At 38.7% G+C, this 72089-nt stretch overlaps 2 protein-coding genes across 3 annotated transcripts; one reads left to right on the top strand and one right to left on the bottom strand.

Annotated features, from left to right (window-relative positions):
• Nucleotides 1-31688: 31688 nt before the first annotated feature.
• LOC104210877 (uncharacterized) lies at nucleotides 31689-46903 on the top strand. Of its 2 annotated transcripts, XM_009759848.2 has the most exons (14): nucleotides 31689-32087; nucleotides 34027-34190; nucleotides 35043-35146; nucleotides 35672-35738; nucleotides 36883-36975; nucleotides 37057-37221; nucleotides 37308-37448; nucleotides 37546-37623; nucleotides 38655-38767; nucleotides 38856-38916; nucleotides 40264-40431; nucleotides 45476-45577; nucleotides 46168-46257; nucleotides 46439-46903. In XM_009759848.2, the coding sequence occupies exons 1-14, from the start codon at nucleotides 31808-31810 to the stop codon at nucleotides 46499-46501; spliced, it is 1689 nt and encodes a 562-aa protein (XP_009758150.1). In that variant the 5' UTR covers nucleotides 31689-31807; the 3' UTR covers nucleotides 46502-46903. The 2 variants fall into 2 exon arrangements, with proteins under 2 accessions (XP_009758150.1, XP_070018488.1); XM_070162387.1 differs by lacking the exon at nucleotides 40264-40431.
• A 10407-nt stretch (nucleotides 46904-57310) lies between these two features.
• LOC138881566 (uncharacterized) lies at nucleotides 57311-60327 on the bottom strand. Its single transcript, XM_070161800.1, has 3 exons — nucleotides 60031-60327; nucleotides 59901-59985; nucleotides 57311-57345 (listed from the first exon to the last, which is right to left on the bottom strand). The coding sequence occupies exons 1-3, from the start codon at nucleotides 60325-60327 to the stop codon at nucleotides 57311-57313; spliced, it is 417 nt and encodes a 138-aa protein (XP_070017901.1).
• Between the last annotated feature and the right edge of the window lie 11762 nt (nucleotides 60328-72089).

The raw sequence follows: 72089 nt of genomic DNA, 5'->3' as shown, positions 1-72089 counted from the left end.
AGCCAAGCGCAGACCCAGAATGCAAGCCTCATATTCGGCCATATTGTTAGTGCAATAGAAGCGCAGTTGGGCCGTAACAGGATAATGCCGTCCTGTTTCAGAGATGAGTACTGCCCCTATTCCCACCCCTTTTGCATTTGCCGCTCCATCAAAGAAAAGCTTCCAACCCGGTTCCTCGGGTAATTCCAACTCATTTGTATGCATCACCTCTTCGTCAGGAAAATACGTTCTTAAAGGCTCGTATTTTTCGTCAACGGGATTCTCTGCCAAATGGTCTGCTAGTGCCTGGGCTTTCATGGCCGTCCTTGTTACGTAGATGATATCAAACTCTGTGAGCAGAATTTGCCACTTTGCCAACCTTCCCGTGGGCATAGGTTTCTGAAAGATATACTTCAATGGGTCCAAGCGGGATATGAGATAAGTAGTATATGAGGACAGGTAGTGCTTCAACTTCTGAGCTACCCAAGTCAGGGCGCAGCATGTTTTCTCGAGTTGAGTGTACTTGACCTCATGCACTGTGAATTTCTTGCTAAGATAGTAGATGGCCTGCTCCTTCCTTCCTGTGTCATCATGTTGCCCCAGTACACAACCAAATGAATTTTCCAAGACTGTCAGGTAAAGGATTAGGGGTTTCCCGGGCTTAGGCGGGACCAACACGGGTGGATTAGACAGATACCCTTTGATTTGGTCGAAAGCCTCTTGACACTCTGTCGTCCAACCTTCTGCAGCATCCTTTCTCAGTAGCCGAAATATGGGCTCACAAGTTGCTGTGAGTTGAGCGATGAACCTGCTGATGTAATTGAGTCTACCCAGCAAACTCATTACCTCTGTTTTGTTCCTTGGCGGTGGCAAATCTCGGATGGATTCAATTTTGGATGGGTCTAACTCAATCCCCCGTCGACTGACGATGAATCCTAGCAACTTTCCTGATGGAACCCCGAATGCGCATTTGGCCGGGTTAAGCTTGATATCATACCTCCGGAGTCTTTGGAAAAATCTCCTTAGGTCTGCCACATGGTCCTCCTGACGCCAAGATTTGATGATCACATCATCGACGTACACCTCTATTTCTTTGTGTATCATGTCATGAAACACAGCAGTCATTGCTCGCATGTACGTTGCCCCAGCGTTCTTTAAACCGAACGGCATTACCCGATAGCAGTAGGTTCCCCATGGCGTAATAAATGCTGTCTTCTCAGCATCCTCCTCATCCATTAGGATCTGATGATAACCCGCATAGCAATCCACAAAGGATCCGATCTCGCGCCCAGCGCAATTATCGATCAGGATATGAATGTTGGGTAACGGGAAATTGTCCTTGGGACTTGCTTTGTTGAGGTTGCGGTAGTCGACGCACACCCTGATTTTTCCATCCTTCTTTGGGACTGGTACCACATTGGCCAACCATTCGGGATACCGAGTGACCCGAATGACCTTCGATTGTAATTGCTTGATCACTTCTTCTTTGATCTTTACACTCATTTCTGTTTTAAATTTCCTTAGTTTTTGCTTGACCGGAGGGTGTGCCGGGTCAGTGGGCAATTTGTGAACCACTAAATTGGTGCTCAATCCAGGCATATCATCATATGACCATGCAAAAACATCTTTGAATTCCCTGAGAGTTTTGATCAATTCTGCTTTGACATTCGGCTCAATGTGGATGCTAATTTTGGTCTCTTGGATGTTATCAGCGTCTCCTAGGTTCACAGCCTCAGTGTCATTTAGGTTAGGCTTGGGTTTCTCTTCAAATTGGCATAGTTCTCGATTTATTTCTTCGAAGGCTTCCCCTTCGTCACCTTCGGGTTCATTATCACAAACGACCTCTTGCATTGTTGAGTCAGATTCAGATTGATTTATTAGACTAGGTCGAAGATCCGCTGTGCATGCCATGTCATTAGGACCAGTAAAAAGAGAACTGTTCAGAAAGAAAAAGAACAAAACAAGAAATTAAAATGGGACAAAAGAAAAGAACTTTATTAAATTCGCAGGATAAAAAGGGTTCACACTTTTACAAAACGAAAGTAAAATTGGGATTACACCCTTGGATAATCCGATCAAACAAACAAACAAACAAAACATTAATCAAAGCCTACTACCAAGACTCCCCTCGGACAGGAAGAGGAGTAACCGTCCAATTGTTGGTCTTGGCCTCAGGCCCCACAAATTGTATCTCTGCCCTGCTGGAACCCTCTCCAGCTTCCACCATACTGACATCCGCAAATAGCCTTTCAAAACTCTGATTGAGGTCTTCATTTATTCCGATCAAAGGTCCTCGAATCTTTGGGATTGCTGACCCCTTGGTACTAGCTTTAACAAAAGACCTCGAGAGGCGTGGTACTGGTTTAGGCAGAAACCAGACTCTCTTCTTCATTTTTCGCGCTTGCTTCCTGTCTGCTGGGGTTGGTTTGAACCCCAACCCGAAAGTTTCCAGATTCTTAGGAAGGGAGACAGGTTGGACTATCCCTTGAAGTTCAACTCCCAGGCCTTTTCCCGGCACAAACCCATTACCCAGCATCTCCGATACCATCATGACTGTCGCGGCAGCTACCCTAGGGTGCGGGATGATTTCTCCTTCAGAGATTTTGTTGGCCGACCCTGTATCGAGAATCTGGTAGACCCAAGGACCCTTGTCATCAGTGGTCTCTATGAAAGGCACAATGGTTCCGCCCATGGTGCATGTTGTATCCTCACCGTGCAACACGACCTCTTGTCTTTCCCACTCGAACTTCACTGCCTGGAATTCCATGGTAAACAGGACCGGGCCAATGGTTAGTTCAAGTACAACATCCCCCACAGTGGCTGTTCCGTTTCCGTCAAACCCTCGGACACAGATGCTATTCTCCCGGATTCTTCCACGGTCAATCTTTAACTGGTCCAGGGTGGATAATGGACAAATATTGGCGCTTGAGCCGTTATCCACTAATACTCGGGTTACCACCGAGTCTTCACATTTGACAGCTAGGTATAGAGCTTTGTTGTGCTCTGTACCTTCCACCGGCAGGTCATCATCTGAGAATGTCACTCTGTTCACCTCGAAAATCTTGCTGGCAATGGTTTCCAGGTGGTTTACAGAAATCTCACTGGGTACATGGGCCTCGTTCAATATTTTTAACAGGGCTCGGCGATGTTCCTCGGAATGGAGGAGTAATGACAATAGTGAGATCTGGGCAGGTGTTTTTCTCAGCTGCTCAACCACAGAATAGTCTTGCACTTTCATCTTCCTCAGGAAGTCTTCGGCCTCTTCTTCTGACACTGGCTTCTTGGTTGCCACTGGGTTGGTTTTCCTTAACTCCATCGGAGCAAAACATCGACCTGATCGAGTCAGCCCTTGCGCTTCACAACTGACTTCTTCCACCTGTTTTCCTTGGTACGTTACCACTGCTTTTTCATATTTCCAGGGGACAGCCCTGCTGTCAAGCATTGGCAGTTGGACCACCGGCTTTATGGTTACCCGTTCTCTACATACCCCTATCAACACGACCGCCGGTGTGGGCAGGATCCCTGGTATTACCAACTTGCTTGGCTCGGGTTTGCTTGCTATGACGGACGGGTTCTTCCCCCATAATACTACCGGCTTGACACCTTCTCCCTGCGACTGTGCATTTGTTCCTCCCCTGGTTAAGACTTCTTTTGGGGCAGCTTGGATCATCATCACTGTTTGTGAGGGTTTTCTTAATTCACCTCCCTCACACACCAACTCAATCATGTGAGCTTCGTGGTGCGCTGGCAGTGGATTTTGGTTGATGTTAGGAGTCTCCGGTGTCTGGACCTCGATCTTATTGGTGTCAATAAGATCCTGTATGGCATGCCTTAACTTCCAACACTTCTCGGTATCGTGCCCGAGCATCCCTGAACAGTATTCACAACTGATTGAACGATCCAAATTCTGAGGCGGGGGATTTGGTTCCCGAGTATGGACGGGACTAACCAAACCCAATTGCCGCAGCTTGTGGAACACAGCGGTGTAGGTTTCTCCCAGTTCGGTGAAGGTTCTTTGCTTCCGCAACCTGTCATTTCTGGCATCTGGATTTCCCCGGAAACCTGCCCCTGAAGGATTTCTATATGCCCTTGGTGGAGGGTAAGTGTTTTGTGGTGGTGCATATATGTTCTGGGGAGCCGGTGCGCGCCATTGTGGGCGAACCGGAGGCTGAGTGTATACCTGGGCTTGGTGTACGGAACAATGTGGTTCTCGAGGTGGATAGAAATTTTGTGGTGGGTTGTATGGATAGTTTGACCTGTGAGGCCTGGGTTGGTTGTAGTGTGGCCTGCCAGCCCTGGACCAACTGCCTGCCTCGATCGTGGCAACCTCTTCTTTCTTTCTTCTTAGCGCACCTCCCGTGCCGCTTTGAATAGCCTGGGTCGTGGCCTTAAGTGCCGAATAGTTTAAGATCTTGTCCGACCTCAAACCTTCTTCTATCATGACCCCTATTTTGACTACCTCGTTGAAAGATTTTCCAACCGTTGTCACCAAGTGACCAAAGTAGGTTGGATCCAATGTCTGCAAAAAGTAGTCTACCATTTCTCCCTCTCTCATGGGAGGATCGACCCTAGCTGCTTGTTCTCTCCAACGGAACCCGAACTCGCGAAAACTTTCCCCGGGTTTCTTCCCAGTCCTCAATAACGTGAGACGGTCAGGGACTATCTCTAGATTGTACTGGAAATGACCTGCAAAAGCCTGTGCCAGATCATCCCACGTGTACCACCTGCTGAAATCCTGCCTGGTATACCATTCCAGCGCAGATCCGCTCAGACTTTGGCCGAAGTAAGCTATCAAAAGCTCATCCTTGCCTCCTGCCCCTCTCATTTTGCTACAGAACCCCCGCAAATGTGCCATGGGATCACCGTGCCCTTCATATAAATCAAACTTGGGCATCTTGAACCCAGCCGGGAGTTGGACATCTGGGAAAGGGCACAGATCTTTGTATGCCACGCTGACTTGATTGCCCAGCCCGTGCAAGTTTCTGAAGGATTGCTCCAGGCTTTTGAACTTTCTTAACACTTCATCCTGTTCTGGGGCCTTAACAGGCTTCTCAACCTCTGCCGGTACTTCCAAATGGGGATTGTAAACCTGTGGTTCCGGTGCGTGGAATGTAGGCTCAGGGGGATAGTACTGTGTATCGTGAGCCTGAAACAATGGCTCACTGGTCGTTCGCTGCAAAGGGGCTGATGCAGGTCCCACAAAAATGGGAATATTGGATGTTGGGAGAGGTTGGTGGGGTGGTGGAGCTTGGGAATCATGAGGGCTTCTCTCTTGATGATAGAGGGGGTTTGGGCGGCTTGTGGAAGGGCCAGAGTGAGGGTACTCCGGTACGTGTCCCAGTGTCTCAGGGCTCTTTTGCGTTTTGGCCAGGGCTAGCTGCATGGCATGCATCTCCAGTCCCATCCTCTCAATTTTTTCCATTGCCTCTTTTAGCAACTGGCTCATCGGCCTTTCTTCCTCATTACTATTCTCAGAAGTGGTCATGCTTGTTGCTACCGGTCCTTTGGATCTGGTTTGGTATGAATGTGTTGCCAGAATTCTTTAACAACTAACTGTCTGGTATCAGACAACAACAAACTTTGTTAGTGTTAGAGCTTAACAGATTTGATCATAACACATAGAGGATGCAATGCACCTAGGCAGTTAACCGTTTCTACATGCTTTGCTTCAAACCACATGCGTCATCCCGGTTTGTTCATTTGTCTTTTTAGAGTATTCTGCGAAACCCCGCGTTTTATTTTATTTATATTTTCTCTTTTTAAAAAAAAGCGGTCGAATCTTATGGGGATTGCCTACGTATCACGTCCCCGCGTGAATCAGACCAGGCGTAGTTCTGCCTTAAAGTAAAGAAACACAAAATTCTTGTGAAATCGTTAAATTCATTCTCAAAATTTTGCTATTACAAATTACTTCAAGCAAGGAATAGCAATAGTACAGGACTCCACAGTTCTTAAGCCGTTTTGACTAAAAGAAAAGAAAACAACATATGGAAAAACAACAAAACCAAATAAACAAAACTCAACCAAAGATTAATTTTCCAACTTAGGGGCCCACGAGGCATCATTCGGCCTTTCCGCGGCCCTTGGTGTGAGGTCTCTCTGCAGACCTTTCAACTCATTCATGATTCGGTGAACGCAACCCATGATGGAAACAATGAGGGTCTTCCGGGGCATTTGCTCGCATGCCAGGCATCTCACGTAGATGTAATGCCCAATCTCGTCGATCCTTCCTCGAATGTTGTCCCTTTCTGCGAACAAATGCCTTATCTGCCGGTTCTTCAATCCCAGTGTTCGCGCGTTGTTGGCAAGCTGATCCTGGAATATCTCCATTTGTCGTTCCATTCTGTTCATTGCATCGTAACATTGCCTTCTGTCGGCTTGGGCATTTCGTGTTTGCTTGAGGATCCTTTCTCGAAGAGAGGCATTCGTTTCCTTTAAGGTCCCGATGCTCAATTCATACTCCCTTATGACTTGTTGCAGGTGCTGCCTCCGAGCCATCGCACCGTTTGCCCACTTGGTTCGCAATTTTGCCGTGCTGGCCCTGGCTTTTTCCAACTCTTTCTGGCATTTCGCAACCTGATCCTTTAACCCTGCTATCAATCTTTTATCTGCCCGGCTTCTCAGCTGGCTATTAGCCTCTTTTTTCATTCTCCGGATCTGAGCTTTGAGGACCTCGCCTTCTCTGATTAACTTGTTCCTTTCTCCCTCGTGGGCAGCAGACTGTAATTGGCACTCAAACCTCATATCCTGAACTTGTTGCTTTAGTTTGCCTGCTTTGACGAGATATTCCTGCTCTTTGGCCAACCAGCCCCACTGCTCTTGTGAAGATTTGACAAATTCTTGCAGGTGAGGTCTTTTGGTCGGTCTTCCAGATGATGTCTCCCCTTTGTACCAGGCCTGATACCCGGGCGAAACTTCCCCTTTTGCCTGATTCATTACACAAGTATTTGCTTCTAAGTATTGACATTGGCTCCAAATTTGACGAACCCTTGCTTCAGGAAACTGGCCGTCGGGACTGATCTCGATTACCTGGATGCTCAGATCCTCGTTTTTCGGCACTATCTGATACCTCCCAAGTTGCCTTAAAACCCGATGTGGTGCGTATGGTTGAATGCTCTTAAGTCCCATTAAGAGGAAATGGGGCCTAGCTGCTGGCATGTATATGACTTCGTCGATTGATAACCATCCTAGCGCCCATTGTATTCGACTGGCGTTGAGGGTATGGAAATATGAGGTCCATGCTGTGACTCCTTCTGGCAGGTAGGTTTCATTAACTCTGGTATAGAACTCCTCTATGCAGGTCTTTCCTGCGGATCCATGGCTCAGAAACGGGGCTCGGTGACATAGGTGTTCGGTCATCCACATTTGCAACAACAAATTGCAACCCTCGAAAAAGCTTCCTCCGGCTTTGCAAGAAGTGAGTGCCCGGAATATATCAGCTACTATCATGGGCGCCAACGTACTATCACTCTGTGTGAGCAACGTACTGACGACCCCTGCTATCTTTATGTCAATATTCCCATCTTTTCTTGGGAATACTAGTAGTCCTAAGAAAGTTATCATGAAAGCAATTCGTCTATGTTCTTCCCACTTCTGGCGATTACCTTTGCTGCACAACTGGTTTTCTGGCTTGTCGAATCCTCCTATGTGACCATATCTTTGATATATGAAACTCATGCTGCAAAAACCTTTTGCCAAGTCAGGGTTATGAATTGTTCTGACTATTTTTAAGGAGTCCAGGAACCGGTGTACTGCCACAGCTCTCGGAGCAATCAGATATTTGTGCCTCAAAGGAGTCTCAGCGCTGCCGATATACCCTGCTATTTCTTCTAAAGTTGGGGTAAGTTCGAAATCTGAGAAGCGGAAGACATTGTGCGCAGGATCCCAGTGGGGGACTAGTGCCCTTATGATATCTCCTCGTGGCCTGATATCCAACAAACTCGTGAGGCCTTTCAGATACTTCTTGATTTCGTCATGCCCCTCTTTGCCCAAATCATTCCACCAGAGCCGCAATTGGAGGGGAATTTTATTCATGATTGAAAATGGTTCATTCGGAATCGTGCTCATTCTGCACATTTATTAATAAGATTTTAACAAACGACACTTATCCTGCTAAAAGCAAAAACATATGCGATTTTTTGAATTTTGAATTTTCATGTATATATATATAAAACTTTCTAAAGAAGTCAATATATATTATTTTTATTGTTTATTTGTTTATTTATTTATTATATTTTTTTTTTTTTTTCGAAAAACTGGGAGCCTGAAAGGACTTTTCTAGACTTATAACAAGATAAATACTTTTACCATAAGTAAAGATATATACATTTGGAAATAAAGCAAAACTTTCGAATTTTTCATATATATATATACATATATTTGTAACAAATGATAAAAGTAAAGACAACACAAGACTTTTTTTTTTTTTTTTTTTTATTATTATAAAAAACAATTTTAAAAATAAGATTTTTTTTTGATTTTTATGATAAGACAACTCTATATTTCTATTGATATAATTTTATTATGAAAGATAGAACAACGACTTTTCAAAATTTTGGCCGAGTTTTGACAGTATTTGTTTTTTTTTTCAAAATCAATTCCCAACCGTTATTTCCCTTTTTTTTTTTTCACAATATTCCAAATATCAAAAACACCGGTCAGCATGCGGGTATGAGACAAATAAATGCACGGAGAACAGTGGGATGCACCAGAATGGTCTTTTCATATCAGGTTGCTAGTCCTAGACGGACCCAACCCCTGTGTTGAGTCCCCTAAGTCATATGCAACGTGATGCAAATAAGCGTTCCTACTAGGGATCCGGCATGAAGTCACGTTATTCTATGTTCAAAACCTGGGTCGGTGTTCTAGACAGTGTACCCGAGCGGACAACTCGAGTTGAGGAAGGAGCTCCTTTCCGGGAACCAAAAGGCCAGCCGGCTTAGAAACTTTCCGAACCTCTTTTATTTGGGGTATGACACTAACAGAATAGGGAGTCTCAACCAGTAAGCACATCCCCGGAGGTAAGAAGAGAAAGGTTTCGGCACAGTTTATATACAGTTCAAATAATATCAAAGCGGTAAAAGCAGCATTTAGCACATTAGGCTCAAAACATGTAATAATCAGATAATAAATAAAGCCAAATAATAACAATTATTTTAAGCTCGAATTCTTAACCCTGAACCAGTGGTTCTGGGTCATATTCCCCAGCAGAGTCGCCAGAGCTGTCACACCTCCTTTTTCCGCACCCGCATGGGCGCAAAGGAGTTTTTTCCAAGTAAAGGACAATCGAAACGGGATTGGTTTAATTATTTCAGAGTCGCCACTTGGGAGATTTAGGGTGTCCCAAGTCACCAATTTTAATCCCGAGTCGAGGAAAAGAATGACTCCATATTACAGTCTGCGTACCAGAAATCCGGATAAGGAATTCTGTTAACCCGGGAGAAGGTGTTAGGCATTCCCGAGTTCCGTGGTTCTAGCACGGTCGCTCAACTGTTATATTCGGCTTGATTATCTGATTTCATACAAGTGTGAACTTATGTGCAAAATTTAACTTTTAACCGCTTTTATCATTTACTGTTTTTATCAAGAATTGCAACGTTGTGAAAATGTATCTCGAACCACGTCACAATCAATGTACCCGTGGTCGTCGACACACTTTGACTCCGTTGAGATTTGGATTTGGGTCACATCAATGTGCACCCGAGTTTAAGGAAATTAAATTATTAAAGGCGCGCCTAAAGCGACTAGCGTATTTATTTTGGGTAGGACCGTGGAATTTTACTAAACGGTCCATCCCGAAGTCTAAACAATTTTTAAAGCAAATATTTACTGAGGGCCCCGCAATTTGTATTTTATTTGGCGAGGCTCATCTCATTCCTTTTTTTTTTTCTTTTTTTTTTGAAATGAATTTGCAACGTCATGGACACGCACCTCGAACCACGTCACAATCAATGTACCCGTGATTAGAGACACATTTCGAATCCGTCGAGATTTGGATTTGGGTCACATAAATGTGCACCCAAGTTTAGGAAGGTAAGGTTTATTAAAGCGTGTCCTAAAGAGACTAACGTGTTGTTATTTTAGGAGGGTTGTGAGATTTGCTAAACAACCCGTCCGGGAAACTAAATGCTTCAATGATTTACATTTAACAAGGGCCCCGCATCTGCGTGTTTTGTTTATTTTCATCGAGGCTCATCTCGTTCTTATTTTAAAAGGACATCCTATAGCAACTACGTTTCTTGTCGTGTTCGTCTCTATCAATTGAAAACGGTAGACAGTCCTAATTAATTACATGATTGCGAGTTTATCTATAACAGAATTCCGAGTGCTTGCGCAAAATCAGAAAACATGGCCATGCACGTGGGCAGCTAATCGGTCATTATGGGCCCAAACCCAGCCAACATAGTATCGGCTGGGCCTGGGCCGCTGCCTTTCTGATGAAAGCCTGCTGGGTTCGTTTGATTCGGGCTCGACCTTCGTGAGGTTGAGAAGTGCAGACTTGCGCTGTTTATTTTAAAGCAATGGTTCGCCAATTATAAGGAGGCAATTTATCAAAAGGAAATGAAGTTAACTAACATGGACGGTTTTATGCATTTAAAGACATGTTAAACGCAATTAGATAAAGCCTAGGTACAACCTATTGCACTGGGAATACTTTTATCTATCAACCCATATATACAAACTAACATTCTATCACCACACATTGATATCTACTAGGCATGCAGGCTAGCTTCAGTATCTAGACAAGAAAGTAAGCTATTATACATTACATGAAGTTTAATATAACAGTCTATGTATGAAATAAACATCTTCAGCTCTTCTCTTTTATATTCATGCTCAACTTTCAAGTTACATTGACACTATTAATCGTGTACCTGGTATAGCAAAGAAAAAGAAGAAGGAGAATGGTCAGCTGAGTAGTATGCAGCAAATACAGCAACAGCAGATAAACACCAACAACACAGCAACAACAACCAGCCACAATGATGGAGCTCACAAGTGGTCGAGCAACAAACAAACAGTCCCAGAGGCAGAATGATGAACCAACAATATTTCCCAGAACAAAGAGGAACAACCAATAGTCGAGTACCAAACCAATGAACCCAGAAAAGAAAGATGAAACAACAGCAAACAGAGTATTCAATGCAGCAACACTACCAATTCAATAACCAGAAACAGCTCAACCAATGCAAACCAAGAACTTGGCCAAGACAGCTTGACCAATATGCACTCTTATACAACTTTCAGGCAGTGTTTGGTTGCAGTGTTTATTGGAAACTAACTTATGTTTTTCAGTTTTCTTTGAACTCACCAGACCTCTCTTTAGACTACAAATTTTCCAGCCCTTTGTTTTTCCCTCTCTGAAAGCTAAAAGTCCAGCCTAAGACCCTTAAACTTCAGCCCCTGTTTTAGTTATCAAATGGCCTATTTATAGGCCAAATGCACCATTACAGCTGAGCTGCCCTGCCTGCCAATTGGCAGAATGCCCATACTCTTTAAGCCCATGCTCAGCATGCTTGGTGTCAGCTCCCTTTATTCCCCACGCCTGGTTTTGTTTAATCCAGAATTATGGGCTCATTTGTTTATTCATTTTGAGCCCCCATACCCTTGTGTCTTGTTCCCCCATTGGTATTAGTTTAATCCTAAGTTAGTACCCTTTTTGTCAGCTCACTTAAACTAATTACTTCTGTTCTTTTTAAACACCCCAGAATACCCCCGTTAACCTTGATTATTACTGCCCCTGCCTATTGCAGCATTAGGGCATTTTTGCACTGATGAAAACTCGAACTCAGGACTGCCTAGACTGAACCCTTTTAGTCATTTTTATAATGCCAACAGACCATTTCAAACATTACTAGGTCATCCAGCCAGTGTCCGAGTTTAATTAGTTATGTGAAACTCCTAGCTCCTTCGATCCATTAGTTATAGAAAACTAATCGACGACATTTATCGAGTCGACTATACTAATTATAGCAGGTAATAATCAGTCGCTCATATAAACAACACGTTCGGGGACCTAAAGGGTATCAGACAACTTTTATTAAATTACTGGGCCTATATGAATTAGTTCCTTTGACGATTAATCTAACTGACGATCATGTTTATCACAGAGTGTATTCAGAACAAACAGAAGACAATCGACCAAATAAAGGGTCTTTAACAGAGATGAAAGAAATCTGGAAGAAGTAACAAAATAACAAACAAACACAAAGAGATATGCTGACAACTTATTTGGAAATAAAACAAAAGAACGGAAAACTTACCAAAATGTTTAAACCAAACAGACCCAAATCAAACTCGACTTCGAACCTTTGAGGCCGAACAAACCTTAATCAGGGTGTTCTCACATGAGAACACCTTGGTTAAGGTCTATTAGACCTCAAACCTATGTCAAAACTGGCCGGGTTCCCCAGGTGCATGTGCTTCAGAAGTCTGGATTTCCAGATCTGGATTTTTGGGAGTTGTGGGTGGATTCGGACCAAACCAAGCTTGGTTTGGTCACGAGGAAGGTCAGGAGAGTGTCTAGCATGAAGATGGGGTGGTTTGGCATAGGTCCAGGTTCGACTCAAATCTTCAAACGAAGATTCGAGACGAACGGAAGTGATTCGAGGCTTGTGGTTAGTGGATTCGTGTTCAGGATGGTCGGGTGCATCGGGGGTGTTATTTTGGTGGTCATCGGAACTGTGGTTGCCAGGCTTATGGTGGGAAACCTAGGCTGCTAGGGTTTGAGAGGAAAGGGAGCCTGGGGAAGATGGTGAATAGTGGCCGAGGGGGGGGTGTGGCTTGGGGCGTGGGGTAAGGGGGTTAGGTTTATATATGTATTGAGGGTTTAGATCCTGGCCATTGGATCAATTGAGATCAAGGGCCAGGATCTAACCATTGAGGAGGGACGACGTCGTTCGGGAGATGATAGTGGGTTATGACCGGGTAGGGGATTGGATCGGGTCATGTTGACGGGTTTAGAGGAAGGCCTGGATCCGTTGGATCAATGGGAATGAACGGCCCAGATTAACTTGCCTGAAACGACGTCGTTTCGACTTAGCAGGGGCTGTATTGGACCGTTTGATTGCCATGAATCAACGGCTCAGATTGAGGCGCTGATACGACGTCGTTTGGGACGTGTCCGGGCAGCCTGTGTTTGGACTGGATCTGTGTCCTGGTCTTGGGCCTATTTTGTTTCATTTCTTGGCCCAAACCGATTTTCCCTACTCTTTTGCTTTTGTTTTCTTTCTTATTATTTTTTCTTTTCTTTTAAACAAAATAAAAATAACAAATAATAAGGTAACGGATTTAAACAACAATGCAACATTTTAACACAATTATCACAAAAATATTTACGTAGGTTAGCTAAAAGCCTAGGGCGAACGGTGCACATATATATTTTTTGAATTTTCTTTTACTGACCGAATTATGGTTTAACCATCCTAATACATATATTTTGTATTTTGTTTGTTAATGATTAAATGCAAAAAAAGAATGGACAGATCCACAAGTGACTAACAACACATGAAAACTCGAACAATTGTACAACGAAGCCATTTGTCACTATTTTTATTTTCTTTTGGAGCGAATGTCCGTAAAGCAAAAATCACGTGCTTACACTCATTTCCCTCCAATTAGAGAAAATGTTTTCCTCGTCAAGAGAAGGGAAAATATTTTTCAAAACCCCTTCTCAACCTTCCCACCTAAGGGTGGCAAGTGGGCCAGTTAGTCGCGGGCCGGCCCAGACCCGCAAGCCCATATAGGTAGTGGGCCTAAAAGGGCCTACCCGTTTAAGCCCGGGACCAGGGGGCTTGAGACTCAGTTGGGCCGGTTCATTGAGAAGCCCGTTAGGCCCGAGACCGTTTGGGCCCGAGACCGGGTCCTAAGTGGGTCGGTTCAACCGGTCCTAAACGGGCTCAACGACTACTTTTTTTTAAAAAAAAAAAAATCCAAAATTTTTTTTGGTCGTTGCAACATTTAAAAAATGGCCATTGGCCTGCAAAAATAGTCGTTTGGGCTTTCTAAAATAGCCATTTAACCCACCCCCAACTTTATTTTAACCCCAGACTTTTTATAATTACACTTTTTCCCTATTTTCAATTATAAATACCCTCCACCCCATTCTTTAATTTTTCTCACAAAATCATCAATCTCTCTCATTTCTCAAACTCAAATTGAAGTATTCAAGTCTTCACTCATCGCTCATTTCTCAAACTCAAATTCTTAATTCAAGTTAAATCATGCCCGGTGATTCTAGATGACGCCCATTTGTTTTGGAACACTTTAATATGGTAGAAGAAAATGAAGAAGCTTACATAATAAAGTGCAAGAACTGTGGTCGAGTCTACACTCATCTTCCAAAATTGAAGGGCACGCGCTATTTAAGGAGGCATATACAGAGTTGTCTTGCGCGTTCTCCAGACATTCGTATTTAAGATTTTAAGTTGATTTGAGACAATTTGTGTTATTTTAAAATTATTAGACGTATTATGCTTAATGTTTTAGTTTGTTAGATTAATTTGAAGTATTATGTTGAAGGCATTGAACTTTAATTTGAAGTATTAAATGTAAACTTTAATTTGTAACTTTAATACGAAGTTCATCTTTATATATATATATATATATATATTTCGCTAGATCTGGATGGCCGTGCGGACTACCGCCCGCCTACCTAGATCCTGGTGTAAAATGGTATCAGAGCCTAGGAATTTTCATGGTAATTGTGTAATAGATATGAAAGATTCAACATAGATATGAAGCTTTTGGAATGGATCTGGGAGAAACAAGTACTAAAAGTACTAGACTTGAAGAGGTAGATATACCTCAAAACCTTGATTTGTTAAATAAATGGACAATTCCTAAAGTTTCTATAAAAACCATTTATGATTATGGTTGGTTTGATAAACTTTCTTCTAAACAATTGATAAAAACAACTGAACAGTCTTTAGCATTAAATTCATCTGAACAGACTATTCGTTTGTTAAACAAGCATGATATAGATTTATATAAACATCATTACCATTATGTGCATATTGGTATGGTTCAAATTGCTTTTAAACCTTTAACCCTTAAAGGGTTACCAGAGACCTTCTTAGCAGCTCTTAGAGATGCTAGAAATCTGAATTTCAGACAGTCTCTAATGGGTTCGATAGAATCTACAGTGGCCTATGGTCCAGTATATTTTAATACTCAACCCAATTTGCAACTATCTCTTTCTGATGTTAATATTCTTGATGCTTTAACTTTAAATGTGAAAACGCATGGTTATAATTATGCGCCTGGTTCTGAACTTATATGTCTGTCCTATAGGATTTATTTCAAATTATTATCTACTTTAAATCCGAAATGTAAGTTATACGATACTTCGGATCAGACCATATTGGTCGAAACCAATTTTGCAAAGTCCAAGGTCACCACTAGGAGACCTATCAGATGGGAGGAAATTAATTTTCCGACTACATGGACTTTAAATTCTGTTATATCCCCAAGTCAGATTACTAACGACTTGTCAAATACTGAATTTTCGCATGTCACTCAAAATCCGGATGGTAGGATTTGTATTCAATTTGATGATAAGTCTACTATTTATAATAGACATTCTTTTTCTAATCACAGACTTCTACCTGCTATGCAACATATTTCCCCTGTTGAACCAGTTTACGGTCCAGCTCGCAATCGTGCGGCTTCTTTACACACTATTGCTAGCGATAAGCCTGATTCCAAAGATAAGAGGGTTGAAAGGGTTAAGATTAACCCTCAAACAAATATTGTTCAAGATAATGACAATATTTCAGATAAGGATATTCCTTCTCTATCTGAGATGGATTTCGACCCCAATAATATTTAATGATTCCACACCAAATTGATTTTAGCCCAGGTTCTCGGGCCCGTATTTATATTCAAAAAGAATTTTTTAGTGAAAAATGGAACCAGTTTAAAACATGGTTTTTTGATACTTATAGTAAAGAGGATTTGAGTAATATATCTCAAGAATTTTATGAAACTTGTGCCTTACATAATCAAATTATGTATTTTGTTCCTTGGTTTATAACAACTTATTTACCTCTTTATATAAAGGTATTAGAAAGATCTTATAAAGACGGGAGTGGTAATATTACTAAAGCAATTTATCCGCCTCAGGCTCCCTTTATTTTACCTAATAATACTGGTATTACTTTCACTGCCTTTCAAAAATTTATTGATGATAATGTGGCAGCTATTAGTATTGCAGAAATTAATAAATTGATTTCTCAAAACAATTATTTGGGTTTATATGTTAAAATTTTAGGAGAACATATTGGTTCTCTTGATAAAAAACTTGATGATTTGACTATTTTAATAAAAAAAATGGGTACTAAGAAAGGACCAACTGATATTGCCTCCACTTCAGGAAGTAAAACAGTTGATCAAAACATTCTTACCCATATTCAAAGACCTCCTGAGATTCAGGATTTTAAATTTAAATCTCTTGATGACTTAGCTCAGCTTTTAGATAAAAAGCTTTCTGGTTTAAATATTAGACCTATTGATTTATCAAAAAATTTTGCTGATAAAATGGAGACCGTTTCTGATTATAAAACTGAGACTTGGTCAGAGTTTAATAAACTCAAAGGGATTGTTAAACAAAATCATAGGTATGCTGATAAACCGAGAATGCAGACCTATTATTATCCTCGTCCTACTCCTCAAGATGTGTTGATTGAGGAACGAGATTGGAATCAGACTAATACGTCTTATAACGGTTCCGAAATTTATGAATGGAATCTTGATGGTCTAACTGATAGACAATTAACCATTCTCGTACACAGAATGCTCATGTATTCGACTATCTGTAAAAGTGTTAAAAATACAGATAGAACTATTTGCAAAATGATTATTGCAGGTTTTACTGGCCAACTTCGTGGCTGGTGGGATAATCATTTATCTGTAGAGGAAAAGGCGTTCGTTATAAATGCTACGGCAACCGACGAAGGTGTTGATAACATAGGTATGGCTCTAGTAGTGGGTAGAGAAGATGCAGTTTATACTCTTATCCTTACAATTTTAGAGCATTTCAACGGTAGATTTACCTCAAACCATCAGACCGTCCGAACTTTACTTAATGGACTTAGATGTAAGACCCTTAGTGAGTTTAGATGGTATAAAGATACTTTTATGAGTAGAGTTATGGAACTACCCGAGAATAGATATGAGCACTGGAAAGCCAAGTTTATAGACGGCCTCCCTTCCTTATTTGCTGAAAGAGTAAGGAATGTGTTAAAGGGTAGTTGCGGAGAGATTCTGTATAATAATTATACCTATGGTAAGCTTATAGGTGTTTGTACAGAAGAAGGTCTTAAATTATGTAATGAGCTAAGACTTTCTAGACAGCTTAAGATAGATAAGCTTAAAGAAAGGTCCCAAGTAGGTGACTTTTGTACCCAGTTTGGTTTACCCGGAACTTCCACTCAAAATAGGAAGAAGAAAACCAAATATCATAGGTACCCTAACCCGGATAGCCCGTATAAGAAAAAGAGGTCTAGATATAGGCCTAAGGAAGAACGTGATACTAGAAAAGCGAACAGGAAATCTACTCGATTTGCGAAGAATAGATCCAAACGTGATCTCGCTGATATTAAGTGTTATAAGTGTGGAAAGTTTGGTCATATTTCTCCAAACTGCAAGCTTCAAAAGCTAAAAACCTTAGAACTCGATGATGAGTTACACGATAAGGTTTATGGCTTGTTATACACTTCGGGATCAGAATCTGACTATTACTCAGAGACTGAATCTGAAGCTGAAGTTGAGTTAATTGATTTTTCTGATAATAATAAAAATGTTGATACTGCTTGCACTGCTTGCAAAGGTGATATTTGTGCTTGTGATAGTGACGAATTTTATAAATTGAAATCACAATTTGATGATCTTAATATAAAAACTATTACATCTGACAATGTAATAGAACTTTTAAAAGAAGTTACTGATGAAAAACTTCGTGAAAAAATTATTACTTTAGCTGCAAGTTCAAGTTCTAGTAGTTCAAAAACTGTTGAAAAATACAAAAACGAATTTGAACACTTTGCACCATATTCTTTATCTGAAATAAATAGAAGACTTCAAAAGTCCAGTACTCCTAGTCGAGATACTTCTTTTGATGATTTAAAAGAAGAAATCGAAAATTTGAAAAGAGATATTAAGTCTCTTAAGCAAAATCAAATGATTTGCGATCACCGGATTACTCAAATTGAGAAAAATAATTCTCTACCTGAATCTTCGACTAAAGGATTTTCTGATTTTTCTAATGATAAAGGAAAAGAAATTTCTGATGAAAAATCTGATTTATTTTTAGGTATGATGCAAATTGTTACTGCACACAAATGGTATATTAAATGTACTATTTTAATTGATAATAATTTTTCTATAACGGATATAGCTATGATTGATAGTGGTGCAGATGTAAGCTGCATTCAGGAAGGATTGATTCCTACTAGATATTTTCAAAAGACTACTCATTTGGTGAAATCCGCTTCTGGTCATGCTTTAGATATAGAGTACAAATTGCCTAATACTCATATTTGCCAGAATAAAGTCTGTATTCCACATTTCTTCTTTTTGGTAAAAAACCAGTTATACCCTCCAATCATACTTGGAACACCTTTTATTAATGCTATTTATCCGTTTAATAATATAGATAAACATGGTTTTTCTGCTACTTATCAAGATAAAAGGATAAGCTATTCCTTTGTTACAGATCCCGTAACTAGAGATATTAATGCCTTGATTAATATGAAACAAAGGCATGTTGATTCACTACAATTAGAAATTCTTAGTATGAATATATTTGATACTATACAATCTGCAAAAGTTCAGCAGAAGATTAAATTAATTGCTGAAAAAATGGCCGTTGATGTTTGCGCCGATCACCCTAGTGCCTTTTGGAACAGGAAAAGGCATATTGTAACTCTTCCATACGAAGAAACCTTCTCTGAGGATGATATTCCTACTAAATCTCGACCTTGCCAGATGAATGCTGAGCTAGTTGAATTCTGCAAAAACGAGATTGATAGTTTGTTACAAAAGGGTTTGATAAAACCCTCAAAATCTCCTTGGTCATGTTCTGCCTTTTATGTTAATAATGCGGCAGAAAAGGAACGAGGTATTCCTCGCTTAGTCATAAATTATAAACCATTAAATAAACATCTGAAATGGATTAGGTATCCTATCCCTAATAAAAGGGACTTGCTATCCAGATTATATGACGCCAATATATTTTCAAAATTTGATTTAAAATCTGGTTATTGGCAAATTCAAATATTTAAAGAGCATACTTATAGGACTGCTTTTAATGTTCCATTTGGGCAATATGAATGGAATGTTATGCCATTTGGTTTGAAAAATGCCCCTTCTGAATTTCAAAAAATTATGAATGATATTTTTAACCCATATTTGGATTTTATCATCGTTTATATTGACGACATATTGGTATTTTCTAAAACTCTGGAGATGCATATTAAGCATCTTGATATTTTCAAGAAAATTGTTATACAAAACGGTTTAGTAATCTCTAAGCCCAAGATGAGTCTATTCCAAACAAGTGTTCGTTTTCTAGGTCATAATATTTGCCAGGGAAAAATTACCCCAATACAAAGATCTATTGATTTTGCCTCAAAATTTCCTGATGTTATCACTGACAGGACTCAATTACAAAGATTTTTGGGAAGTCTAAATTATATTTCCCCTTTTTATAAAAGTTTGTCACGTGATCTAGCCCCTCTATACGATCGGCTAAAGAAAGATCATAAACACCCTTGGACTAACCAACATACTGAGTTAGTCAAAAGTATTAAAGGGCGTGTTAAATCTTTACCATGTTTAACCCTTGCCAATCCTACTTGGCAAAAGATTATCGAGACAGATGCGTCTAATGTTGGATATGGAGGGATTTTGAAACAAGTAAATCCCAATAATAAGAGTGAATACTTAATAAGATTTCACTCTGGTAAATGGACCGAAGCTCAAAAGAAATACGCTACTGTGGCGCATGAAATGTTAACAATTGTTAAGTGTGTATTAAAATTTCAAGACGACTTATACAACCAAAAGTTTTTGATAAAAACTGATGCTCAATCGGTTAAATACATGTTTGACAAAGATTTTAAGCACGATGCTTCAAAATTAATATTTGCTAGATGGCAGGCTCAGCTAGCACCTTTCGATTTTGAAATACAATACAAAAAAGGAATTGATAATTCCCTTCCGGATTTTCTATCCCGGGAATATTTAGAATAGATTATGAATTATTATACCATGTTTTTGGATGATAAGGTACTGATCACTATTCTTAAAGTGATTAAATTAAATAGAGACTTACAAGAAGTTATACTTGATATTATTATGGCTGACATTATTCAAACAAGGGAAGAAGAACACTATAATTTTCAAGAAGTTATTGATATTCTTCAGTTAATTGAAAATGTGTGTCCCTTCGGTCAAGATGATATCAGCACTAGAATTATGCTATCCTTTTTAATTAATAATGATTTGCAATCACTTTTTAATTAATAATGATTTGCAATTTCCGCAGAATGGACCCTTCATGGGTCACCCGGGGCAGAGGTAGGGGAAGATCTTCCCCTAGTAGGACTTATTCTCAGGGATCGTCATACGGATCCTCATCAACCTCTCCAGTAATACAAAGAGGAAAAAAGAGTTTGATAAACTCAAAAGTGCCGCATACAGGAGAATCCTCAGGATATTCTATACATCTGGAAGATATTCCAGAAGACAGTCCGTTATACGGACATCTGCAGGCTTATTTAGCATCCAAAAAGCAAAGTGATACTTTTGCTTCAATTGCTAAAGAGGAAGACAATGACGATATCAAGTCATATGAAAAGTTACCAAAAAGAGAAATGATATTTCTCCTTGAAAACTCTGAGATTCAGAGAAAAGAAGAACCGTGGAAAATATTTCAGAGATATCTGATTAATGGATTATACTATCCGGGTGAATCATATAAAACCCGCACCTATTATGAAACTATCCTGATCAGTACAGGTAGTGCAGAATTCCAGCACTTTTCAGGTTATAACACAAATGAAAATGTTTATAACTTTTCAAAAGTCATTATCAAACAGATTATATCTGTTGAAGAATGGGGTATTTCCACAATGAAAGAAAGGCAGATAAGCCTTAATAAATCACCAATGAATTTCACTTATTGGGATTATATTCAAGCATTTGATAGAGTGCTTTATTATAACAATGAAAGACATAAGCATACTTGGTTTATCAAGGTATGCGCCAAGGTATTTACAGGACCTATCCCTAACTGGTTTTTAAACTGGTGGTCATACCACGGTCCTACTACAAAAATTTTGCCTGAACCATTCCTAAAATTATACAAAGAATGGACAAAAGCCTCTCCGTTCTTAACAGATTTATATCACGCAGATCATATCTGCTATCTAGAAAAAATTGATCAGATTTACTTCTTTATTGAATTTTCTATCCCCTGGATCCATAAATGGACCCCGGAAATGGGTTATACGGAAGAACAAATCCCTTGTTTATATAGGGTATTCTACAACAATTTTTGGGACAAATTGATGAAAACTGATCCCAAAACAAAGACGTTATACGGCCAAGAATTATTAGATTCTATAAAAACACAAATTCATTTATATGTGACAGCCCCTCAAAAAAGGATAGTAGAAGAAAGCACTGTTAAACATATTGCTCGGAGAATATCAATCCAAGATGGAGATAAAATGGATTTGATAAATCAATACTTAGAAGGGTTGAAAAGAAATCTGCTCCAATCACTAGATCAGTGTGAAAAATCAGACACTTCAATGAGAAGTGAGACGAGTGGTGATGACCTCGTAGAAGATACTCAACCTATACAGCCAGAAATGATATTATCTGACAGAGAAATTGACAAGGTGGAAGAATTCCTCCAACAGATGCAAAATATGGACAAAAAGAAGACTTGACAGCTTATCAGCCGCCAGGACCCACTTAAACAGTAGATACACTGTTCATCAACAGTAGAAACACTGTTTATCTACAGTAAAAACACTGTGTAGGGACCCAGATGTGGGACCCATTTTACTATTCAAGATTCTTTTTTTTTGTTATTTAAGAATGCTTCTTCATTTGAAGAAGAAGAAGGCCGGAACCCCCCTCTCTCTCGACTTTCTCTCTCCTCTCTCTCTCTCTCAACCAACCCCCTTTGTAAACACTTAGTTCATAGCTTAGTTTGTAAATCGAGTTCAAGAATTAATAAAAGTTTTGAAGTTCATCTTCAGGGCCTTGCTTCTCGGCCTACAAGGTACATATTTATTCTTCTTTTAAGTATTTTTAGTATCTCTCCCTAGCCGTGACCATGTCCGGCTAAACGGATTCATATCTATGTTGAAGCACTAATTTCTCTTGCATATTAACCATGAAGAATCAAGACTCTTTCAAAATATAAAGAAATTGTAATATAGTTTTTTGATTTGGTTCCAAGATGGTGGTACAGTCGGTTCTGGTACTACTCTTATTGGCTTTGCCTTAGTGGCTACGTCTAGCCAGCTGTGACATTAAAGCCCGCTGAAGTTGTCAAAAGGGCTACCTCTTTCACAGTTAGAACTGCTAGACACATGGGCTCAGTAAGAGTATGTATCAGGCTTAGACAGGCCCCTTGCTTGGGTAAAAGGGTATAGATCCTTCCATACAGTCATTAAACTATAATAGAATTTCCGTATATTTCGAATCCTTATTGGTCGTGCGGACTACCGCCAACCTTTAAAGTGTACTAAAGCAGCTAGATCTGGATGGCCGTGCGGACTACCGCCCGCCTACCTAGATCCTGGTGATAAATACATAAAAGGCAGAACATGACCAAGGAGATTTTGAGGGTTTTATCAAACCCTTTTGTAACAAACTATCAATCTCGTTTTTGCAGAATTCAACTAGCTCAGCATTCATCTGGCAAGGTCGAGATTTAGTAGGAATATCATCCTCAGAGAAGGTTTCTTCGTATGGAAGAGTTACAATATGCCTTTTCCTGTTCCAAAAGGCACTAGGGTGATCGGCGCAAACATCAACGGCCATTTTTTCAGCAATTAATTTAATCTTCTGCTGAACTTTTGCAGATTGTATAGTATCAAATATATTCATACTAAGAATTTCTAATTGTAGTGAATCAACATGCCTTTGTTTCATATTAATCAAGGCATTAATATCTCTAGTTACGGGATCTGTAACAAAGGAATAGCTTATCCTTTTATCTTGATAAGTAGCAGAAAAACCATGTTTATCTATATTATTAAACGGATAAATAGCATTAATAAAAGGTGTTCCAAGTATGATTGGAGGGTATAACTGGTTTTTTACCAAAAAGAAGAAATGTGGAATACAGACTTTATTCTGGCAAATATGAGTATTAGGCAATTTGTACTCTATATCTAAAGCATGACCAGAAGCGGATTTCACCAAATGAGTAGTCTTTTGAAAATATCTAGTAGGAATCAATCCTTCCTGAATGCAGCTTACATCTGCACCACTATCAATCATAGCTATATCCGTTATAGAAAAATTATTATCAATTAAAATAGTACATTTAATATACCATTTGTGTGCAGTAACAATTTGCATCATACCTAAAAATAAATCAGATTTTTCATCAGAAATTTCTTTTCCTTTATCATTAGAAAAATCAGAAAATCCTTTAGTCGAAGATTCAGGTAGAGAATTATTTTTCTCAATTTGAGTAATCCGGTGATCGCAAATCATTTGATTTTGCTTAAGAGACTTAATATCTCTTTTCAAATTTTCGATTTCTTCTTTTAAATCATCAAAAGAAGTATCTCGACTAGGAGTACTGGACTTTTGAAGTCTTCTATTTATTTCAGATAAAGAATATGGTGCAAAGTGTTCAAATTCGTTTTTGTATTTTTCAACAGTTTTTGAACTACTAGAACTTGAACTTGCAGCTAAAGTAATAATTTTTTCACGAAGTTTTTCATCAGTAACTTCTTTTAAAAGTTCTATTACATTGTCAGATGTAATAGTTTTTATATTAAGATCATCAAATTGTGATTTCAATTTATAAAATTCGTCACTATCACAAGCACAAATATCACCTTTGCAAGCAGTGCAAGCAGTATCAACATTTTTATTATTATCAGAAAAATCAATTAACTCAACTTCAGCTTCAGATTCAGTCTCTGAGTAATAGTCAGATTCTGATCCCGAAGTGTATAACAAGCCATAAACCTTATCGTGTAACTCATCATCGAGTTCTAAGGTTTTTAGCTTTTGAAGCTTGCAGTTTGGAGAAATATGACCAAACTTTCCACACTTATAACACTTAATATCAGCGAGATCACGTTTGGATCTATTCTTCGCAAATCGAGTAGATTTCCTGTTCGCTTTTCTAGTATCACGTTCTTCCTTAGGCCTATATCTAGACCTCTTTTTCTTATACGGGCTATCCGGGTTAGGGTACCTATGATATTTGGTTTTCTTCTTCCTATTTTGAGTGGAAGTTCCGGGTAAACCAAACTGGGTACAAAAGTCACCTACTTGGGACCTTTCTTTAAGCTTATCTATCTTAAGCTGTCTAGAAAGTCTTAGCTCATTACATAATTTAAGACCTTCTTCTGTACAAACACCTATAAGCTTACCATAGGTATAATTATTATACAGAATCTCTCCGCAACTACCCTTTAACACATTCCTTACTCTTTCAGCAAATAAGGAAGGGAGGCCGTCTATAAACTTGGCTTTCCAGTGCTCATATCTATTCTCGGGTAGTTCCATAACTCTACTCATAAAAGTATCTTTATACCATCTAAACTCACTAAGGGTCTTACATCTAAGTCCATTAAGTAAAGTTCGGACGGTCTGATGGTTTGAGGTAAATCTACCGTTGAAATGCTCTAAAATTGTAAGGATAAGAGTATAAACTGCATCTTCTCTACCCACTACTAGAGCCATACCTATGTTATCAACACCTTCGTCGGTTGCCGTAGCATTTATAACGAACGCCTTTTCCTCTACAGATAAATGATTATCCCACCAGCCACGAAGTTGGCCAGTAAAACCTGCAATAATCATTTTGCAAATAGTTCTATCTGTATTTTTAACACTTTTACAGATAGTCGAATACATGAGCATTCTGTGTACGAGAATGGTTAATTGTCTATCAGTTAGACCATCAAGATTCCATTCATAAATTTCGGAACCGTTATAAGACGTATTAGTCTGATTCCAATCTCGTTCCTCAATCAACACATCTTGAGGAGTAGGACGAGGATAATAATAGGTCTGCATTCTCGGTTTATCAGCATACCTATGATTTTGTTTAACAATCCCTTTGAGTTTATTAAACTCTGACCAAGTCTCAGTTTTATAATCAGAAACGGTCTCCATTTTATCAGCAAAATTTTTTGATAAATCAATAGGTCTAATATTTAAACCAGAAAGCTTTTTATCTAAAAGCTGAGCTAAGTCATCAAGAGATTTAAATTTAAAATCCTGAATCTCAGGAGGTCTTTGAATATGGGTAAGAATGTTTTGATCAACTGTTTTACTTCCTGAAGTGGAGGCAATATCAGTTGGTCCTTTCTTAGTACCCATTTTTTTTTATTAAAATAGTCAAATCATCAAGTTTTTTATCAAGAGAACCAATATGTTCTCCTAAAATTTTAACATATAAACCCAAATAATTGTTTTGAGAAATCAATTTATTAATTTCTGCAATACTAATAGCTGCCACATTATCATCAATAAATTTTTGAAAGGCAGTGAAAGTAATACCAGTATTATTAGGTAAAATAAAGGGAGCCTGAGGCGGATAAATTGCTTTAGTAATATTACCACTCCCGTCTTTATAAGATCTTTCTAATACCTTTATATAAAGAGGTAAATAAGTTGTTATAAACCAAGGAACAAAATACATAATTTGATTATGTAAGGCACAAGTTTCATAAAATTCTTGAGATATATTACTCAAATCCTCTTTACTATAAGTATCAAAAAACCATGTTTTAAACTGGTTCCATTTTTCACTAAAAAATTCTTTTTGAATATAAATACGGGCCCGAGAACCTGGGCTAAAATCAATTTGGTGTGGAATCATTAAATATTATTGGGGTCGAAATCCATCTCAGATAGAGAAGGAATATCCTTATCTGAAATATTGTCATTATCTTGAACAATATTTGTTTGAGGGTTAATCTTAACCCTTTCAACCCTCTTATCTTTGGAATCAGGCTTATCGCTAGCAATAGTGTGTAAAGAAGCCGCACGATTGCGAGCTGGACCGTAAACTGGTTCAACAGGGGAAATATGTTGCATAGCAGGTAGAAGTCTGTGATTAGAAAAAGAATGTCTATTATAAATAGTAGACTTATCATCAAATTGAATACAAATCCTACCATCCGGATTTTGAGTGACATGCGAAAATTCAGTATTTGACAAGTCGTTAGTAATCTGACTTGGGGATATAACAGAATTTAAAGTCCATGTAGTCGGAAAATTAATTTCCTCCCATCTGATAGGTCTCCTAGTGGTGACCTTGGACTTTGCAAAATTGGTTTCGACCAATATGGTCTGATCCGAAGTATCGTATAACTTACATTTCGGATTTAAAGTAGATAATAATTTGAAATAAATCCTATAGGACAGACATATAAGTTCAGAACCAGGCGCATAATTATAACCATGCGTTTTCACATTTAAAGTTAAAGCATCAAGAATATTAACATCAGAAAGAGATAGTTGCAAATTGGGTTGAGTATTAAAATATACTGGACCATAGGCCACTGTAGATTCTATCGAACCCATTAGAGACTGTCTGAAATTCAGATTTCTAGCATCTCTAAGAGCTGCTAAGAAGGTCTCTGGTAACCCTTTAAGGGTTAAAGGTTTAAAAGCAATTTGAACCATACCAATATGCACATAATGGTAATGATGTTTATATAAATCTATATCATGCTTGTTTAACAAACGAATAGTCTGTTCAGATGAATTTAATGCTAAAGACTGTTCAGTTGTTTTTATCAATTGTTTAGAAGAAAGTTTATCAAACCAACCATAATCATAAATGGTTTTTATAGAAACTTTAGGAATTGTCCATTTATTTAACAAATCAAGGTTTTGAGGTATATCTACCTCTTCAAGTCTAGTACTTTTAGTACTTGTTTCTCCCAGATCCATTCCAAAAGCTTCATATCTATGTTGAATCTTTCATATCTATTACACAATTACCATGAAAATTCCTAGGCTCTGATACCATTTATCACCAGGATCTAGGTAGGCGGGCGGTAGTCCGCACGGCCATCCAGATCTAGCTGCTTTAGTACACTTTAAAGGTTGGCGGTAGTCCGCACGACCAATAAGGATTCGAAATATACGGAAATTCTATTATAGTTTAATGACTGTATGGAAGGATCTATACCCTTTTACCCAAGCAAGGGGCCTGTCTAAGCCTGATACATACTCTTACTGAGCCCATGTGTCTAGCAGTTCTAACTGTGAAAGAGGTAGCCCTTTTGACAACTTCAGCGGGCTTTAATGTCACAGCTGGCTAGACGTAGCCACTAAGGCAAAGCCAATAAGAGTAGTACCAGAACCGACTGTACCACCATCTTGGAACCAAATCAAAAAACTATATTACAATTTCTTTATATTTTGAAAGAGTCTTGATTCTTCATGGTTAATATGCAAGAGAAATTAGTGCTTCAACATAGATATGAATCCGTTTAGCCGGACATGGTCACGGCTAGGGAGAGATACTAAAAATACTTAAAAGAAGAATAAATATGTACCTTGTAGGCCGAGAAGCAAGGCCCTGAAGATGAACTTCAAAACTTTTATTAATTCTTGAACTCGATTTACAAACTAAGCTATGAACTAAGTGTTTACAAAGGGGGTTGGTTGAGAGAGAGAGAGAGGAGAGAGAAAGTCGAGAGAGAGGGGGGTTCCGGCCTTCTTCTTCTTCAAATGAAGAAGCATTCTTAAATAACAAAAAAAAAGAATCTTGAATAGTAAAATGGGTCCCACATCTGGGTCCCTACACAGTGTTTTTACTGTAGATAAACAGTGTTTCTACTGTTGATGAACAGTGTATCTACTGTTTAAGTGGGTCCTGGCGGCTGATAAGCTGTCAAGTCTTCTTTTTGTCCATATTTTGCATCTGTTGGAGGAATTCTTCCACCTTGTCAATTTCTCTGTCAGATAATATCATTTCTGGCTGTATAGGTTGAGTATCTTCTACGAGGTCATCACCACTCGTCTCACTTCTCATTGAAGTGTCTGATTTTTCACACTGATCTAGTGATTGGAGCAGATTTCTTTTCAATCCTTCTAAGTATTGATTTATCAAATCCATTTTATCTCCATCTTGGATTGATATTCTCCGAGCAATATGTTTAACAGTGCTTTCTTCTACTATCCTTTTTTGAGGGGCTGTCACATATAAATGAATTTGTGTTTTTATAGAATCTAATAATTCTTGGCCGTATAACGTCTTTGTTTTGGGATCAGTTTTCATCAATTTGTCCCAAAAATTGTTGTAGAATACCCTATATAAACAAGGGATTTGTTCTTCCGTATAACCCATTTCCGGGGTCCATTTATGGATCCAGGGGATAGAAAATTCAATAAAGAAGTAAATCTGATCAATTTTTTCTAGATAGCAGATATGATCTGCGTGATATAAATCTGTTAAGAACGGAGAGGCTTTTGTCCATTCTTTGTATAATTTTAGGAATGGTTCAGGCAAAATTTTTGTAGTAGGACCGTGGTATGACCACCAGTTTAAAAACCAGTTAGGGATAGGTCCTGTAAATACCTTGGCGCATACCTTGATAAACCAAGTATGCTTATGTCTTTCATTGTTATAATAAAGCACTCTATCAAATGCTTGAATATAATCCCAATAAGTGAAATTCATTGGTGATTTATTAAGGCTTATCTGCCTTTCTTTCATTGTGGAAATACCCCATTCTTCAACAGATATAATCTGTTTGATAATGACTTTTGAAAAGTTATAAACATTTTCATTTGTGTTATAACCTGAAAAGTGCTGGAATTCTGCACTACCTGTACTGATCAGGATAGTTTCATAATAGGTGCGGGTTTTATATGATTCACCCGGATAGTATAATCCATTAATCAGATATCTCTGAAATATTTTCCACGGTTCTTCTTTTCTCTGAATCTCAGAGTTTTCAAGGAGAAATATCATTTCTCTTTTTGGTAACTTTTCATATGACTTGATATCGTCATTGTCTTCCTCTTTAGCAATTGAAGCAAAAGTATCACTTTGCTTTTTGGATGCTAAATAAGCCTGCAGATGTCCGTATAACGGACTGTCTTCTGGAATATCTTCCAGATGTATAGAATATCCTGAGGATTCTCCTGTATGCGGCACTTTTGAGTTTATCAAACTCTTTTTTCCTCTTTGTATTACTGGAGAGGTTGATGAGGATCCGTATGACGATCCCTGAGAATAAGTCCTACTAGGGGAAGATCTTCCCCTACCTCTGCCCCGGGTGACCCATGAAGGGTCCATTCTGCGGAAATTGCAAATCATTATTAATTAAAAAGTGATTGCAAATCATTATTAATTAAAAAGGATAGCATAATTCTAGTGCTGATATCATCTTGACCGAAGGGACACACATTTTCAATTAACTGAAGAATATCAATAACTTCTTGAAAATTATAGTGTTCTTCTTCCCTTGTTTGAATAATGTCAGCCATAATAATATCAAGTATAACTTCTTGTAAGTCTCTATTTAATTTAATCACTTTAAGAATAGTGATCAGTACCTTATCATCCAAAAACATGGTATAATAATTCATAATCTATTCTAAATATTCCCGGGATAGAAAATCCGGAAGGGAATTATCAATTCCTTTTTTGTATTGTATTTCAAAATCGAAAGGTGCTAGCTGAGCCTGCCATCTAGCAAATATTAATTTTGAAGCATCGTGCTTAAAATCTTTGTCAAACATGTATTTAACCGATTGAGCATCAGTTTTTATCAAAAACTTTTGGTTGTATAAGTCGTCTTGAAATTTTAATACACACTTAACAATTGTTAACATTTCATGCGCCACAGTAGCGTATTTCTTTTGAGCTTCGGTCCATTTACCAGAGTGAAATCTTATTAAGTATTCACTCTTATTATTGGGATTTACTTGTTTCAAAATCCCTCCATATCCAACATTAGACGCATCTGTCTCGATAATCTTTTGCCAAGTAGGATTGGCAAGGGTTAAACATGGTAAAGATTTAACACGCCCTTTAATACTTTTGACTAACTCAGTATGTTGGTTAGTCCAAGGGTGTTTATGATCTTTCTTTAGCCGATCGTATAGAGGGGCTAGATCACGTGACAAACTTTTATAAAAAGGGGAAATATAATTTAGACTTCCCAAAAATCTTTGTAATTGAGTCCTGTCAGTGATAACATCAGGAAATTTTGAGGCAAAATCAATAGATCTTTGTATTGGGGTAATTTTTCCCTGGCAAATATTATGACCTAGAAAACGAACACTTGTTTGGAATAGACTCATCTTGGGCCTAGAGATTACTAAACCGTTTTGTATAACAATTTTCTTGAAAATATCAAGATGCTTAATATGCATCTCCAGAGTTTTAGAAAATACCAATATGTCGTTAATATAAACGATGATAAAATCCAAATATGGGTTAAAAATATCATTCATAATTTTTTGAAATTCAGAAGGGGCATTTTTCAAACCAAATGGCATAACATCTTTCATAATACTATACAACTATATATACAATCTTATATATATATATATATATATATATATATATTATATACTCTATCTATATCTATAATATACATATATTATAAATTGCTTATATATATATATAAGCTATATAATTTACAAGAAATTACCTTAGATAAATTTTTTTTTAAAAAATAGTCAAAGCCCACTTAGGCCCGGGTCCGACTCACATAGCCCGGGACCATTAGTTCGTGGTCCCGGTCTGGTTACACCCAAAAGCCCACGAAGCCCGGGACCGTTTAAGTCCGGCCCACAAAGCCCGGGCCCACTTAGAACCGGACCATCTAGGCCCGCCCCGCTTGCCACCCTTATAATCTCACCCGTTCCCCATCCTCACCAACCCACCCCACATCCCAACCCTCTCTCTAAAAAGGTTTTTTTTTCTTTCAAATTTCAGTTTCTTTCCTTCACCACCAACCCTAAAAAAAATTATTTTTTACTCTGTTTTTTGTAATTTTAAATTTCTGTTTTTTCTTTTTTCTACACCACTCAACCCGCCAAACCCCAGCCCCACCCCCTCGCACAAAAAAAGGTTTTTTTTAGCTTTTTTTTTGTAATTTTTAAATTTCTGTTTTTTTATTTTTTTGCACCCCACACACCCACCCCACCCCACTGCCCCTACCACCCCACACATTATTTTTTTCCTTTTGTTTTTGTATCCGTTGGAACAACTCGTTAGCTTCGATCAGGGGAGGAGCAAGTATATGTGATATATGAATTCGGCCAATTCTAGTAGCTTTTGTCTAAACTTTATACTATTTATTTTAAAAAATTTATTAAATATATATATAATAAATTATTAATTTAAAACCAACAATAATTTAAAATACTTCAAATCATGATTTTCACCCACCAATAGTTTCATTTTTATTACATGCATTCATTATTTATTTGTTTTCTTTTACTATTATCTTCGTCAACTTCACCCTTCCTAGTGTCAGACAGACACTCCATCACACTACGCTGCCTTCTTTAATATATTTTCAGATCAATCCATCAAAACCCTCTCACCCACACACACAGAGAGTTCTGCAGCCATTCTTCAATGGCGAATTCTCAGAGAAGGCCGGCGGCCGTATTGGATCCCGTCTACTATCCAGTAGTCGCATTGGTGTTAGTCCTCGTTGCGTGCGTCGACCTGTGCGATGCCATCACAGTCGTCGACGTTTACCGGCTCGTTCAGTACGATCTATCTGGCGTCCCGTTCGGATCTCGCCTCGCTACTCTCAATCACCACGCCGGTTCTTCGCTCTTCGCTTCTGTCGATCTCTCTCGCACTGTACTCATGCTTCCCGTTCGTGAGTTGAACCTCGATCTCATTAAAGGTTCGCGCTTTTATATACTGCTTGAATTCTGCATTTTCAGTACAAGGAACTTTGATGATGAATTTAGTGTTTTGAAATTGACTTTCTTACCTTAGTTCAGCTAAGAAGCTCGCTTATTATTGTCATGACTTTTTTTTATAGCAATTGATGCATCTATTTGATGAAGTAATAAGTTGAAGATGAATTTAGTGTTCGGAAGTTGCATTTACTAGCCATAGTTCAGCCAAGAAGCTCGTTAGTTATTGTTATGATTTTTTTAATAGCAATTGATGCAGTTATTTGATGAAGTAATAAGTTTCATTAAATGGTATTAAGAAGGTGGAAAAGGTAGAAAAGAGAATTTGTGTTAGCTCCAATTCATCAAAAGAAACTATGCTAAGATTAGTCCGGAAAATGATCAGTGCTATTTACAGGGTTAGGGTGCTCTAGCAAATAGATCACATCTAGATTTTGGGGAGTGGTTTGGAGTTGAGATTCTGTCAGAACTGCTGTGGTTCCTTTCGTCCAAACAAGCCAAAAAATACTGCAGGGATCATAAATCATATCTTCCTGATGGCTTTATCACCTCCGAAATTGAACGACCTTGCTCTCCGTTAAACTTTAGTTGGATAGCGGATAGCCCTCTATGAAGCCTCGCTAACTCAAGACAATCTTAGCAGAAGAAGCATCCCCACAATCAACACATGCTACATGTGTCAGCATGCCTTAGAGACTGATGGACATCTTTTTTTACATTGTACAGCAGTTGCATATGTATGGAACATGTTCATCTCAGCTTTTGGTCTTAACTGGGTTATGCCTGAGAGTGTTAAAGATGCCCTGGTTAGTTGGAGTTCATGTAGGGTTGGGAAATCAATCAGGACAGTTTGGAGGATGATTCCTGGTTGTATTTCCTAGTGTGTCTGGACAGAACGAAACACTAGATGCTTTGAAGGCATTACTACTCCAAACTACATTCTTAAGGCTAGATGTTTAAGAAGTCCTTGTAGTTGGAGTAATCTGTCCCCTGAAGAGTTTTTGGACTTTGTAGCTCCTTAACTTTAGACTAGACCTTTTGTAATAGAGCTAACATTGTCTTTTTTCTATGCTTTTGCTCTATAAATTCTGAATTTTGCATCTTCTTGATCCCTTCTATGAAATCCATTAACTTACCAAAAAACAAATGGGTATGAATGGACCAATAGTAGAGCGGAGGGCAAAACTGAGCATATTCGAATAGTATAAGGGCAAATTTGGATCTTTTCCCTTAACAAATAAAGAAAAAACAAGGCAAAAGCTAGATACATTGACTATTTTGAGGAATGTGTTTAGTTCATTTTATACAACTATTTGCTTGTAGACACTTAAACAGAGAAGGTTTTATTTTAAGGAATGACAGTGAAAATTATCAGTAGGTTGACAATGCAGAAAAAATATATCGTTCGAAGAAAGGACAAACTGATTTGGGACTGCTACAGTGATTTATTTACGGGCAGGAACATTCTAAGATTCTGGTTTATTCTCAAAAGCTGAATTGCATGGTAAACAAGCATTTTCAGTAGTGGGGCCCTCCTTTCACTGTTTGGGACATTGACTTCTAGTGTCATAAAACATGAATGCTTGACTTTTGCTAATGTAAATTGATTGTCTTCTATTGCACTTTGAGATTTTCTTTCTTTTCTCTGTCTCGGCGTTTGTTTTTAAAGTGATAAGTCTGCTAAAATACTTTTGGTATATACATTTTTCAACTGCTTGATTGTTGTTGACTTGATCTGATAGTAATTGTTTTGTTTGTTGGGTTGCCAACTCTGCTAAAGGGCATATTAAATTTTGACAGTTGCAGAAAGAAAAATTAATCCAAAAATTCAATTTAAAAATTCATTGTACAACATAATTGATACATTCTAGTTCACTCACTTGTCTATTGGGCTTGCTCTTCCTGTTTTCCATTTTATTGCAGGATATATTGGACAAGGGAAGCTTTTAGGGGGCTTACTGCTTTTACTGCCTCCTAAATTTAGTCTAGAAAAAGTAGACGCTGCAGCTGGCGATGATGGTGATTTTGACCTTCTGAGGAATAAAGTGTCTGAGCTGGAGCGGTTGCTTATACATGCTAACATCCCTGTGAGGCAAACACATCCTTGATAATCTTTTTTCTTTGTGCTCTAATTCTTGCTCCTGGTTATGTGTTCAGTGACTTAAATGCATGAGATTTATAATGCACCTTCATCACGTTCCTAGAGCTGTCTTTGGCCTTTGTCTAGGCGCCTGTTTGGTTTGGTTTGGTTTACTCTGCTTACTGATTTAATCAGTCTTTAAATTAAAAATAATTTTAATCAGTCTTTAATCATGCTAACATCCCTGTGAGGCAAACACATCCTTGATTATCTTTTTTCTTTCTGCTCTAATTTTTGCTCCTGGTTCCTTGATTATATTTTTTCTTTGTGCAGCGTCTCCTTTTTCTGGACTAACTGATTTAATCAGTCTTTATATAATTTTTTTTTTCATTAGCGTTTTTTTTTCTTTGGGTGAAATCAATTTTTTTTGTTACCATTGTATTAAATTAAGAACACCACACTTCAAGAAATAACTCTAAAGTCCATTCCAAACAACGTGAGATAATTAGATGGAGCTATATGCCTACATAAACCTTAAGATGCATTAAAAATTGACGAAATGTTACGGGGCGTAACAGTTGAATTGCGATGGAGGTAGTTTAATACATGTGACCTGTGTCTCCATTTATATGTGATTTTATATAATTAAATTCACTGCATTTTGTTGTAAGTTCTCCCCCAAACATTGGACAATGTTTTTGTTCTGGATAGTATTTTTATTGTACATCTTCTCTAGATTTCTCGTTTGGATAGCACTTGTGGTTTAGTTGCATCTTCTTCATGTTGAAAAAATTCAACATTTGTTATTGCATATGACATAAATGTGGTGATTGTTTAACTATATGAAATTTTCTTCCAGTACCCTGTATATTTTGCTTTTGAGGATGATAATATCAATGCTGTACTAGCTGAAGTCAAGAGAAATGATGCTAGTGGTCAACCTGCAACTGCTACTACAGGCGGGTAAGTTTATGTCTCACTATTATTTTTGAGATAGAAGTTGCCTCTTTCGCCTGACAACAAGTTACTAAAACATGACAATATTGGACTGATGTCCTAAAGATTTGTAGTCTGAATAATATTTACTATTGTTAGTATGCTTGTAAAATTTCTTAACTATCTGCAGTCGCCATCATAAAATTAAATGCTTCTGCTCATCTTTATTCTTCAGCTAATTCAACATATTTTATTGCTGCCAAAATAAGATTTTATTTGAGCTGAAAAGTTTGATTACTATCTCTAATGCCTTTATTGTATACGTGCTTGTCCACCAAAAGATAGAAAAAGAAGAAAAGAAAAGAAAGAATATAACCACATCAGAATGTTGAACAACTAGTTGATCGTGCACAGATATTTATTTAGTTTCGTTTGATTTATATTATTTGTAAATGAAATTGAATGAATATCTGATATTTGACATTGTTTCTGTCATTGTCAAATTGGTTTCATTTCCTCGTGTCAATGATTCGGCTGATCACATGTCTACAGATACAAGCTTGTTGTTGCTGCCTCAGATCCTAAGAGAATTGCATCTCCCACCATTGCAAATATTCAGGTTCTAGTTCACCTTCTTGTTCTAAATTGGATAAATTTGACTTACTATGAATGTTCAAGTTGATGTTTTTTCTATTGACATTAACCTTTCTTATTGCCCTAAAAATTGACATTATTGATGGCTAAAATTTATCGCCCCTTTTTGCTATCAATTGTGGTCACTTTCTCTTATATGTTTAGGAACTACTGCTTTAACGTTATTAGCTATTGTTTTACACCGGATAGGAGGTGGTTGAGGAGGGATTTTTTTTCCAGAGGGGTTGCAGGTAGCAAATTTTAATTCATAGCCCCTGGTTCGCTTGACCTTGGGGATATTGTTAGTGATGACATACTCACTATCACTGGCTTATCACTCCAGAAGAAGAGAAGAAATGAGCTATGCCTTAATTATAACAATTCTGATCTGGGTGAACGTTCTATCTATTATCTCTTGCTCTCCAAGAACTATGGAAACAATTTGTGATGGCATACTTGCTATATCGGGCTCATTGCTCCAGAAAGGAAGTATGAAGCTATTCCTCAATAATGGGCTTTTGATCCTTACTGGATGTCCTACCTGCTATATGTTGCTACCCAAGCACTATGAATACACATTTTGAAGTCCAAATTATGCCTGTAGTAACTACACTGTATATGGATACTAATATATAAACATGGTTCATGTTGATGTCAACTTAGGCAAGAAGGTGGACATGTTCTGCTTGTTTCATTTTGTCATGTGGAGAAGATGTTGTTCTTTCTATGGTTGCTAAAGCTAACCGCATTAGTAGTTGGAAATGTTTGTGGTTCTTCATTTTGCATGCCGAAGTTGCTATAAATATTGTAACCCTGTGTAGTCGGTAGGTATAAATATTATCATTAAATTGTTCTTTTTTATTATTTGATTGAAAAATCATTTGAAATACCCCATGAATTCATTTTCTTGTTGTGGTTAGCCAAAATTTGTTTTATAGTAATTTTTTAATGTTTTTCCTAGTTACCATAGATATTTTCTTGAATTATAGGAGAGTTGCTCAAATAAGCTACTATAACAATCTAAAATATGCACTGGTTAATAAGTTAGGTTAATCAATAAAGTTAATTTGATAACTGGTATTTGTATGTTAAGATGTTTATTATTATTTATTATTTATGGGTGAATTCAGGGATGGTTACCTGGACTGAAACTTGACGGGGACTCGAGCCAACTCCCTACTATTGCCATAGTTGCTTCATACGACACCTTTGGGGCTGCACCGGTAAACGATAACTTTCGTTAACTTGTGAACTGCCAGTATACACTATGACATTTATCACTTATTCTATGTTAAAATCTACAGGCATTGTCAGTTGGAAGTGATAGCAATGGAAGTGGTGTCGTGGCTCTTCTTGAGATAGCTAGGCTGTTCTCGGTTCTGTATTCAAATCCTAAAACAAGAGGTAGATATAATTTACTTTTCGGATTGACATCTGGTGGGCCTTATAACTACAACGGAACTCAGAAGGTGCACTACTCTTTCCCAAACATTTTCTATGCATAAGTTGCAGTTATCTTGCTCTGTCTTTCCAATCTGTAGTTTTCTTTCTTCAGTGGCTTCGAAGTTTTGACCAACGTCTACGTGAGAGTATAGACTATGCCATTTGCTTGAATAGTCTTGGGTCCTTGGGCAATGAGTTACATCTTCATGTTTCAAAACCTCCCGAAAACGCGTACATTCAACAAATATTTCAGGTATTGAATGATCTATCAACTGAAAGAGCCTTGGAGCATTTCAATTTTTTGTTACTTCTACCGCAATCCTTTCTAATCTAAAAATCTGTATTTGTAGGGTTTCTCTAGTGTAGCAGAAGAATCGGGGCTTCAAGTTGGTCTTAAGCACAAGAAAATAAACATCTCCAGTCCTCGAGTAAGCACACATCTTTCTTTTGTGTTGGTCAGGCCTGTTCTATGATGTCATCTATATGCAGACCCTTAGACCAGCTTTAGAGCCTCAGAAACTTCTTTTGCAAAAAGGGTATTTGGGGCATTGAATGTTTTCTGATGTGGTGATGGAATTTTCATTTTCATGGTGAAAGAAAAACTTTGTAAATGCCTTTTTGTGTGAGAAAATTGACTACTGCTTAATTCGAGCAATTATTCCCCCTTCCCCTGAATCAGACACATACCTAAATTATGTAAGGCTATTTTTGTGAAAACTTACAGTTTGCCATTTCTATTGGACCAAATTTGCTTAGTATTTTCCTACTTGATCAATTTGGCCATGGTGCGACTCATTAGTGTGTTTTACATAGTGATCTGCTGGTTGAGGTTAGGTTTGTGCTTGGTTGCATTTCTGGTGACATTTGTGACAAGAGCCCTGGTACTCAAAAATGAGATTTTGTCAGTGGCAGAATCTGTCTGGTCACGGTCACAGATTTTAACAATATTGTCTATGGTGTTTGCTGGTCGATTGGGTGTTATTAGTGCAATTTATAGTAAACTGGTAATTTAGTGGCAACGCCAACAGTATGTGGGTGCTGGATATTCTTTTTCTCCTTCAATCATCTTCGCCTTGGCTGCTAAAGATGATCCTTGGCTGCTAATAATTTGTCATTGTGAAACTCAGATTTCGGCATAGGCAAAATAAACTGCAACATAAAGGAAAAGGGAACCCCAGGAACAGTTTATTCTATGCAGCATTCTTTCTTGGGAAGGAGGAACCTCCTATCTGATCTTATGTTGGGGGTAGGGTTGAGATTTCCCATCTCATTTGTACTATACTACAGGTTCGCATTAATAAATGAATAATTGAACAGTATTAACACTGACTGAACAATAAGTTATTGAGCTTTGTTCTGTAGTTGAAGTTCAGTTACTCATGCCATTTTTACTTGTTTTATTTTCTTAGGATGCCATGTGTAATAGTTTTAGTGTGCTAAATTTACTAAAATGCTGTAGGTAGCCTGGGAGCATGAACAGTTTTCAAGGCTGAGAGTTACTGCAGCAACAATTTCTGAGCTTTCAACTGCACCTGAATTGCTAGAAAGCACTGGCGGTCTGTCTGATAACAGGTAGTGGCTTTGCTACTGATGCCTCTATGTCCTATTTTCAAACTTCTTTCGATGGCAATTTGCTGAAATCCTTGTTTCCTGTTCCCAGACATTCTGTGAGTGAAGCCTCAATTATTCGAAGTGTCAAGCTTGTTGCTGAAAGTCTAGCAGTAAGGATCTACATCTTTGCCGCCAAACCTGTTCCAAACAAGATGAAATAATAATAGAAGTGTGATTTCATAAATCATCAAACAAGCAACCTTCAAGTGACATTATCTTACTTTTTGAGAAATAGACAACTGGGACCTAACTGTTTGAACTTGAAAAAGGAAAAGCGGAAGCTTATTTGGCCATTCACGGGACCTTTAATGCGTGTCACATCTACATCTTTCTCTCTTTGTTAAGATATACATTGCATTTAATGTTTTGCACATATACTGTTTACATGATCAGCATTAACCTCATAATTTATTCAACATAAACAAGATAAGTTAGAGAACCGTGCTTACCTCATCATTCCATGACTCCATTTAATTGACAAAATTACTCTCATTGAAGGTCTCTTCACGTTTTCCACAATAACGTTTAAGCTTTGGTCGATTCCTGGAAGCAATCTGCTAGCTTATAAGTAATATATCTACTATTTTATTGATGTTGCATCTTTTTTTTTTTTAAAAGAAAGGTAACAGTATATTCATCAACACAAAATTTGTGCTGGAAGCCATAATTACAACAAGACCTAATTACATCTGTCCAAAATACAGTTTAGCTTAATTTGCATCTTTTCTTTAAATAAGTCAGATGAACAATATGAGAATTTTACGTGATTCTGTTGAAGAGTATCTTTTAGAGATCTTTTGGATGAGGCTAACAGTTCCAGAATAGTACAATCATAAAACTTTAAGAGTGAAGTTAGGAGTCCCAAAATTTTGATTTGTTCTCTTTCTTATCACATTTGGAGCTATAATGTCCTGGATTGCTTGTAGTTGTTTAGGAGAAGAGGTATGCATCTTATGCATCAGGTTTTCTTGTAGTATTTATTTTAATTCAGGATTATCTTTGTTCTATTTTTGGCGAAATTAATATGGAGTACAAACTTTCATGTGCTGTGGCAATCTTTCGTCTATTTTTCATGTTCTTGAGAAGCTGTATGTAAGAAGATCAGTTTTGGTGGTAGGATCTCTGTTTAGCATGTTTTCACTCATATTGAACTGATGATTTCAGTATGCTACATACTGTGTTAGTTGATCAACTAGTTCTGGATTCTAGGAGAATCTTCTAGGATTTTTCCCAAAAAGAGTAAATCTTTCTAGACTCTCAAAGCATGTGGACGTACATCATCTTTGCAGCCTTGCATGCCTTATTATTTTGTGGTAGACTTTCTGTTGTATCAACTAAAGTATGAACCATTGCTTATTATCTCATGAAGTGAGCAATCTCATGGTTGAGGAATATCCTTGTTTACATCCTGTTAAATATATGGTTGTTTTCTGTCTAACAAGTATCTATGTATACAGAGACATATATACGGCCAGGAAGGGAAAAACACAAATATATTTTCCGACAATAGTAGTTTGGCTGTTAATCCTTCCTATGTACGGTCTTGGCTGGACCTTTTGTCCAGGACTGCTCGAGTGGCACCTTTTCTTCCTAAGAATGACCCACTCATCATGGCACTGCAAAAGGTACTACCGTTCTTTGCAAAAAAAAAAAAAAGCTTTGCTTCTCATTTCTGAAAATGCATCAACAATTCGTGTTTCTGGGTGTCAGGATTAGAGTTGAACATGCATTGCCCTAATACCTCGGTCATGTTGTATAGTGAATATATTCTTTCTTCATAGTTTTCCAATACTACAGAATGAATTTAGAATGCTTTACTGGATGATATCCCAAATTGTTTGAACAGACTCTGATCAACTGGCAATGGGACATTCTTTTTATGCATTTATACAGTTCCTGTAATGAACTTGAATCACAACACAAAGTAAACGAGAGAAATGATATGGCTAATTCATAAACTCAAAGAGTCAATCATTACAACAACAGAAACTAGAACTAAGAAGGAGATTAAGAGAAGAAGGATAGAGAGAGCCGAGGGAGAACAGAAAGAGATAATCCAGAGGAAGAAGCCACAAAAACGGAGACGAGTGGGGAACATAGTTCTCAACAATATGCATAATCTCAAAATCACCGGCCACTACTCTTTTAATAGAATAGTTCTTGGGCTCACTACTCAGCCTGGATCCCAAATTAGCCTGACCTTATTCCTTATTCTCGGCCCAATAGCTCTTCTCAGCCCAATAGCTATTTGTGTGTTGATATCCTTATTGGGTTGGGGTTGATTCATAACAGTACTCCCCCCCACTCAAAAAGAACCTTGTCCTCAAGGTTCGAAGACAATGATATCATAGTGGTGACGTTCACTGATGGAGCTTGAAGTAACGCTGTGGAAATGCAATAACCACATCGCCAAAAGTCTCAACAAAGTTACTTGTCCCCCACCCATGTTCGTGAGAGTTCATATGTAAAGCCTCCACCACTACTAAGGTATTTGATCTGCTCACTAGTACTACCAGATGTAGCCTTGGAGATTGCCAATGAAGCCTTCTTTTTAATATCAAACTCCACAGTTGTAGCAAGTGAACAAAACCAGCCACACTCACACAATAAATTTGCTCCCCATGGCTTGTTGGGATGTTTAAAATTGTCCAATTATTGTGGTACCCAATGATGCCAACTGAAAGTTGGTAATTCTGTTATAAAAGAGTCCAACCAACTCAGTTATACAACAGCTCCTGGCTACTAAAAGCAACTCTCTTGGTGCATTCCACAACCTTGGATGCATTGATTTCCTTGACAGTAGAGGAAAGCTCATCTTGTTTACTACAATTTGAATGGACAACTCAACAAAAATATATGAATCAGTAACATGGGAATGTCTAATTCTACTTTTCTTTCTTGTCATCTCAACTCTATCTACCCCAACAATAACTTGCTCATCATCTCTCCTAAACTCAAAAAGCTCATCTCCATTCTCCTCGTCATGGCCCTCCTCGATGAGGTTTGTGCCATCTTGCGATATGCTGGTCAGCTTGACATTTGAGATAGTCTTCTATGAGATCAAGCCGAAGTTTATTTCTGTTGGCAAGACAGTAGGCGAGATTGTTCCTCTATAGCTCAAGGTTGGTTTTCTTCTCTTCCCAACGCTATCTTGTGGCTTCATTGTCAACTGGGCCTTTTCACCTCTCGCTATGTTTTTCACAACCGTACTAAGAACAGAGTGGAGTTGACTATATAGAACAGTCAACTCCACTTCATTTAATGTATCCACAACCATGTTACCCTCGAGAGCTTCATACTTGACTAGAATATCGTCGAGAACATTACTAAAACTGTGTTCCCACTCTGATATGTGTTTGAAATCTGCCACCAAAATGTCATGTTTTACATCAAAATACTCATCTAAGATTGGACTATATTCTTCCCCTGCAATTAAAGGACCCGTGAATGCAATATAGTTATAGACAACAGAGAACCCATTGGATAAGTAGGAATTCACACACCAGGGTTGTCCAAGATCCCACACTCTACTCTTAGAGTTAGAATATGCAAGTAAGGAAGACTTGCCCAGCAAAAGTAGTTCCTCTACGTTCTCAATATATCTTAGCTTGAGTAAAACTTCACCACTTGCTTCTGTTATAACCTTGGGTACGTATTTCGCTGAAGTATCCTTATCCAAGTATTGCACGCAAACAATAAAACAAGAAGGTTCAGTCTTCAAGGTAATACCATGTCTCTTGGTTCCAACTCTGTTAAGTCAAATGAAAGGTCTTTTTCAGCATTATAACAATAATGAAAAGCTGGAGATACAGTTGCAGCCAATATCGAATCAAAGTACAAAATGTAGGCATTCGAACACCATTCTTGTCCGGGATCCCACGCTGTAGTTATGGAGTTAATATTTGCAAAGAATAAAAATATGTCAGTAGATCCCATCAATTGCAGTGGCTCCACATTCACTGTATAACCTGTTAGAGACTTGAAGTTGAAACTTATTCCTGGATCTCCTACACAAAAACCCATCGCAATTCCACGAACAATGACCACAGCGAGATTTACACCAGGATTAAATGGAAATTGATTCGAAAGACGTTGATAAGTGAAAGTGTTATCAATACGACAAGCTGATTTCTCAGGTATTTCCTTGAAATTGTCCACAACTATGGTCGAGTAATCCTTACAAGTACTATCGAATTTCCTTGAGAAAGCAATATGCGGTACACTCGCCACCAATAGAATACCTTCATCATGTTCTACTGCCCCACTAGTGTTTCCATGCTCAACATCCGGTATCGTTTCATCCGAAGGCATTTTACCTATCGAAATCCCATCCCCATTCTCCATAAAAAGTTTATCAAGATATAGATTCACAATAGTTTGTGGTCCAATAAAAAAGTCAGCAAGATACATGTCCTCTAAGACCTCAAATTCATTTTGCCGTTCACTAGAGCCACGATCAAGAGAAGTCGTATTAACGTACCTCTCTGGCATGTCTCTATTGGAACTGTCATCGAACAGTTGGACTTTGCTGCTTTCAGGAATTGTAGCTTCGGCATCAGGCAGTTCGATTGTAGCATCTGATTGCACCCCTTCGAATACCTTCGGACAACCACTATGTAACATGTCGTTGAACACCTTAGGTGATTGATTATCGTTCAAATCAGCTAAAAAGTGAGAGATAGAGACGTGTGCATCTGTGCTTTGCCATGCTGCTTTAACAAAAGAAGTTTCATCCACGGCTTTGGTGAAAACTCTAGTAGACATTTCATCGAACACATGCTTCGCTTCTGAGTTTCCAACTTTGAGTGTAGATTCTAACCCATAGAAGTTGGAATTATGACTCAAATCAGGTGAGGGAGATACTTGGGCTTCAGACGAACACAAAGTAGCATAGCTAACGTAGCTATGATAAGCCAGGGATGAATCAGCCACACTCCTATTGGAATATGTTAAGGTCCATTTTCGAAATCGCAAAAACAATTTCTCCTTGAAGTGGTTCCAATCATAGAACTATTTGTTACGATATAGCCAATCAAACCAAGCGAGGGCCTCACCTTCAAGGTAGAAGTAAGGAAGAGGTAACCAGTCTTCCTCGGAGAAGCCAAGGAATTTGAAGTAACGCTCCGCCTGATAAACCCAGCTCTCTGGGGTGCCGTTGCTGAATTTATCTAGTATCACCGCTACCATTGGAGTCCGAATCGATGAAAGCACCAATGTAATGAACTTGAATCACAACACAAAGTAAACGAGGGAAATGATATGTCTAATTCATAAACTCAAAGAGTCAATCATTACAATAACAGAAACTAGAACTGAGAAGGAGATTCAGAGAAGAAGGATAGAGAGAGCCGAGGGAGAACATAAAGAGATAGTCCAGAGGAAGAAGTCACAAGAACGGAGACGAGAGGGGAGCAGAGTTCTCAACAATATGCATAATCTCAAAATCACCGGCCACTACTCTTTTAATAGAATAATTTTTGGGCTCACTACTCGACCCGGATCCTAGATTAGCCTGACCTTATTGCTTGTTCTCGGCCCAATAGCTATTTGTGTGTTGATATCCTTATTGGGCTGGGGTTGATTCATAACAGTTCCCTCATACCAAAAATAATTCAAAAGATAGACGGTGACATCTTTCACATGACTGACTGGTGTTATAATAATTTCTAGCAGCTCAAATTTTTTAAAACAATGTTATAATAGCATTTCCTAGTCTTTCAGCCAAGTTAAACTGTATCATATAAATATCTTTTGTAGATAGATCTTATGCATTTAATTTTCTTCTAGAACGTTTATCAGTTAAAATTGGTTATCATTTGGAAGCAATGGCTGTTTGAGAAAACTGGATGTGTTGGGTATTTTATTACTGTTTAATCTTACGGGAAAAGGAAACTGGATTCTGATTTTTCAGAGAATCAGTTCTCTTGCTGGTAATGATATATGTGGAACCATGTGAGCTTCTCCTTTATCTTCTGAATGTCTCCTTTGTAACATGGTCGGAGATGAAGTTTAGGTCACAACTAGGCTTGAAGCACTTGGTTGCGGTGACTTTTCTGTTGGTACAAATCAGCCCAATAGGACAAGGATGATCTAAGAAAGACGAGGATGGGCTAACAAACTTGGTTTTGCTTGGTCGCGAACTAGTTGGTCCATTGGTGTTATCCACATGTTTGACCTATTATCGTCCCCCCTGGATGTAAGATTTTGACTATTGGTTATTAAGCAGATTTTGGTTCTGGTATATTATTTTTAAAAGCTTTTCTATTTATCCAGAAAAGGAATTCTTTTTTTGAGGGCTTTTCTGTTGGTCGAAATAAACTTTGGGATAAGGATGTTCTGAAAAAGGTGAGGATGGGCCAGCCAAATTGAGCTGGTTTTGCTTGGTTTCAAACTAGTTGGTCTATTGGTTTTATACACATGTATGACCTGTTAAAGTGCTACCTGCCATTTGAGCTTCTGATTATTGGTCATCAAGCAGGTTTTGGTTTTACTACAATATGTTTGAGGGCATTTATTTGAAAAAGAGATACTACTCCGGCACTGGCATATTCATTTCATAATCATTTAAGAAAAAATAACTCTGGCATTGGCATATATCAATTTGAGCTCCTTCTGGTAGCCATATCTTTTTCTCTCATTTTGACGACATGTGCTTTCTATCTCTTGCAGGAATTAGCTGATCATACTGCTGAGGTGAATATACAGCATGAGACATTAGATGGAGTGTTTACTTTTTACGATTCAATTAGTGGCAGGTTACATATATATCAGGTGCGTAGACCACTCCCTCTTCTGTCTCCTTGCCACTACCTTCCTAGTAGTCATGTCTATAATGGTTTTTGTATTTAATAGTTAAAAAGGCAAGGAGGTGTCTGCGGAAGGTAGATGAAGGAAATGTCTTGATAATTAGATCAATATTTCCACGTAAGCTACCTTTATAGCAATGTCCAATAAACATAGAAGACATTAAAAAAGATGTTCTCAAAATATACTTATTCCATCCCAATAGATTAAATCTGCTTTAACTGCATGGTTTATAAAAGTAAATGTTCAAAAATGTAGTATTATATTTAGTTTGATAGAGAAGTGTGGAAAAGAATGGTTCGGTTGTAAGAGATGAAATTGTTAATGTACAATATATTTCATCATTGATCATTGTTGAATTGTTTAGGTCCAATTGTAATTTTAACAGATAGGTCTATTTTGTTGAGGCCTCTCTTGCCTAACGTGGCCTTTCTGTTTCATCTTGCACCTCTATTAATCTAGAGTCATGTTACTTGATTTGCCTTTGAGCTTATTGTGGCAAATCATTTTCCTCATTACCTGTAGAAATCTAACACCTTACTTTCTTCTTATTGTAGGTTGCCAGTGTGACATTCGACTTGCTTTTGCTGTTAGTTCTCGGATCATACTTGATTACACTTTTCAGTTTTCTTGTCATCACCACCAGGGTATGACTCTTAGTTTATTAAATCCCTTATAACTTCCTTCTGGTTTGCTAATTTTGTGTTCTTCCTTGTATTACTGTTGCACAACATTGAAACCCCGTACGAATAAAAGAAGCTAAAAGAAAGACTGGAAAAATCTAATGGAAAGAAAAGAGAACTGAATGTGACTGGTATTGCTCAACAGGGTCTTGACGATCTTATCAGTCTGTTCCGCCGTCCTCCATCTCGGAAAGTGAAAACTGCTTGATTCTCGATGCCAGACAACTTCAGCTTCAGGCTCCAGCAAATTCTGAAGCTTGCTTTACGTTTTGTAGGCTCAAGGAAAATCGTCCTTGGATGAGTTGCTCCCTACTGATCTGTAGTTTGTCGTGGTTAGAAAGTTTTCAACGTTCCATGGGAGAAATTACACATTTTTTGCTCCGATAGTGAAATACGTATTTATAAATTTTTGCTGAGTTACGAATGCACTTCTCATAGCCGGCTACCTAGAGGCACAGTTTCGAGCTTCCTTGTATAGACTATTAATTTGTAGACAGTAAACCAAATGAAGCTATGTTCTTGAAAAATAAGATGCTTCAAAATGGCATATCACTGGATGTTATTATTATTTTTTTCACAGGCAATTCGTTTGTGGAGATGGTATTAGGTTTTTAGGGAGCAAATACTTTTATTTACTTGGTTATGTCTTTAGGTAAAAATTGCATGGGGCGCCCTATTTGATCGCCCCTTTTTAACTTGTAGCCGCTTTGTTTTTCTGTTTGCACCCGTACTCGTGTTTTTGTTAAAAGCTTTTTAAAAAGACTATTTTGCTCTTCTTTATTAAAAGACTACTTTCTCTTCAAGTATACGCTAGTACTCTACTGTCTCTGTCTCTCCCGTTATTCACGTTTTTTGCTTTGTTCTTCTCTGAAATCAAACAGGTTTCGTCGTTGTTTTTTATTTTTCAACTGTTTGTTCCCCAATAACATTACGTATAATCACAGGTACATTGCATTAACTTTCTGGGTTTTATTTTAGTATTAATTTTTACGATTTAATTTCTGGTTTTGGTTTTGATAGTCATGTATTTATGATAAAATAGTTTCCTAGGGTTTAGTTTTATTAGTGCGATAGTTTTACTTTTACGATTGTGTTTTTAGGTTTTTTGAATGTGTGTTTGTGTTTTTGATGAAAATTTTAAATTCTTCAATGTTTGGAGACGTCGAAATTTTTAAAATTTTTGAGAGTTAAATAGATGATACTATTAAACTGTGAAGTTTATAATACTTCAATGGTACCTTAGTTTTAGGAGCTGAAGTTTTGTTTCGTGTTTTGTGTTTTTTGTTATATTTTTTATGAACTTCAACATTATTTTGGAGTTGAATTTGTGTTTTATTTTTTGTAAAAACTACAGCATGTTTTTGCTGAATGTTTTGTTTTGTAACTGGTGAACTTCAGCTCTAGGAGCTGAAGTTTTTGTTTTGTAACTAGTGAACTTCAGCCTTCTTAGAGCTGAAGTTTTAACTAATTTTTTTGATAATGTTCTGATGTTATTTTTTGTATCTTTTACTTTTTTTGAACAGATGTACCTAAAGCACCTAAAGATCCTAAAACACCTAAACAACCTATAATACCCACATGTCCTTTAGTCCATGCTGCTCCACTTACAAAACCAGGGGATAAATATTATGAGTTTGGAGATTGGTTTAACTGTCGTGGTTACTAGAAGGGAAACCACAATTTGAAGAGTTTAATTGAAAGTTTCTTGACTCCTGCACAACGGGAAAGCTTAATAATGGTACATTTAGATATATTATGGCTATGGAGAATTTCAAATGCAACATGAAGTTGGTTCATTGTTTGTGTTTTTCTCGAATATTCACCAATGATCGAGACTCCATTAGTTTCAAGATTTTTGGCCATGATGTTTCCTCCACCCTTGAAGATTTTTACATTATGTGCGGTTTGGGGATCACAACACATAATGTTGAAAAACCAATTAATCGAGAGAGCAATATTCTGAAGCGCTATTTTGGGAAGTCTAAGGGTGTGACCTTGAAGGATATTCAAGATTTTATGATTCGGAATGCAATTCCAAAGAATGCTGTGAATTTCAGACACGTATTCGAGAGTGATGAAGATGCTGTGAAGCTTATGGAAATTCTTGTTGTGGAGTCTATTTTGTTTGAAAAAAGACTGAATCATCTGTGCTGGAGGAGTATGCAGTTATTGTTGAAGATGATAAGGCTTGTGCTGAATATCCTTGGGTTAATGTGTGTTATGAGAAGCTCATTTACTCACTGAAACATGCCTTGGACAAGCAGAATAAATTTCATTCAACTGAGTATAAAGTTGGTGGATATCCATTTCCGTTATGTGCTTGGTTCTATGAGCGCTTTCCAAATATTCGGGAGAAGTATTTAAGAGAGGATGAGTACCTTGATACCCCTCAGGTTCCTAGGATGTTACGTTATATATGTGTGTGAGAGCCTAAATATAACGAACTTAATGAGGATTACTTCAGTAATCATGCTATAAGTTAATTTTTTTTATTTTTGTCTTTGTGTTAATATGTTGACGTATTAGTTTTTTTTCTCATAATATACTTTTTTGTATTAAACAGAGATATCACACGTTTAGGGTATTGGATATAATTCCTACAGAAGAGGAATTGAATTCAATGCATTTAATTGGACAATTACCGTGCAACCGGATTCGTTCAAAGGTACATAATGCGGTTCCTTCAACTGGTGAATCACCACGTAGTCTAAGTCGATCAAAAGAAGCGAATCGAACTCTTGTTATTGGCGAATCACCACGTAGTCGGAGTCGATCAAAAGAAGAGAATCGAACTCCTGTTATTGGCGAATCATCTCGTACCCAGAGTCGTTCTTACCGTTCTACAATGACGTTTGACAATGAATTAGTCGACACAATATGTTCTGTAAGTTTTGAGCTGAAGTTTTTTAGTTATGTTTTTGTAAAACTACAGCATGTTTTTGAGCTGAAGTTTTGTTCTGTTTGTGATGAACTTCAACATTATAATAGTTGAAGTTGTGTTCTGTATTTGCTGAACTACAACATTTTTTTATATCTAAATTTTTGTTCTGTGTCTCTATACTAGAGGGTAACGATGGAGGTTCAAAGGCATGCAGAAAAAGAAAGAAGCACGATCTCAAAAGAAGTTGATCAATTTAAACGGGATGAGCGATCTGCTTTGTGGATGCGATTTTTGAAAAAGTAAAGCTAAGCTAATTTATAAAGAAGTCTTTTTTTTTCTGCTAATATTATTCGGATTAATCATTGTTAGTAATTTTTTTTCTAGGAATACTTCGATGATAAGTTTGAAAAGTTGTTTAAGATTGTCAACAAATCAAATGGAATGGATGATGACACTTTTGATTTGACGAACTATCAACAATATGATAGGATGAACGACTTTTTAGAACATCTATCGGAAATTAATGCTATTCATGATGCATTGCATAATTGCAGATGAAAATGCTACACGTGAGGAAGCGGTTTTTGAAGGCGATCAACATGTTCAAGAACAAGTTGAAGAGGAACGTTCCAGTTGTTTAAGACTGAGCAGTGTGCGCCTGAACATGTCAAAAATTATGCCCGGTTGATCCCACACTGTCTCCGACGCTTGGACTTTGGCACACACAATAAAAGTTATGGGGAAAGTCCTGTGAAAAATATTTCAAATTAAGTGGATGAACACACCGCTGCAGGGTAACAAGTACGTGTTTTGCATATGTTTTACCATGTATCTTATGTTTAATATTTTTTGTTCTTGTGTTAACTATTCTTCAATTTATTTTTCATGTTCCTTTTGTAGTATTGATAGTGATGTATTTGCTCTTAAGTTCATCGATATGCGGTTGAAGAAAAAAGATGTCTTCAATTTCAATCAAAGTCAGGCATTGACATTCAGGAGAGAATTGGCTGCAAATCTTTGGACTCATGGAAAGTGAAAACAAGATAGCGGTTATGAAACTCAAGAAGAGTAACTAGGACATGATTATGGAGATTATGAAGAGACTCTGTGTGAATATTTTGAATAGAGAATTGGCTGCACAATATTTGGATTTTGTGAATATACATTAATTTGTGTGAATTATGTGATGTTTGTCTTTTAAATTTTTGTTCTATTCATATTAATTAGTTTTTTGTTTACTTGGGTTGAATCAAATATGTTTTTGTCTTTTATCATGAATTTTAAGTACATTTTTGTTGAAATTCAACATGCTAAACTTCAGCATGAAGTAAATAACTTCTGCTTTTTAGGCTGAAGTTTTGGTTAAAACTCATAACAAAAGTGCCGACTATAGGGTAAAAACTTCAGCTTATTAAGTGCTGAAGTTTTTAGAAATGCACTAAATAACTTTAGTAGTTTCTGCTGAAGTTTTTGAAAAAGCTTTACGACAAAACTATTGAATCCAAGACAAAAACTTCAGCTTATCAAGTACTGAAGATTTTAGAAATGAACTAAATAACTTCAGCATCTTCTGCTGAAATTTTTTAAAAAAGCTTTACGACAAAACTATTGAATCCAGGACAAAAACTTCAGCTTATTAAGTGCTGAAGTTTTTAGAAATGAACTAAATAACTTCAGCACCTTCTGCTGAAGTTTTTTGAAAAAGTTTTACGACAAAAGTATTAAATCCAGGAAAAAAAACTTCAGCTTATTATGTCCTGAAGTTTTAAATGAACTAAATAACTTCAGCACATTCTGCTGAAGTTTTTTGAAAAGCTTTACGACAAAACTATTGAACCCAGGACAAAAGCTTCAACTTATTATGTGCTGAAGTTTTTAGAAATGAACTAAATAACTTTAGCGCCTTCTGCTGAATTTTTGAAAAAACTTTACGACAAAAACTTTAGCATGTTTTGGTATTTTTTTAACTTGATACTTATCTTTTTTGTATTTACTAGCTACTTTTTGTCTTTTATCACCTACTTCATCTTTCATTTAAATTTCTCTGACCATATAGTAAATGCTCCGAAAAGTTACTTTTGCATTTACATTGATTATGTGAAAACTTTCGAGGCTGAAGTTATTTTTTTACTATAGAAAAATTGTGACCTAATTTTTTACTATTTTTTTGCATTTACCACATGCTTGAATTTACCACCTACTTGTTTTACCACCTACTTATCTTGTTACATTCAATTTCTCTGAACGTAAAACAGTTAGCAGACCTGAAAAGTTACTTTTACATTTATAGATACTAAATTGATTAGGTGCACTCTTTGACTATATTAACAATCTCTTCACTTGAATATTTCATAGTCATCCATAGACTTCTATCATATTTCTTTAAATTTATATTAAAAAAAAAGAAAATGTTGACAAAGACATGCTTATTGGGTGTAGCAGGGAGTTCATGAGAAGAAAAGATAATGAAGGAAAAGTCCAAATACTTCATATGTGAATGAGAGTGACCACAGTTTGTGGTGCATCACAAACTCGAGCTCTGGTATATTTTGCTCTTGGTGTTGGGCACGACATAAAAGTTAGATTTATCAACTAGTAAAAAGAGCAAAATGTCCCAGAGCTCAAGTTTTTGATGCACCACAAAATGTAGCCACTCTCCATCACATATGAAGTATATTGGGCTTCTTCTTCATTATCTTTGTTTCCCACGAATTCTCAGCTGCACACCAGTAAGCATGTCTTTGCCAACATTTTCTTGTTTTTTCTTATGAAATAAGATGGCAGTTCCTAACAAAATCATAGTAGTAAAGTTTAGTTGGAAGCGAATTTTAGAGTTCTATAACCAAAGACATGCATTGGTATTCAACAGAGAATTGGCTGCAAATCTTTGGACTCATGGAAAGTGTTAACAAGATAACGGTTATGAAACTCCAGAAGAGCAACTAGGACATGACTATGGAGAATATGAAGACACACTGTGAATTTTTTGAATAAAGAATAACTTGAAAACAAAAAATAAATTTTTCTTTTTTTTAGGATGTAAGTGAAAACAAAATTGAATTTTATGAATATACATTAATTTGTGTGAATTATGTGATGTCTGTCTTTTAAATTTTTGTTCTATTCGCATTAATTAGTTTTTTAGTTGACTTGGGTTGAATCAAATATGTTTGTGTTTTTTTTTCATGAATTTTAAGTATATTTTTGTTGAAATTCAGCATGCTAAACTTCAGCATGAAGTAACTAACTTTTGTTTTTTAGGCTGAAGTTTTGGTTAAAACTCATAACAAAAGATGTCGACTGTAGGATAAAAACTTCAGCTTATTAAGTGCTGAAGTTTTTAGAAATGCACTAAATAACTTCAGCACCTTGTGTTGAAGTTTTTGAAAAAGCTTTTGTCCCAAAAGGTCATCACTTGTTTTAGAAATAAATTCTATGTTGCGAGGCTTTAAAAACATCTTCCTGCATTATGTCGATTTGCGTGCACGGTCCGGGCGCGTAGCCGGAAAGCCATTATGTGGAAATCTATGAAAAATAATAAAAATTTGCCTTTAAATGAATTTAGGTTGACTTTGGTCAACATTTTCGGTAAACGGACCCGGACCCATGATTTGACGGTCCCGGAGGGTCCGTAGGAAAATATGGGACTTGGGCGTATGTCCAGAATCGAATTCTGAGGTCCCAAGCCCGAAAAATGAATTTTTAAAGAAAATTATTTTCTGAAATATATATGAGTTTTTAGAAATGAAAGATGTTTGGAAGTTGATGGTATCGGGCCCGTATTTTAGTTCCATAACCCAATACAGGTCTTATATGTGGTTTAAGTCGAGCCTGTAAAATTTGGTAAGAAACGGAAGTCGTTTGATGTGATTCGGACCCGTAGTTGTGAAAACTGATACTTTGAAAGTTTTGAGATTTTTCTTAGATTTCTATGCTACATTCGTTGTTTAAGATGTTATTTTGGCAATTTGATCGCACATATAAGTCCATATGATGTTTTCGAGTTAGTATGCATGTTTGATTTGGAGCCCCGAGGGCTCGGGTGAGTTTCGGGTAGGTTCCGGGGTGTTTAGGCTTAGGAAAACACTGTTGTTGCATCAGTTCTGGTGTAACCGCACCTGTGAGTCAAGCACCGCAGGTGCGAATAGTGGGTCGCAAGTGCGGTCCAGCCTCTCGCAGATGCGGACAAGCTTCCGCAGAAGTGGTTCCGCAGGAGTGGGTCTCCCCTCGCAGCAGCTGCCCCAGCGGGCCTTATCATTTCCGCAGAACCGGTCTACTTTCCGCACGTGCGATTGTGCAGGTGCGACCCAAGCACCGCAGGTGCGAGAGTCGGGCAGTGGAGTCTTTTAAAACAAAACTTCAGTGTTTTCTCTTTCAAAATTTCATAAAAATAGAAGGCCTAGGGCGATTTTCTCAATAGATTTTCTTCCCAATTCACAAGTAAGTGTTCATTAGCTGATTTTTTTCTACTCTCTAATATTTTTCATCAACTTTTATCTAAAATCCAAGGGTTTTAGTGGTAGAAAATTGGGGATTTGGGTAGAGTTAGAGATTTTGATTAATTGGGATTTAGACCTCGTTTTGGGGTCGAATTTTGAAACTTATTGCATATTTGGGCTCGTAGGTGAATGGGTGATCGGTGTTTTGGTCCGAAACTCGAGTTTCAATCAAGCGGGCCCGAGGCCGATTTTTGACTTTTTGGGAAATATGATAGAAAACCTATAATTAAGCATTGGGTATGAATTCTTTAGCATTTATTGATGTTGTTAAATCAATTTGGACTAGATATGAGTTATTTGGAGGTGAATTCTAAAGGAAAAGCGGTGTTTGAGGCTTGAGTTGGCCGTAGATATTTGAGGTAAGTGTTTGGTCTAACCTTAGCTTGAGGGATTAGGAGTCGAGTCCTATTTGCTATGTATTATTTGTTGAGTACGACGTATAGGCATGGTGACGAGTATCTATACGTTGGTGTCAAGCATGCCCGTGAGTCTTAAATTGACATTGTTATGTTTTTTAACAAGTACTACAAATGCTTAAGTTGTTGATTCTCTGTGTTAGACAAGAGTTATGATTAATCTCATGAAAATTGCTTATGGTTGAATATTGGTTCTAGATGAGGGTTCTGTTGTGAAGTTAAAAGTTGAAACAAGTTTAGTTATAGCTGATTCCCTTGCCGGGATATTGTCGTTTTCTTATTATTCCCTTGCCGAGACTCTTTTGTGATTGGTGTTGAATTGTATATTGGGATCGGGTTGCATGCCGCAACAATATTATTTGGGTCGGGTTGCATGCCGCAACAATACTATATATGGATCGGGTTGCACGCCGCAACAACACTATATTTGGATCGGGTTGCACGCCGCGACACTATTATATTTGGGTCGGGTTGCACGCCGCAACAGTGTTTATATATATGATTTGGATCGGGTTGCGCACCAAAATATTAAAGGATAAAAGTGGTTATTGATTTGTTACGGTTTCCTTATTCTTTCAGCTGCGAATCTTAAATTGTTCTTTATGCTTTTCTCCTGAGTTACTGTTAGTAAATGATATTCCCCCGCAACATATTTTCCCCTCCCATTCTTAACTGTACATTTCTGTTTTATTTTTCACTGTATATGATATAATTGCACATGTTTATTTGGTAGTCTGATCCTAGCCTCGTCACTACTTTGGCAAGGTTAGGCTAGGCATTTACCAGCACATGGGGTCGGTTGTGCTGATACTACACTCTGCACTGTGTGCAGATCCCGGAGCAGCAACATTCGAACCTTAGCTTGGGTGGCTGCCTTCAGTCCAGTCGGAAATTCCCAGGTAGTCCTGCAGGCATCCACAGGCCCCGACGTCTCCCTCTATCCCTTCATCTTGTTTCATTTACGTATTTTAGAAATAGTATATTATTTATTTTTCAGACCTTATTTGTAGTAATTCTAGACTATCTGTGAAGCGTGACACCAATTCTGGGTAGTTTTGTTCAAGAAATTATGTTGGGATTATTTAAATGGTTTAATAGTTTCTTTCGCTTGTTTTAATTTCCGTTGTTTATAAACTGTTGCTTCGCACTTGTTAAAGGATTAAAATGAGAAAAAGGTAATTTGTAAATGGTCGGCTTGCCTAGCTCTCACTAGTAGGCGCCATCACGACTCCCGAGGGTGGGAAATCCGATTCGTGATAGCTTTACGACAAAACTATTGAATGCAGGACAAACTTCAGCTTATCAAGTGTTGGAGTTTTAGAAATGAACTAAATAACTCCAGCACCTTCTGCTGAAGTTTTTTTAAAAAGGTTTATGACAAAACTATTGAATCCAGGACAAAAACTTCAGCATATTATGTGTTAAAGTTTTTAAAAATGAATTAAATAACTTCAGCATCTTCTCCTGAAGTTTTTGAAAAAGCTTTACGACAAAACTATTGAATCCAAGACAAAAAACTTCAGTTTATTATGTGCTGAAGTTTTTAGAAATGAACTAAATAACTTCAGTACCTTCTGTTGAAGTTTTTGAAAAAGCTCATGACAAAAACTTCTACATGTTTTGGTATTTTTTAAACTTTATACTTATCTTTTTTGCATTTACTAGCTACTTTTTGTCTTTTATCACATACTTCATCTTTCATTTAAATTTGTTTGACCATACAGTAAATGATCCGAAAATTTACTTTTGCACTTACATTGATTATGTGAAAATTTTTCAGGTTGAATTTTTTTTTACTATAGAAAAACTGTGGGCTGATTAGGGCTGAAGTTACATTTCTTTTTGCATTTACCACCTACTTATTTTACCACCTACTTATCTTGTTTCATTCAATTTCTGAACGTAAAATAGTCTAAGGACCTGAAAAGTTACTTTTACATTTATAGATATTAAATTGATTAGGTGCACTCTTTGGCTATATTAAAAATCTCTTCACTTGAAAATTTCATAGTCATTCATAGACTTCCATCATATTTCTTTAAATTTATATTCATCTGTAGCCTTTTAGCTTTTGTTAAAGAAAGAATGTCTGGTGCAAGCGGAAGTAGGAAGCCTACAATGGATGAAATTATGCAGAAGTGAGAGAGTTTGAAGTGTGAGTGGTACAATAACATATCGATGTATAATCTTATGTATATGTGGGATCAAATAAAGGCTGATTGGGAGAGAATCAGACTACAGTTTTTTGCCAATGAATCATTCCAGAACAGGCTTAACCTGGAACGTAGTTGTGGAGGTTATTCAACCTCATTTGACAAGGTCGTGCAGCAGCTTGATAGTTTTAAGTTTCCCATCTGGGATGACTATACCAAGTTGCGAAACAACCTGAAGACTCTTCTTTCTCTTACGGACAGAGTAATAGTTGAACAAAGTTAGTTACGTGATGAATTCAACAAGTTGAAGATTGATCTCATTGGGCTCTTTGGTCTTTTGTCCGAGTACCCTATAGTTATCTCCGATACTGATGATGATGAAATATTTCAAGAAATTGAGGAGTATTGTTCTGATGATGGTGATGATGCTTAGTTTTTGTAATCCCTTTTTAATGTTTTTATGCTGTGCTTTTTGTTTACTTCAATATATTCATTAGAGAATATGCTAAAGCTATTAAGTTCATTTTCTATAACTTCAGCCTAGAGATGCTGGCTTTTTTGTTTGTACATGCGTTTCTTTTGTGTGCTATCCATGTATGTGTGTGTGTGTGTGTATTTGTTAAAGATATGTATTTCACATGTTGTAAGCCTGAAGTTTTTTCTCACTGAAGTCATTGCGTACTTTTTAAAAATGCAACCAAACCTGTAAGCCTGCTGTCACTACCCAAAACCCGGACCCGATCGTGATGGCGCCTCTCGTGAAGACAAGGCCAACCAACTAATCCCAAATTCGATGTTAAACAGTTAAACAACAGGAAAACAGTCTAAAACATGATTTAATAATACTATGTAGCAGATAATATCATAAATATGCGGAAGGACAACCCAACACAGCCCGATACCGGGGTGTCACTAGTCATGAACATCTATAAATCCTACTACAAATCCGATAAGTCTATAAGCTATTAAAATTATTTGATCAGAAATAGAAATGATAAAGAGGGAGAAACACGGGTCTACGGACGTCAAGTAGTTACCTCGTGAACTCTGAATGTCCGCCAGGAGCTCTCAACTCGCACTAGCAGGATCAGCAACGCCTGAATCTGCACACAAGGGTGCAGGAAGTAAAGTGAATACTCCAACTCAGTGAGTAAAAAATGTAAATAAAGACTGAAAGCAAGAAATCACGTAAGGCACAAAGCATTCTATAACGAAGTAGTAAAACCATTTAAAATCAGTAAATCAGTGAAAGATAAGTAAAATTCTTTAAGTCAAATGTAGTTTCATGAAAAACCTTTTTCAATGATTAAACAGGTAATTAACAGTCAATTATGAAAAATAAACACATAAAGACTCGCCCCTCGGGCACAGTATCCATAAATCCGCCCCTCGGGCATTATCTCAGAATAGTACCAACCCCTCGGGCAATCACATAGCACAATACCAGCATCTTGGGCTCAATCTCATATCACAATGGGTACCCGCGCTCACTGGGTTGTACAGACTCCTGGAGGGTCCCCTTACGACCCAAGAGCAATATCAAGCCAACTCGTGGCATCATCACTAGGCCCTCAACCTCATATCAATCAAGCTACCTCGTGGCGTACATATATTAGGCCCTCGGCCTCATAATCAAATGTTTCCTCACAACATAGGCCCTCGGCCTTACTCAGTTAAAAATCCTCACAAGCCACTCGAGCAGTAGTAAAACATGTTTCTCAGCCCAAAATATCATTTAAAAGATCATATAGGTGTTAAAATAGAGTAAACCTCGCTGAGTACGAAAAACAGTGAAATATAACACGACTGAGTTTAAGTATAAAGTCAAAACAGTAAGGAAATACCAGTAAAAATCCCCAAAAGGGTTCAAATAGTTAGCCCAAGGCCCAAATATGGCATTCAGCCCAAATAATGATGATAACAAATACATTTCAGTCAAGTATGCGGTAAAATCATCAATCGGGATGGACCAAGTCACAATCCCCAATAGTGCACGATCCCACGCTCGCCATCAAGCGTGTGCCTCACCTCAATATACCACTACGATGTGCAATCCGGGGTTTCAAACCCTCAGAACATCATTTACAATCATTACTCACCTCGAGCCGGTCAAATCTCTAACTCGCGACGCCTTTGCCCCTCGAATCGGCCTCCATGAGTGTCGAATCTATGCAAAATCAGAACGAGGACGTCAAAATATGCTAAGGGAAAGAAGCCCAAGCAAAACAATCAAAATATGACACAAATCTTGAAATTACCAAAACCCGACCCTCGGGACCACGTCTCGGAATTCGATAATTTTTACATCAATAGATTTCTTATTTTCCCACGAGTTCATACATATAAAAAGTTCTGAAATTCGACCTCAAATGGTCCTTCAAATCCTCAATCAAAGGTCTAAATTTCCAAGCCCTAGTTCTTCAATTTTTGGCTTAGTTTCCATGATTTACTAGGTGGAATTCACATTAGAATCGATTTTTAACTCCAAGAATCTTACCTCCAAGTGATTCCCCTTGAATCCCTCTACAATCCCCTTCAAAGAGCTCCAAAATGACCAACAATGGAAGAAAATAACCCCACATTTGCGGACAAGACAACCTTTTAAACCTTCTGCCCAGGCCTAAATTCCTTCTTCGCGAACGCGGTCAAAGCCTTGTGTTCGCGAAGCACAATAATTCTGTTGACCAAAACTCTTCTTCGTGAATGCGACCACACCATCGCGAACGCGATGCCTCAGCCTCACCAACCTACGCGAACACGACCAAGCCTCTTGCGAACACGATGCTTACTATTCTGACCCTTCGCGAACGTGGGACTCCTCTTCACGAACGTAAAGGCCAAACCTGATGCCTCCCTTCCTGACCCTTCGCGAACACGAGGGCCCACTCGCGAACGCGAAGACCAAAATGCCTGCAACTGCTGAAACCCAAAATCTGCAACTTTCTTAACTTAAAAATGATCCGTTCAACCCCTCGAAACTCACCCGAAGCCCCTGGGACCTCAACCAAAGGCACCAACATATCCTAAAACCTTATTCAAACTTGTACAAATCTTCAAAACGCCTCAAACACCATTAAATCAACCAAAACACAATGGATTCAAGCCTAAGTTTCCAAAATCCTCTGAATTCCGCTTTTGATAAAAAAATCCAACCAAACCAAGTCCGAATGACCTGAAATTTTGCACACACATCCAAAATGACACACGAAACTACTGCAACTCTCGGAATTCCATTCTGACCCCTAGATCAAAATCTCGCCTACCAACCGGAAATCGCCAAAATATCAACTTCGCCAATTCAAGCCTAAATCTACTCCGAACCTCCAAAACTCATTCCAATCACGCTCCTAAGTCCCAAATCACCTCCTGAAGCTAACCGAACCATCAGAACTCACATCTGAGCCTTCTAACATATAAGTCAACATCCGGTTGACTTTTCCAACTTAAGTTTCCTTAAAAGAGACCAAGTGTCTCAAACCTTACCAAAATCATTCCGGATTCGATCCGACCAACCCGATATCACATAACATGGATAAAAAAAGCATAAAGAAGCAGAAATAGGGGGAAACGGAGCGGTAACTCATGAGACAACTGGACGGGTCGTCACATCCTCCCCAACTTAAACAAACATTTGTCCTCGAATGAGTCAAGAACATACCTGTAGCCTCAAATAAGTGAGGATATCTGCTCCGCATCTCCCGCTCGGTCTCCCAGGTAGCCTCCTCAACAGGTCGACCTCTCCACTGCACTTTCACTGAAGCTATATCCTTTGACTTCAACTTTCGAACCTGACGACCCAAAATAGCTACTGGCTCCACATCATAAGTTAAATCATCATCCAACTGAACCGTGCTAGAATCCTGAACATAAAACAGATCCCCAATATACTTCCGAAGCATAGAAACATAAAATACCGGATGCACACTCGATAATCTGGGTGGCAAAGCAAGCTCATAAGCCACCTCCCCAATCCTTCGAAGCACTTCAATAGACCCAATGAACCGAGGACTCAATTTACCTTTCTTTCCAAATCTCGTAACAACCTTCATGGGCGAAACCTTCAACAGAACCTTTTCACCAACCATGTAGGACACATCTCAAATCTTCCTGTCAGCATAACTCTTTTGACTCGATTGCGCTGTACAGAGCCTCTCTTGAATCACCTTCACTTTTTCTAAGGCATCCTGCACCAAATCTGTCCCCAATAGCCTAGCCTCACCGGGCTCAAACCAACCAACTGGAGATCTACACCGCCTTCCATACAAAGCCTCATATGGAGTCATCTGAATACTCGACTTGTAGCCGTTGTTATAAGCAAACTCTGCAAGCGGTAGAAACTGATCCCATGACCTTCCGAAATCAATTACACAAGCGCGCAACATGTCCTCAATATCTGAATAGTGCGCTCGGACTGCCCATCCGTTTGAGGGTGAAATGTTTTGCTCAACTCAACCTGAGTACCCAACTCTCGCTGCACAGACCTCCAAAACTGCGATGTAAACTGAGTGACCCTATCTGGAATGATGGAAACTGGTACACCATGCAAACGAACAATCTCCCGGATATAGATCTCTGCCAACTGCTCTAAAGAATAGGTAGTACACACAGGAATAAAGTGCGCGGACTTCATCAGCCGATCCACAACCACCCAAATAGCATCGAACTTCCTCAAAGTCCGTGGAAGTCAAACTACAAAGTCCATAGTGATCCTTTCCCACTTCCACTCTGGAATATCTATCCGCTGAAGCAAGCCACCTGGTCTTTGATGCTCATATTTCACCTGCTGACAATTGAGACACCGAGCTACAAATCCCACAATATCTTTCTTCATTCTTCTCCATCAATAGTGCTGCCTCAAATCCTGATACATCTTCGTGGCACCCGGATGAATGGAATATCGCGAGCTATGGCCCTCATCCAGAATCAACTCCCGAAGCCCATCCATATTAGGTACACAAATCCGGCCCTACATCCTCAACACCCCATCATCACCAATGGTCACATCTCTAGCATCATCATGCTGAACTCTGTCCTTAAGGACAAACAAATGCGGGTCATCATACTGGTGCTCTCTAATGCGATCATATAAGGAAGACCGAGAAACCACACAAGCCAATACCCGATTGGGCTCCGAAATGTCTAACCTCACGAACCGATTGGCCAAGGCCTGAAAATCAACTGCAAGAGGTCTCTCTCCAACTAGAATATATGCCAAACTCCCCATACTCACTGTCTTTTAGCTCAAAGCATCGGCCACCACATTGGCCTTTCCCGGATAGTACAATATAGTGATATCATAATCTTTAAGCAACTCCAACCACCTCCGCTACCTCAAATTGAGATCCTTTTGTTTGAACAAGTGCTGGAGGCTGTGATGATCAGTAAACACCTCACAAGACATACCATACAAGTAATGCCTCCAAGTCTTTAATGAATGAACTATGGCAGCCAACTCTAAATTATGAACGGGGTAGTTCTTCTCATGGGGCTTCAACTGACAAGAAGCATAAGCAATAACTCTACCCTCCTGCATCAATATACAACCAATGCCAACTCTCGAAGCATCACAATACACGGTATATGAACCTGAAGCTGATGGCAAAACTAACACTGGAGTTGTGGTCAAAGCTTCCGAAAGCTCTCCTCACCCTCGTCTGACTATACAAATTAAGCACCCTTCTGAGTCAACTTGGTCAAGGGCGATGCGACAGATGAGAATACCTAAACAAACCGGCGATAATAACCCGCCAAATCAAGAAAGCTGCAAATCTCTGTGGCTGAACCACCTCTATCTTTTTCAGATCAACTTGAATACCCTCGCTGGACACCATGTGCCCCAAGAAAGCCACTGAACTGAGCCAAAACTCACACTTGGAGAATTTTGCATAAAGCTTCTCCTCTCTCAATCTCTGCAACACAACTCTCAAATGCTCTGCGTGCTCCTCCTGACTACGCGTATATACCAGAATATCGTCGATAAAGACTATGACAAACGAGTTAAGATAAGGTCGGAACACACTGTTCATCAAATGCATGAACGTTGCTGGGGCATTGGTCAGCCCAAAAGACATCACCAAGAACTCATAATGACCATATCTGGTCCTGAAAGTTATCTTGAGAATATCCGAGTCCCTGATCTTCAACTGGTGATAACCTGAATAGAGATCAATCTTGGAGAACACTCTCGCTCCCTGAAGCTGCTCGAATAAATCATCAATGCAAGGCAAAGGATGCTTGTTATTAATTGTTACCTTGTTCAATTGCCTATAACAATGCACATTCTCATAGTGCCATCATTCTTCTTCACAAATAGAACCGGTGCACCCTAAGGTGACACACTAGGCCGAATGAACCATTTGTCAAGGAGTTCCTGAAGCTGCTCCTTTAATTCCTTCAACTCCACTGGTGCCATACGATACAGGCGAATAGAAATGGAGACACTCACCAAGTCAATACCAAAATCAATATCCCTGTCCAGGGCATGCCCGGAAGGTCAACAGGAAACACATCGGGAAAATCCCTCACAACTAGAACAGAATCAATAATGGGAGTCTCAGCACCGACATCCCTCACAAAGGCTAGATACGAGAGATAACCCTTCCCACCCATACTTTGGGCTTTCAAGAATGAGATCACTCTACTAGGAACGTAATCAGTCATGCCTCGCCACTCGATCCACGACACACCCGGTATAGCCAACGTAACTGTCTTAGCATGGCAGTCTAGAATATCATGACACGGAGATAGCCAATCCATGCCTAAAATGACATTGAAATCCACCATACACAATAATAAAAGATCCACACAGGTTTTAGACCCCCAATGGTCACCACACACAACCGGTACACACAGTCTATAACAACAATATCGCCCACTGGGGTAGATATATGAACAGATGAAGCAAGAAACTCATGGGGCATACCCAAATAATGAGCAAAGTATGGTGACACATAAGAAAAGGTGGAATCGGGATCAAATAATACAGAGGTATCTCTGTGGTAGACTAAAACAATACTTGTAATAACAACATCTAAAGCAATAACATCGGGTCTGCCTAGAAGTGCATAGAAACGGGCCTGACCGCCACCAGATCGACCTCCCCCTCTGGGGCGACCCCTAGCTGACTGACCTCCACTCCTAGATGGCTGGGCGGGTGGTGGTGAAGTAATTGGTGCTGAAGCCGATGAAAGACCCCTCTGCTGAGATGAACTCGCAAGACGACGAGGGAACTGCCTCCACATATGACCCATCTCACCACACTCATAACAACCCCCAGGTGTTGGAGAAGGGGACTGAAGGGAACCCTTTCGCACCGGAGTGACTAGCAGATGTACTCGGCATAGAAGAGCCCTGAACTAATGGAGCACGGGACGAACTCTGAGCTGGAAGGGCACTAAGTGATGACTGGCCCTGATGAGAACTGTAAGAACCATGACCCAATGATGCCCCATGATAACCTACGCGAGCTGGTTGAGCATGCCTGAATGGATGGCCTCTGTCGTGCTGAAACTGACCTCTTGAAGGAGTACCATTGTAACTACCAGATCCTTAAGGCCTCTTGGCCTCCCTCTCCCCTCGCTCCTGGCGACGAACAAACTCAATCTCACGGGCAATATCCACAACCTCCTCGAAAGTAACACCAATTGTCACACCTCCTTTTTCCGTACCCGCGAGGGGACAAGGGAGTTTTTTCCAATTAAAGGACAATCGAAAGGGGATTTATTTGTTTATTTCAGAGTCGCCACTTGGGAAATTTAGGGTGTCCCAAGTCACCAATTTTAATCCCGAATCGAGGAAAATAATGACTCTATGTTAAAGTCTGCGTACCAGAAATCCAGATAAGGAATTCTGTTAACCCGGGAGAAGGTGTTAGGCATTCCCGAGTTCCGTGGTTCTAGCATGGTCGCTCAACTGTTATATTCGGCTTGATTATCTGATTTTGTACAAGTGTGAACTTATGTGCAAAAATTTAACTTTTAACCGCTTTTATCATTGACTGTGTTTATCAAGAATTGCAACGTTGTGAAAATGTATCTCGAACCACGTTACAGTCAATGTACCCGTGGTCGTCGACACACTTTGATTCCGTTGAGATTTGGATTTGGGTCACATAAACGTGCACCCGAGTTTAAGGAAGTTAAATTATTAAGGGCACGCCTAAAGCGACTAGCGTATTTATTTTGGGTAGGACCGTGGAATTTTACTAAACGGTCCATCCTGAAATCTAAAACAATTTTTAAAGCAAATATTTACTGAGGGCCCCGCGATTTGTATTTTATTTGGTGAGGCTCATCTCATTCTTATTTCAAAATGAATTTGCAACGTCATGGACACGCACCTCGAACCACGCCACAATCAATGTACCCGTGATTAGAAACACATTTCGACTCCGTTGAGAATTGGATTTGGGTCACATAAATGTGCACCCGGGTTTAAGAAGGTAAGATTTATTAAGGCGCGTCCTAAAGAGTCTAACGTATTGTTATTTTAGGAGGGTTGTGAAATTTGCTAAACAACCCGTCCTGGAAACTAAATGCTTTGATAATATACGTTTAACGAGGGCCCCGCATCTTGTGCGTTTCTGTTTGTCGAAGCTCATCTCGTCTTTATTTTAACAGGATATCCTATAGCAACTACGTTTCTTGTCACATTTGTCTCGACTAGTTGAGGTTAAAAATGACCCTATTCAATTACATGCTTGCAGGTTATTATAACGGAATTCCGAGTGCCTTTGCAGAATAAGAAAACATGACCGTGCCCATGGGCAGCTAATCGAGCACCGTGGGCCCAAACCCAGCCCACACGGTATTGGCTGGACCTGGGCCAATGCCTTTCTGATGAAAGGCTGCTGGGTTCGTTTGATTCGGGCTCGACCTTCGTGAGGTTGAGAAGTGCAGCCTTGCGCCGTTTATTTTAAAGCAATGGTTTGTCAATTGTAAGGAGACAATTTATCAAAAGGACATGAAATTAACTAACATGGATAGTTCTATGTTTTAAGGACATGCTAACCATAAAAACCTAAGATACAACCTACTGCATTTGAGACCCTTTTATCTATCAACCTACATATACAAACTAGCATTCAATCACCACATATTGACATCTACTGGGCACACAGGCTACCTTCAGTATCTAAACAAGAATGCAAACTATTACATATTACATGAATATTTAATGTAACCATCTATGTATAAAGACATTCTTCAGGACTTTCATTTATATTCATGCTCAAATTTCCCAATTACATTTGACAGTGCATTGGTTGTGTACCTGGTATAGAAGACAAAGAAGAAAGGAATGATCAGCTGGGCAGTATGCAGTAAACACAGCAACGACAGATACACAGCAACAACACAGCAACAAATCAACTAAACCGAGTGTTTTCCACAGCCACAAATAACCAACAATGTCTCCCAGAATACAAGGACTAGCAGATAGTCGAATACCAAGCCAACAATCCCAGGAACGAGTAGGGAAATAACAGCAGTAACTGAGGGTTCGAATGCAGTAAAACTACCAGTTCAACAACCATAAACAACTCAGCCAATGCAAGCAACAGAACTTGGCCAAGACAGCTTTGACCAATATGCACTCTTATACAACTTTCAGGCAGTGTTTGGTTACAATCTATTTGGAAACTAACTTATGTTTTTCAGCTTTCTTTAAACTCAGTAAACCTTTCTTTAGACTAAAAGTTTCAGCTTTAAGACTAAAATTCCAGCCTTTTCTCTCTTTTTTCTGAAGACTAAAAGTCCCCTTTAAGTTATCAAATGGCCTATTTATAAGCCAAAGACTTAGTGCAGCTAGGCTGCCCTCATCTGCAACTTGCAGCCTGCCCATACTCTTTAAAGCCCATGCCTGAGCATCTTTGGTGCCAGCCCCTTTTGTTCCCCACGCCTGGTTTTGTTTAATCAGGAGTTATGGACATCATTTTATTATTCAATTTAAGCCCCATACCCTTGTGTCTTGTTCCCCATTGGTATTAGTTTAATCCTAAATTAGTACCCTACTTGTCAGCCCATTTATACTAATCTTTTCTGTCTTTTTCAACACCCCAGAATGCCCTTGTTAACCTTGATTAATACTGCCCCTGCCTATTGCAGTATCAGGGCATTTTTGAACTGATGAAAGTTCAAACTCAAGACTGCCTGGATTGAACCCTTTTCAGTCAGTTTTACAATGCAAACAGACCATTTCAAACAATGCTGGGGCATTCAGTCAGTGGCAAAGTTCAATTAGTCATGCGACATTATTAGCTCATTCGATTTATTAGTTATAGAAAACTAATCGGCGACATTTATTGAGTCGACTATACTAATTATAACAGGTAATAATCAGTCGTTCAAATAGACAACACATACAGGGACCTAAAGGGTTTCGGACAACTTGGTCAATTACTGGGCCTATATGAATTAATTCATTTGACGACTAAACTAATTGACGCACATGTATATCACAGAGTACATTTAGAATACACACATAGAAAATCGATCGACCAAATAAAAGGTCTTTGCTAGAGATGGAAGAAAACAGACAAAGTAACAGACCAAACAAACAACCACACAACAAATCATGCTGACAACTCAATTAGGACTAAACAAAAGAAAAGAAAACTTACCGAAAAAGTTTGAAATCAAAACGGACCCAAATCAGACTCAACTTCGAACTCTTGAGGCCGAACAAACTTTAATCAGGGTGTTCTCACATGAGAACACCTTGATTAAGGTCTATTAGACCTCAAACCCTTGTCAAGACCGGCCGGATTCCCCAGGTGCATGTGTTCTAAGGTCTGGATTTCCAGATCTGATTTTTAGGGAGTTGTGGGTAGATTCGGACCAAACCAAGCTTGGTTTGGTCACGAGGAAGGTCAGGGGAGTGTCTGATACAAAGATGGTGAGGTTTGGTGTAGATCGAGTTTTGTCTCGAATCTTCAAATCCAGATTCGAGACGATAGGAGGTGATTCGAGGTTCGTGGTTAGTGGATTCGTGTTCAGGGTGGTTGGATGCTTTAGGGGTGTGAAGGGGGTGGTCACCGGCGTTCGTGCCGCCGGCTTCTGGTGAAAGGGGAACTAGGGCGGCGTTAGGGTTTGGGGTTTCAGAGCTTAGGGAAGGGGACGAGTGAAGGGTGGGGTTGGTATAGGGGGCGTGGGGTGTAAGGGAAGGTTTATATACGGAGTAGGGGATTGGATCTGAGCCGTTAGATCAAATGATCTCAACGGCTTGGATCTGATGGTGAAAAATGAGACGGGGTCGTTTGGTAGTTAAACGGGGTCGTTTGGTTTAAGTGAGGGGTTGGATCGGATTGGTTCCTGGGTCGGGTTTTGAACCGGGTTACTGATAGAGGTCCTGAGCCGTTGGATCGAGAGCTTGAACGGCCCAGATCAGACGCATGATGCGGCGTCGTTTCGGAAGAGGCCTGGGCAGCCGGACTTGGACTGGGTCTGAGTGCTGGTTGGGCCTATTATTTTGTTTAATTTCTTTTGGCCCAAACCAATTTCTTTCACCTTTTGTTTTCTAATTTCACTTTTCTTTTAAAACAAAAATAAAAATAACAAATAATAAAATAACGAAATTAAAACTAAGCAACAATGAAACATTTTAACACAATTATCACAAAAAATATTTAAGTAAGTTAGCTAAAAGCCTAGGACGAACGATGCACACCTATATATATTTTTTTTGAATTTTCTTTTACCGACACATAGTTTTTGTATTTTTGTTTGATAGTGACTGGATGCAAAATGGACAGACACACAAATGACCAACAACACATGTTACGGAAAGATCGAAAAATTGTGCAGCGAAGCCATTTGTCACTATTTTTTATTTTCTTTTGGAGTTATCGTCCGTGAAGCAAAAATCACGTGCTTACAGCTGCCCCTCTTTGCACGAAGACACGAAGGGTTTTTGCGCAAAGATAAAGCAAGCGATTTTTGCCCGTCCGAATACTCCGTGTGAAACATTTTTTGAAAAAGATTTGACCGAACCTTTGCTTCAGAGGTTTCCTACATATCCTGGGCTGAACAGAAATCAGGTCAATGTAGTTCGGGAAATTTTGGTAGCTGGGACTACCGTGTGACTGTAGTGTTTGCTGTTGTTGTGCGCTGTTGTATGCTGCTGTAGGATGCCACTGCTCAAACGATCTCCCTATTACATTGCTCTAAAAGGAAAACAAGAAGCTAAGCTAAACTGAGGATCCTGAAATCTTATCCATCTTCCACTTGTTCTTGTTGCCTTGCTTTCTTGTCGGCTAACGCTTTCCTCCGATGCCTTTATCTTGTGACTTTGGGAGATGATGCTGGTCCACCGCCTTTCTGAATGCCAGTTTTCATCACTTTATTTGATTTGCTGGGAACATGGCTTTCTTCTTTAAATCTTCCACTGGTTTCTTCAGGTATGTCTCTTCATCAGTATCGTCATACTGGGCATGCTACAATGTTTCCGAACTGCTTCTTCTGAGACGCGTTCTTTCTTGCTTTTGAATGTGAGCTTGCTTTGGCAGACTTCTGCTTCTTGGCGCTGGGGATTTTATTGTTTTTCCTGCTTGGGGCTCTCTGTTGTAACCTTCCGTCTTCAGGTGGGGCTACTGATTCCAAACTCTAGAGCTAAAAGTATTCCCGCATTGTACTGGTGGGCGACCTAGAACTGAAAATGTATTCCCGCATTATACTGGTGGACGACCTAGAACTTAAATGTATTCCCGCATTATACTGGTGGGCGACCTAGAACTTAAATGTATTCCCGCATTATACTGGTGGGCGACCTAGAACTTAAATGTATTCCCGCATTATACTGGTGGGCGACCTAGAACTTAAAAGTATTCCCGCATTATACTGGTGGGCGACCTAGAACTTAAATGTATTCCCGCATTATACTGGTGGGCGACCTAGAACTTAAAATGTATTCCCGCATTATACTGGTGGGCGACCTAGAACTTAAATGTATTCCCGCATTATACTGGTGGGCGACCTAGAACTTAAAAGTATTCCCGCATTATACTGGTGGGCGACCTAGAACTTAAATGTATTCCCGCATTATACTGGTGGGCGACCTAGAACTTAAAAGTATTCCCGCATTATACTGGTGGGCGACCTAGAACTTAAATGTATTCCCGCATTATACTGGTGGGCGACCTAGAACTTAAAATTATTCCCGCATTATACTGGTGGGCGACCTAGAACTTAAATGTATTCCCGCATTATACTGGTGGGCGACCTAGAACTTAAAATTATTCCCGCATTATACTGGTGGGCGACCTAGAACTTAAATGTATTCCCGCATTATACTGGTGGGCGACCTAGAACTTAAAAGTATTCCCGCATTATACTGGTGGGCGACCTAGAACTTAAATGTATTCCCGCATTATACTGGTGGGCGACCTAGAACTTAAAAGTATTCCCGCATTATACTGGTGGGCGACCTAGAACTTAAATGTATTCCCGCATTATACTGGTGGGCGACCTAGAACTTAAAATGTATTCCCGCATTATACTGGTGGGCGACCTAGAACTTAAATGTATTCCCGCATTATACTGGTGGGCGACCTAGAACTTAAAAGTATTCCCGCATTATACTGGTGGGCGACCTAGAACTTAAATGTATTCCCGCATTATACTGGTGGGCGACCTAGAACTTAAATGTATTCCCGCATTATACTAGTGGGCGACCTAGAACTTAAATGTATTCCCGCATTATACTGGTGGGCGACCTAGAACTTAAATGTATTCCCGCATTATACTGGTGGGCGACCTAGAACTTAAATGTATTCCCGCATTATACTGGTGGGCGACCTAGAACTTAAAAGTATTCCCGCATTATACTGGTGGGCGACCTAGAACTTAAATGTATTGAAATTGTTTCCCCGTTCTTCCGAGAAAATTTTCGACAATCGGCAGAAAATTTTCTGCCCCGGTTTTTGGTGACTTCCATGGCATTGCATCTTGCTGCCCTCATCAATCCTCTGTTCCCCTGCAGCAGACAAAAGGTTTTAATTAGTTTTCATTGTGGTGGTAGAGGGTGCCTTTCCGGCGAGCGATTTTTCTCTCTTCCCCTTTTCTTGCTCTATGTCCCCATAATTGGTTGGCGGGCAAAGTTGCCTGTTGGGGGTCTCTAGCCTGCTGGGGATTGGTTTTCAATTTATCCCCTTTTCTGCTTTCTCTTTAAACATATGATGTGGGAGTCTGCTTCTAACTCCCGAAACCACTCCCTTTTGGAGCTTACTTCTTCCAAGATTTCCGGGCACAATCACTGCATTACCTGGGACCGGCCCTTAAGACTGTTTGTATTATCCTGCATTGGGAGGAATTCTCCTTCGGTTTCTGGTAGTAAGCTTTGAAAAATCCTTTCAAGACACATTTTAGGAAAAGAAATAAAGATATGGAAAGGAGAAAATCTTTCCGAACCAATATTTTTTGTGGGAGGAGACAATCAAAAGAACTTATCTGGAGGGTACGACTGGTCCCCGTGATCATGACGTGCACCATAGATTCCCGACCCAGTCTATTTGTATCAATCGATTTGCCCGATGGTTTGACTTGCTGGGGATGATAAAGGAGTGTCCGTTTCGGATGTTGTAGCTTTTGCTGATCTGTCTTGTCGCCTCATAGTGCCCTTCGAGGGGTTTTCACTAATGAGACTCTCTTTTTTCTCTCATCTCCCGGCGCCTTATGGTGCCTGTGAAGGTTTTCACCAATAAGACTCTCTCATTTCATTTCTTTCGGGAAATCGGGGTGTTGTAGATACGTCCCTCCTTTCTGGAGATTCCCTTGACCATCAACTCATTTCCAGTCTTACGATCCTCTTCTTTGCTGGGGATCAGTGTATTATTCTCGGCCTTATTCGCCGGACTTGGCATCTCTCGAACATTGATCGGGAGGTCTTTTGGAGGTTGATGTTGGTTTTGGTGTGGGTTTGAAGAAAGGCTATAAAAATGAAAACAATTTGAAGGGTGATGTGCTACAACTTTTGGAATCAAACCTTTGTTGGAACTTAAAACATAACCTCTGCCCCAGTTTTCTCGCTTGGGGAATTTGTTTTTTTACACTTATGTTGCGCTATGTGAGTTACGCACGCTGTGCCTATTATGCACACTATGTACCTTATGCATCCTATTATCCACTATGATGCATCCTATGACCGAGCCGTGAGGCGCCTACGTATCCTTTTTGAGGAATCAGGTCAAACGTAGTTCCCACGATTTTGTTATTTGTGATTTTATCTTCTTCCTTTTTCTTTTCCTTCTTTTCATTTTTTCATGTCTTTTTCTTTTCTTTTCTTTTTCTTTTCTTTTCTTTTTCATATCTTTCCCATTAGTGATTCCAAAAGAGGGGTATTGAAAAAATTGCTTAAGGCTCAAAGGGGGAAGCGAGGGTTAAAAGTGTTTGGATAGAAGAAAGAATTGCCTCCGTCATCTCATTATTCAACAAATGCCAAATACAAACAAATAAACCAAAAATTGCCATAATTGAAGAAGTTACGCATAATATCTCTTGACTGCATCTGAATTGATAGCCATGTCGACGCATCTACCTTCGACATCTGTCAAACACAAAGCACCGTTGGACAATATTCTGGTCACGATATAAGGCCCTTGCCAATTTGGGGCGAATTTGCCTTTTGCCTCGACCTGATGTGGGAGGATCTTCTTTAATACCTGCTGCCCTACTTCAAATTTCCTAGGGCGCACCTTCTTATTATACGCTCTTGCCATTCTCTTCTGGTACAGCTGACCATGGCACACTGCTGCCAATCTTTTCTCATCTATCAGGCTCAACTGTTCCAAGCGAGCTTTGATCCATTCATCATCATCAATTCCGGCTTCAGCGACAATTCGGAGGGACGGAATTTC

The sequence above is a fragment of the Nicotiana sylvestris genome, chromosome 11, assembly GCF_000393655.2.
Source record: "Nicotiana sylvestris chromosome 11, ASM39365v2, whole genome shotgun sequence".
NCBI classification, from domain to species: Eukaryota; Viridiplantae; Streptophyta; class Magnoliopsida; order Solanales; family Solanaceae; genus Nicotiana; species Nicotiana sylvestris.
The sequence above is the reverse complement of the archived record's forward strand: the minus strand, read 5'-3'. Positions and strand labels throughout refer to the sequence as shown.

Coding starts and splice junctions, on each gene's coding strand:
- LOC138881566 (XM_070161800.1), bottom strand. CDS start 60,327: ATGGTTGGTGAAAAGGTTCTGTTGAAGGTTTCGCCCATGAAGGTTGTT. Junction 59,986..60,030: donor TAGCTATTTTGGGTCGTCAG/GTTCGAAAGTTG, acceptor GTGAAAGTGCAG/TGGAGAGGTCGACCTGTTGA. Junction 57,346..59,900: donor TCACTTATTTGAGGCTACAG/GTATGTTCTTGA, acceptor CCTTGTGTGCAG/ATTCAGGCGTTGCTGATCCT.
- LOC104210877 (XM_009759848.2), top strand. CDS start 31,808: ATGGCGAATTCTCAGAGAAGGCCGGCGGCCGTATTGGATCCCGTCTAC. Junction 32,088..34,026: donor GAACCTCGATCTCATTAAAG/GTTCGCGCTTTT, acceptor ATTTTATTGCAG/GATATATTGGACAAGGGAAG. Junction 38,917..40,263: donor TTGTTGCTGAAAGTCTAGCA/GTAAGGATCTAC, acceptor CTATGTATACAG/AGACATATATACGGCCAGGA.